Source organism: Sceloporus occidentalis, unplaced genomic scaffold (assembly GCF_023333645.1).
Source record: "Sceloporus occidentalis isolate IW3139 unplaced genomic scaffold, rSceOcc1.0.p SCAF_3, whole genome shotgun sequence".
Lineage (NCBI taxonomy): Eukaryota > Metazoa > Chordata > Lepidosauria > Squamata > Phrynosomatidae > Sceloporus > Sceloporus occidentalis.
The window spans coordinates 20,523,961-20,596,049 of NW_028316983.1; the positions used below are offsets into that span (position 1 = coordinate 20,523,961).

The following is a 72,089-nucleotide window of genomic DNA, read 5'->3' on the forward strand; positions in this document are numbered from 1 at the left end:
AACAAAGAAATACTGGGGGTGAGCCTATGGTCAGGAATACTAAAAGAAAAGGGAGTTCAAGATGGATGGGAGTTTCTCAAGCAGGAGATACTGAAGGCACAATTTCAAACAGTTCCAGTGAGGAAGAAAAATGGGAGGTGTCTCAAGAAACCAGAATGGATGACTAAAGAACTTTCAACTGAGCTAAGTTTGAAATGGAACATGTATAAGAAATGGAAAAATGGGGAAATGACCAAAGAGGAATTCAAACAAATAGCAAACATGTGTAGGGGTAAAGTCAGAAAAGCTAAAGCGCAGAATGAACTCAGGCTTTCTGGTGAGATTAAGAACAATAAAAAGGGCTTTTTTGGATATGTCTGCAGCAAAAGGAAGAAGAAGGAAACAGTAGGGCTGCTACGTGGAGAAGATGGCAAAATGCTAACAGGGGTCTGAGAAAAGGCAGAATTACTCAACACCTTCTTTGTCTCAGTCTTCTCAGAAAAGGCAAAGGATGCTCAACCTGAGGATAATGGAGCCGAGGACAGAAAAGGGGAATTTCAGCACAAAATAAGTTAAGAGATAGTACAGGAATACCTTGTTAACCTAAATGAATATATGTCTCCAGGACCAGATGAACTGCATCCAAGAGTATTAAAAGAACTGCCAAATGTAATATTGGAGCCATTGGCAATAATCTTTGAGAACTCCTGGAGAACACAAGTCCCAGCAGACTGGAGGAGGGCAAACGTTGTCCCCATCTTCAAAAAGGGGAAAAAACAGGATCCAAACAATTATCGTCCAGTTAGTCTGAAATCAATACCAGGAAAGATTCTAGAGCAGATAATTAAACAGAGAGTCTGTGAACATCTAGAAGGCAATCACAATAAATCAACATGGGTTTCAGAGAAAGATGTAATGCCAGACAAATCTAATCTCTTTCTTTGATAAAATTGCTAGCTTGGTAGATGAAGGGAATGCTGTGGATATAGTATATTTTGAGAGGGCAGTCGCTTTTCAACTCAAAGCTGTCTTGGATGAAGCCGATTATCTGGACCCATTTCAAACTGGCTTCAGAGCGGGACACGGAGTTGAGACTGCTATGGTCACCTTAGTCGATGATCTCCGTCTGAGTATCAACAGGGGTAGCGTGTCCCTGCTGGTGCTCTTGCACATCTCAGCGGCTTTCGATACCATCGACCAAGGTATCCTTCTGGAATGCTTGAGAGAGTTGGGTATCGGGGGCACTGCGCTCCAGTGGCTCCGTTCCTACCTCTTCAGAAGATTCCAGATGGTGAGGCTGGGGAACAGCAGCTCTCGTAAAAGAGAGCTAACATCGGGCGTCCCTTAAGGTGCCATTCTGTCCCCCATGCTGTTTAACATTTACATGAAACCGCTGGGAGAGATCATCTGGAAGCATGAAGCTCGGTGTTATCAGTATGCTGATGACACCCAGATCTATCTCTCCATGTCTCTGACTGACACAGTGACTAAGGACGGCACCTCTTCTCTGGATGCCTGCCTGGGGTCAGTAATGGGCTGGATGAGGGAAAACAAACTCAAGCTGAATCCAGATAAAACAGAGGTACTTGTGATAGGTTCCCCAAGTTCAGACAGGGAAATTTGTCATCCAGTCCTGGATGGGGTCACACTTTCCCTAAAGGACAAAGTTCGCAGTTTGGGAGTACTCTTAATAATAATAATAATACATTTTATTTTTACCCCGCCTTTCCAAAATATGATCAAGGCGGCTTACAAAATTTAAAAACATTACAAACAGGATAAAAGTTCAATATAAAAAGTCAAGAACACTACTGCAAAAAACAAAAACAGGAACAGGAAATCAATAAAATACACATGTCAAGGGCAAAGAGAAGGAGAGAATAATTGACATCGATCCGAGGTCGAAAGGGAAAAAAGAGGGCAGGGAAATAAACAAACAATCTAACTAAGGTGGGAAGGCCAGCCGAAATAGATACGTTTTCAAGTTTTTCTTGAAAGTAGTTAGTGAGGCGGCGGAGCGAAGCTCTACAGGGAGCTTGTTCCAGAATGAAGGGGCAGCGATGGCGAAAGCCCTCTGTGAAGTCCGTACAAGGTTAGACCTAGGGACCTCCAACAATTTAGTCCCAGAAGTTCTGAGTGTGCGGGGCAGATTATATGCGGAGAGGCGGTCCTCCAAGTACCCTGGGCCCAAGCCATTTAGGGCTTTATAGGTCAAAACCAACACCTTGTATTGAGCTCGGAAGCGGATAGGCAGCCAGTGAAGGTCTTTTAAAATAGGTGTTATATGGTCCGACCTGGAGCTACCAGCGACCAATCTAGCTGCCATGTTCTGCACCAATTGCAGCTTCCGGGTTTGGTACAAGGGTTGCCCCATGTAGAGCGCATTGCAGAAATCCAATCGAGAGGTTACCAAAGCATGTACGACAGATTCAAGGTCCTTATGGTCCAGGTAGGGATGCAGCTGGCGTATCAGCCGAAGCTGATAACAAGCACTCCTGACCGTCGCATCCACCTGAGAAGTCAGCTGGAGCGACGAATCAAGGAGCACTCCCAAGCTGCGCACCGAGTCCTTCAGGGGGAGCGTGACCCCATTCAGGACCGGGTGACAGATCTCACCACCCGAAGCCGGGGAACCTATCACCAGTACTTCCGTTTTCCCTGGATTCACACTGAGTTTGTTCTCCCTCATCCAGCCCATTACCGACGCCAAGCAGGCATCTAGAGGAGAGATGCCATCCTTAGTTACTGCATCAGTCGGAGACATAGAGAAAATTATCTGGGTGTCATCAGCGTACTGATAACACCGCGCCCCATGTCTCTGGATAATCTCTCCCAGCGGCTTCATGTAACTGTTAAATAGCATAGGGGACAAAATCGCTCCCTGAGGGACACCAGATGTCAGGGCCCTGCTATCGAAGTGACAGTCCCCCAGCTCCACCATCTGGGATCTGCCCAAGAGGTAGGAACGGAACCACTGTAGAGCAGTGCCCCCAATTCCCAACTCCCTCAGGCGTTCCAGAAGGATACCATGATCGATGGTATCGAAGGCCGCTGAGATGTCCAAGAGCACTAACAGGGACACGCTCCCCCTGTCCATGCCCAGACGGAGGTCATCGACTAAGGCGACCATGGCAGTCTCAACTCCATAGCCCGCCCGGAAGCCGGTTTGAAATGGGTCCAGAAAATCGGTGTCATCCAAGATCGATTGAAGCTGGAAAGCGACTGCTCTCTCGATCACCTTCCCCAAAAAAGGCAGCAGCGAGATGGGCCGATAGTTATTATGAATCAGGGGGTCTATCTCATTTTAGCGACCTCGGAAGGATGAAAGCCTGAGTCGAGCTTGGGCCCTTTTTTGCTGGTCTTGAACTCGCAACCTTGTGGTATTGAGTGAATGGCTGCAGTACAGGCATTTAACCACTGCGTCACCAGGGCACTGGTAGCCTCTCGATTAGACTTCTGTAATGTGCTCTACATGGGGCTACCTTTGTACCAGGTTCGGAAGCTTCAGTTAGTTCAAAATGCCGCAGCCAGATTGATTGCCAGTACTTCTAGATCAGATCATATGACACCGGTATTAAGATCTCTCCACTGGCTGCCTATTAGCTTCCGGGCTCAATACAAAGTGTTGATTATCACCTATAAAGCCCTACATGGCTTGGGCCCGTGTTACTTGAGGGAACGCCTCTCCCCATACAATCTGCCCCACATTCTCAGAACTACAGGGAAATGCTTACTTGAAGATCCTAAGATGAGGTTGGCATCAACTCACCAAAAAGCATTTTCATCAGTGGCTCCCATATACTGGAACAAGCTCCCGGAGGAGATAAGGCTTAGTTCCTCTCTAGATGCCTTTAAGAAAGCCTTAAAGACCCATCTTTTCCAGTCAGCATATCCTGCTGACTCTCTGTAGAAATTATTCCTTGTTGAAAGATGCTCTTGTAAGACGAATGAGTGAGTTTTGACTTAAACCCAGAGCTGAAGAACCACAGAAGAACCAAACAAGATGGTTCCGCGCAAAGCATTGATGTGATGAAGGTATTTGGCAACTGAGACGAGGAAAGTCTGAGGAACTTGGAAGCTGAAGCGGGGTGCCATCCAGGTGTGATGAACCATGACCGGGAAGGACCTTATCTCCTGAGTCGCCATGAAGAGGAACTGACAGGACAATGGAGGGCTTTGAACAGAACGAGTTGCTTTGAACACGGACTGATCTGAACAACCTGTCTCTCCTCCCAAAAGAAGAAGTTGAGTAATGGGCTGCAATATTGCAAGACTTCAGCAGCCAAAGTCAGAGAGAAGAAAAAGTATAAAGACACTGGACTTTCATCTCCATTTTGTTGGCATCTACCGCGGCAACAGTGTCATTCCCAACCTTTGAGAACAACTGATCAATGTTCGGCGGAAGGAAAGTGTGTGTGAGTATTGTATGAATGTGTGAGTGAAAGAGCTCTTGATAATCAATGTTTGTGTTACTTTTGTGATTCAATAAACGTTTCATGCATAGTAAACCAAATTTGGTGTCTCTATGTCTGTGTCAGCCCTGCTGTAAATAAGTCCATGGAGAGGGAGATTTTCATTACATGCTCTCAGGATAAACAGGTTGCCCTTTACAAACTTGGGCATAACACTCTGACAGATGTTATTTAATGTTTTGATTAGTGATTTCTAGGATGTTTGTTTCATTATATATGTACTCGCGGTTTTATTTATTTTGTATTTGATGTACGGTGTAATTGTATTGATGGTATTGTGAACTGCTTTGATCACTGTGGAAAGGCAGTATATAAATGAAGTTATTATTATTATTATTATTATTATTATTATTATTATATCTTGATTTTAGTAAGGCCTTTGACAAAGTTCTCCATGATATTCTTGCAAACAAGCTTGTAAAATGTGGGCTAGACAAGGCAACTGTTACATGGATTTGTAATTGGTTGACTGACCGAAGCCAAAGGGTGCTCAACAATGGCTCCTTTTCATCCTGGAGGGAAGTGACCAGTGGGGTCCCACAGGGCTCTGTCCTGGGCCCAGTGCTATTCAACATCTTTATCAATGACTTGGAGAACAAAATTGGGAGCATACTTATCAAATTTGCAGATGACACCAAATTAGGAGGAGTAGCTAATACTCCAGAGGACAGGATCAAGATTCAAAATGACCTGAACAAACTAGAAAACTGGGCCAAAGCTAACAAAATGAAATTCAACACAGAGAAATGTAAGGTACTGCACTTAGGGCAGAAAAATGAAATGCACAGATATAGGATGGGGGACATCTAGCTGAACAAGACTACATGTGAAAGGGATATAGGAGCCCAAGTAAACCATAAGTTGAACATGAGTCAACAGTGCGATGCGGCAGTTAACAAGACCAATGCAATTTTAGGCTGCATCAATAGAAGTATAGTGTCTAGATCAAGGGAAGTAATAGTGCCACTGTATTCTGCTCTGGTCAGGCCCCACCTGGAATATTGTGTCCAGTTCTGGGCACCACAATTCAAAAAGGATGTGGAGCGTGTCCAAAGGAGGGCAACTAAGATGGTGAAGGTCTGGAAACCATGACCTATGAGGAACGCCTTAGGGAGCTGGGGATGTTTAGCCTGGAGTAGAGAAGGTTAAGAGGCGATATGATAGCCCTGTTTAAATACTTGAAGGGATGTCATATTGAGGAGGGAGCAAGCTTGTTTTCTGCTGCTCCAGAGACTAGAACGCAGAACAATGGATGCAAACTACAGGAAAAGAGATTCCACCTCAACATTAGGAGGAACTTCCTGACAGTAAGGGCTGTTTGACAGTGGAACACACTCCCTCAGAGTGTAGTGGAGTCTCCTTCCTTACAGGTCTTTAAAGAGAGGCTGGATTGCCATCTGTCGGGGATGCTTTGTTTTGGATTTCCTGCATGGCAGGGGGTTGGACTGGATGGCTCCTGTGGTCTCTTTCAACTCTACAATTCTATGATTCTATCATTCTATGAAACTCCCCTCTCTCTGTCTTTCAAACTGACCATGTGATTTAGATCACTCCCCCTTTGGGACTAACAAACATTCTCTCTCCAAGATTTTCAACTGAACTCCATCTTCCTCCTCTCTCAGATTTCTTTGGAAAAATGGTGAGATAAAGATTTCTTTTTACCTGAACTATTCACTAGCTAGATTAGGATATAGCCTCTGTGTAAATATAGATTAAAGCCATTAGTAAACTTTTGTTTAAACTGCAAGCTACTTGTGTTTGTTGTTTTTTGTGTAAGTCCCAGTTCTTAGGGAGGCATAGATAGACAAATGCACATTTCTACTACTCTGCTGATTTTAAAGCTAGACCCTAACAGGCTTGGCTTTGATATTTTTGATATTTCATAAATATTTTTGTTTCTTTATCAAAGGCTGAAGCCTTAGGAAACACAAATTACCCTACAATTCCCCCAAAGGGCCTCCTGTTTTCCTACTCCTTCCTCTTTTTAAATTCAGAAATCTTATCAGAAGTACTTCAGAGCATCCTCTCCCATTTTCTCACCCACTTTCAACCTTAGGGCACTTAGCAGTAGTTCACCAGAGAACTCTGTAATCATTTTAACTTTTTAAAATAGAATTTCTATTTCCTGTTTAATTCCTTAAAAGAGAATGTATATTTGAAACTTGCCATTGCAACTTAAACAACCCAGAAAGTTCTGTCAAATCTAGAATGGATCCAAAGAGTCTTGGCATCCCACATCCCACCCCTTTTGCTATTAAGAAGCCACTCTTTGGAATTTCAGCTTGAAACTGTTTGGTGGGTTTTAAACAGCAATCAAAAAGAAAAAAGAAAATACTCTGACAAATTTGGAGGCATCTACCATGATTTTCTAATTACTGCAATGTTTTTGTTTCTCTTTCTAACAGCCTTTCCTTGTAATTTTGATGTTTTGACTTGAAACTGGGCAGTTCAATTTAGGTCCAAAACACCCTGTAGAAATAATCCAGTTTGAGACCTTTTTAACTGCTCAGTGATATGGAATTCTGGGCACCAGAGTTTTGTGAGACATTTAGCCTCCTCTGTCAGAGAACTCTAGTGCCACAATAAACCACAATTCCCAGGATTCCCTAGCATTGAACCAGGACAGTCTCAAAGTAGATTATTTCTGCATGTGCTTTGGACCCTCAACTACAATAAAAATTCTCTATCAAATGTTAAGGTGGCTATGGCAATTTCCTATGAGTTGTGGCTGTCCTCTTATAGGCTACAAAACCCAGAATCCTGGAGTTAGGGGATTCTTGGAATTGTGCAAATCTACAGTGCTATATAAATAAAGCATAATAATAATAATAATAATAATAATAATAATAATAGTTCAAAAGATGTATTTTCTAGTGCTGGTTGGGGAGCTGTGTCCTGTAATTCTCTGCAATACAAACATGCCAGGAAGACAAAATAAACCTTCACATACAGAAATAGGGTAATTATGTTACTTTGTTGTGATAAAGTAATGGATAAATTTATTGTGGTAGTAATGGGATAGAGGGTATACTACACAATGATGTAATGGATTTTAGTTGCCGAATTGTATATCACAGAACATAAATGTGTGTGTGCTTTTTTTGTAGAGAGATCATGTAGCACAGTGGTTCTCAACCTTCCTAATGCCGTGACCCTTTATTATAGTTCCTCATGTTGTGGTGAACCCTACCCATAAAATTATTTTCATTGCTATATGCAAATATGTGCTTTCTGATGGTCTTAGGTGACCCCTATTAAAGGGTCATTCAACCCCCAAAGGGGCCCTGACCCACAGGTTCGGAACCGCTGATGTAGCACCTTTGAGACTAAAAGAAAGAAGTTGGCAGCATGAGGTTTCATAGACTTCAGTCTACTTCCTCAGTTGCATTTGGAAGGAATGCTACTGAGGAAGTAGACTGAAGTCTACAAAATCTCATGCTGCCAACTTTTTCTTTCAGTTAGTCTCAAAGGTGCTACAAGATCTCTCTACATATGGATTCTACAGACTAACGCATCTATGTCTTTGAAATCTTTGTTTTGTACAGCCTGATCCTATCACTATCTACTTTTTACTATTTCCGTTGAACTAATGGGAGCGTGCTTTCATTCCATGTATATGTGCACAGGGTTTCAGCTTAACATTCAGGCTCCAAGAGCTATTTATGACTAGAGCAAAGCTGTTCACTAGACTGTGAATTCCACAGACTGGAGATAACAATGGTGATTCTTCTCCTTCTCATTAATAGTGAGGAACAGATTGAGACTGAGACAGAAAGTCTCTGATTGGGTTGGATTCTAATCCTTGGTGAAGGCCTATCTGGAAGTCTACAGAAAATGAGCTCATCAGAAAACTAGGAAAGGTCGATGACAGAAACAAGAGCAGGCAAGTTCTTGGCTGTTGATATTAGCAAACTAGAAGCCACTGTGAGAGGATGGCTGGGCAAAGAATTATGTTCCATGTGCTGTGGAATGGCTAAGGAATTTGTTACATAGAATACAAGTTGATCAAATGGGGGAACTACCTTAAAAAGAGTTTGAAGGAGATGGAAAGGGGGGGGGGGGAGCCCAAGTCAGGAGAAGGAAGAAGAGGAGGAGGAGGAGGATGGTGCACTTGCCTTTCCAAACTGCATCTTTCCTGGGCTTAGCTTCTTCATCTCCTGCCAGAAAGGAGAATAAGCCCAGGACAGAAGGAGGAAGCAGAAGAGGAAGAGGCAGAGACAGAGGGAGGAGAAGGAGGAAGAGGATGGCTCCCACCTTTCCAAACTGCTCCGTTCCTGGGCATGGCTCTCTCCCTCCCCCTGCTTCTGCTGGGAAGAAGAAAAAGCCCAGGACAGGAGGAGGAGGAGGAGGAGGAGGAGGCATGTACTTTCCAAACTGATCCATTCCTGGGCTTGGCTTGTTCTTCCTCCTGCTGGGTGAAAAAGCCCACATTCCATGGACTGTGGTGGTATCTCCTTTTTTGGCGGATTTTAAACGGAGGCTGGCTGGCAATTTGTTGGGCGGTGCTTTGATTGTGAATTCCTGCATGGCAGCAGATTGGACTGGATGGCCCTTGGGGTCTCTTCCAACTCTATGATTCTGTGATTCTAGTTAAAAAAAGAAAAAAGAAAATTCAGCTCTGATTCTATGACAGGAGGAGGAGGAGGAAGATGGCGTGCACCCTTCCAAACTGTCCAATTCATGGGCTTGGCTTTCCCCTTCTTCTGTTGGGAGGGAGAAAAAGCCCAGGACAGGAGGATGAGGCAGGCAGCCTCCCAGGCCCTGTGGGAGGGAAGAAGAGCACGGTCAAACTTGCAAATAATAATAATAATGTCAATGGCTGGGAGGATCTTGGACAGAAAGAATGTAAACCACAGACCTTTTCCTTGAATCAGAGAATGCTCGGGGGTGGTGTTCCATCAGGGAGCGCCTCAAGGCAGGCTCTCTCCTTGTAAAGAGGCTAGGTGTGTGTATGTGTGTGTGTGTGTCGCATCTTATGCCTTTTAGAGCCCTTCTCATAGACTCATAGAGTTGGAAGAGACCACAAGGGCCATCTAGTCCAATCCGCTGCCATGCAGGAATTCACAATCAAAGCATCCCCGACAGATGCTCATCTAGCCTCTGCTTAAAGACCTCCAAGTAAGGAGACTCCACCGTTCTCTGAGAGAGTATGTTCACTGTCAAACAGCCCTTACTTGTCAAGAAGTTCCTCCTAATTTTGAGGTGGAATCTCTTTTCCTGTAGCATTGTTTCGGGTCCTGTTCCCTGGAACAGCAGAAAACAAGCTTGCTCCCTCCTCAATATGACATCCCTTCAGATATTGAAACAGGGCTATCATATCACCTCTGAACCTCCCGTTCTCCAGGCTAAACATCCCTAGCTGCTCGCAAGCCTTCTCCAGCGCTGGCTAGTCGGAAAGGGTTAATAGGGCCGGCTTTTGTGTCTTTCCCCAATGATCTCGTGGACCTATTGGGTTGAGACGCAGACACACACATGCAACAGAAGAACAGACCTGGAACGGCTTCCCTGGAAGCTAAACCTTCCCGCTCCCCGATCTTTCAAAACCATTTGAGAGAAAAGTTGCTGCTCGTGGAGGTTTGCGCAGGAGTTTCTCATAGCCAGGCGGACTTCTTCGCGATTCAGAGAGAGGGAAAGCAGAGAGAGAGAGAGAGAGAGAGAGAGAGAGAGAGATGGGCTGGGCGGGCTTCTGTGTGCCATGACGCTGGGGGATGGATTGTGGGGAAGAGCCAGGGCACTCCTCCTTTGCCCAGCATCCTGGCCAAGGAAGCAGAGCCTCCGTGTCCGCTCTGGTGCCAACCTGGAGGGCGCCCTCCTCCTGCTCTCAAGACAAGGCTCTTCCTTTGCAGGACCAGAAGAGCTATCCGGGATGGAGCCCCTCGCCGCCAGGTCCAAGGTCCTCCTTGCTTCCTGATCCTCTTCTCTCAACTGCTGTCACCCATCTCTGAAAGTCACTTGAGGGCATCTCCCCCAGCCCAAGCTCGCCTTGATATCCTTGGATGTGGAGGGGTGGGTGGGTGAGGGGGGTGGAGGGCGAAGAAGAGGTCACTGGGAAGCCCTGCCTTGGGCAAGAGGATCGCTCTCTCTTTCTTTTTGGTGGGGGGAGAAAAAAGAAACAAGAGAGGCACACACCAAAGCCAGGACTTTCCCCTTCTCTGTTTGTCTCTGGGAATGCTGGAAAGGCGCAGGAGAAGAGCAGCTCTGGCTGATGCGTTGGCAGCCGTTGGTGTGTTGGTGTGCCAGAGAGTGAGTTGGGTCCCTTTGGCTGCTGCTTCTGCTGCTGCTCTGTGTCTTTGATTGCCTCCCGGTCGCTGTCCGCCTCCTTTGGTGCTGAACCATGGGCGTTTCGACCAGAGCGCTGTCCCTGGTGCTGACCGTCCTCTTGGCCTTGGCGCTGCCCATCTTTTCGCAAAATGATACAGAGCCTATCGTCCTGGAAGGGAAATGCTTGGTGGTCTGCGATTCCAACCCGGCCACCGACACCAAGGGCTCCTCGTCCTCGCCCCTGGGGATCTCCGTGCGAGCAGCCAACTCCAAGGTTGCCTTCTCGGCGGTCAGGAGTACCAACCACGAGCCCTCCGAGATGAGCAACAAGACCAGGATCATCTACTTCGATCAGGTAAATGGAAGAAGTGCCTCTTCCCTTTGGGAAGGAAGGGCCTTTGAATTATTTTCTGGCAGAAAAGGAAACTGGTTTGTTTTATTCCTTTTCATTCATTCATGGTGATGATGATGAACAGTAACAATAGCAGCTTCTCCGAAGCTGCCAGCCAGGGACAAACTCTTCTAGAACATGGCCACCTAACTCAAAAAACCCACAAAAAACAACTATAGAGGCCGGCCATGAACGACTTCATAAAGAGCATCTTCATTTATATACCACTTTATACCACACTAAGCAGTCTCTAAGCGGTTTACAATATTATTATTGTTGTTGTTGTTATTAATGTTTATTTATATGGCACCATAAATTGGCATGGCACTTTACAGGCACCATAACCTGTTGCCAATGGTGTGCAATCTAAAAGCCATACAGTAGAAACTGTCCTAAATTGAGCAAGTTATGCAGTTACAACCCAAACTGCAAAAACAACGAACGCATAGAATCAAATATAAAATGATAAAGCAACATTTATACACTGCTTCCTACCACACTAAGCAGGCTCTAAGTGGTTTACAATTGTATTATTATTATTATTATTATTATTATTATTACAGAGGCATAAATTCACATGGCACTTTACAGACACCGTCAAAACAGCACGTCACCTGTTGCCAATGGTGTAAAATATAAAAGCCATAAAATATAAAGTGTGCAAAAAGCAAGTTATGCAGTTACAATACAAACTGCAAAAACAGCAACTACATACAATCAAATATAAAATTGTAAAACAATATTAAAATACGCTTCCAAATGCATTAGAGAACAAGAAAGTCTTTAATTCAGATTTAAGCCTAGTAAGAGAAGAGACAGTCTGTAGATGTTCAGGGAGGCAGTTCCAGGAGTATGTGCAGCAAGTGAAAAAGGATGAAGCTAAGCCAAGTAATTGCCCCCAACAAGCTGGGTACTCATTTTAGAAACCTTGGAAGGATGCCAGGCTGATTATTACTATTAATATTACTACTATTATTGCCATTCTAACTTATCGACAAGATTTGAAGTGACAGGTAGGGAGGAAGCTGGTTAAGACCAGTTCAGGGGAGAAGGGATGAATCAACAAGTGGGAGCTGATCTGTGAACTCTTTCCTGCTGCTTTGAAGGTGAGGGGGTGAAACTTACAAAACCGTGGTGGAAACACTTGGTCAATGTGCTCTTTTCTTTCTTTCTTTCTTTTTTAAAAAAAGCCCACCACTCTCTTGGGGCTGAATTAACCATAAGCCTGTACACAGAAGTGGGTCGAGGGCTTTGCTTTGAGATCTCAACTACTTGTTTTGTTACTTACAGATTTTGATTTCTGCTATTCCACTCTATACTAGAAGCTCACAGTGGGTTATTTAAGTTTCAGCCATAGAAATGATGTGTGTCTAACACCTACATTCCAACTAGTCTACTTTCTAATTATTTTAAATCAAGTTCGTGATATCTGGGATTAAGAAAGGATGCTGCTGCTCATTTAGGTGACTGGACGTTATTGGAATCTGTGGCAGTGGGAGAATATAGGAGTTATATTGTTTCTTTACCCTTTCAGCCTACTCTTGAGAATATTTACCCAGACTCAGGTCCCTTGAGTTCACGTGGGTGTTACAAAATGACTATGCAAGAGATTGCAGTCTTTCAGAGATGATTCACATCTCTGTAGGGAAAGAGTTTAACATTCCAAGCTGTGATGGGGATGAGAGCACAATGTGCAACAATAATTTCTAACTCCCTGGAAGATTTCTATTTGGTTTGCACTCATCTTTTCCTAGCACTTCAAACCTTTTATCACATTATAAGGTGCCCACTTTCCTAAGTGGAATTCAAATGCATCTCACATTACACCATCTACTTATTGTGGAGCAGTTACAATGGCAACAATAAAGGTGTGGATATAACATGAGTGCAGTTAGCAAACAAAGACATGCTAACACTAGTTGATAGGTAAAAAGACATTTTCTTGTGAAGAACACATCACACCTTCATTAGACCACTGCAGAATTTTTTTCAGTATAGGAAAGACTTCTCTTATCTCTGCCCATTCATCCTAACCTTCAGGGACAGACATCAAAAATTATTTTTATGAACAAATAAAGAAACAGTGATTCATTTTCTCACCCAACCAAGGCTATTCACAATCATTTTAAATAAGTCTTTTGTAATATGAATGATCACTTTTCCAGCAGAGGAAATAAAATATACTCCATCTAGTGTACAAAAGTCAATTTACTTCAATGGAAATTTTAAGAATGTGTGTTAGTTCTTGCCACTGAAGTACAGGAAATTTCTAAAGATACGGTTTTGGCTGGATTGGACCCATGTGTAGCAGTGTGGGGTGAGTGGAGAGAGCGGTGCTGCAATTATGTCGTGTCAGCTCCAATTTGAAATGGATGTGTCTTCTTGGGAACTGTGTAGAACTCTACCATCAGCTATTTTCTCCTATCACCCCCTCCTTCTCATTACACATGAGAGCAGTTAGAGGAGCCTGCCTTTGCAAATATTAGCCAGATGGTTTCATTAAGCCCCATAAGTTACTTTTTAGTCTTTCAAAGTATATTCTCAGAGAGATTGATGGATCTTTAATCTCCCTTGTGACTAGGAAGAGTTCTGGGAATCTTGTCACTCACTCAGTCACACTACCATTAACCTTTCCGAGAGGCCAGGAGACAGGTGGATGTGTAAGAGACTTGGAAATGGCTGAAGCATCATACAGCTGCCTGTATCTATGGGGATAGAGTGAAGGACATAATACAAGCCTTCCCCTTCAGGCACATATTACAAGTCTTGAATTTTTTTAAAAAAATTCCTCCACCAGCTGTGCATCAGAAAAATTGAAACATAACTAATTGCTTCTCTTCCTACTACTTCCTTAATGTCCTTTGTTCCTGTGAGAAACAACCCACTTATCTGCATTCATATGTCTTGTCTTCACAAGAAATTGCACTCTGAACAAGAGAAGTCAATATACACTGATTCCTGCAAGTAAAACATACTTCTTTCTCCCACTGACAGCAATCAATCCCCACATGAACAAATCTGAAAACACATGTCTTTGCACAGAAGTCCTATTAATTTCCTTTGTTAGCTTGCAGTAGTAACTGTGCCTTACAGTGCAACTCAATTAATGCCTACTTAGAAATAAGATCCACCCAGTAGTAAGATCCACTGACTTTCCAATGAAAAGATGCAAATAAGATTAAGACTGAAGTGCAATAAAGGAGAGATGAATCACTGATCATTTTCACCTGTATTGTGTCACCTCACAGTAAATTTTTCTGTCTAAAATGCGAGCTGCTTCCCAAGAATGATCAAGGTAGAATACCTGCAAGGATTTCCTCTGGACTTTTGCAGATTACATAATGTGATGAAGCTGCTTTGTACTATATCACATCAGTGGACCTTCTAGCATAGCATGTTAGCTTTCAGTGCACAACACATTTTCAGCCTTCCATATAAGATTCTGTACAGATAGGGCCTCAGACTCAAGTGCAAATGATGTGCCATATTGTTATTATTATTATTATTATTATTGCATAAGTATATGCTGAACAGTTCGTTAGCTAACCAGCACTGTCATGCAGAAGAATTGTAGTATTGCAAATTAAACATTACTTTTAATTTACTAATTAATTAAAGATTTTTACATTTACAAGTGGATTTTTTTTATCAAAATACAAGAAGGCAGTACACAGTAGGAGACTCTAGAAATGATCATATAATCATAAAATGCAATTACAACAAAATTGCATCAATTATAAATTCATGCAAAAAAGAAGTAAAATAGAAAAGAGTAGGCTAAGCTTTGGGAGGATGAAACCACTTTGCAGATATTATCCTGACAATGTCTCTGCAGGGCAAGTTGGTATTATCATCCTCACACTGCAAATGGGAAGGTGTAGTTTGCCTGGGTTTACCTGATGAGTTTGTAGCAGAGGTGAGACCAAAACCAAGCACTGGCTGATCCTTAGCTTAGTTTCTTAGTAATTATATGTTATGAAATATTAAACTGGTATGGCATATTGACAGCACAATTCTATACATGCCTATTTGGAAGTAAAACCCACTGAGTTCAATGGGACTGGCTCCCAAGTAAATGGGAATAGGATTGGATTTTTGACCAAGGGAGACAAAAGAAGGAGGCCACAGCAGAGGAATAGATGTACACAAATCCATCTATGGTGCAGTGGCGTCACTAGGGTTGCTGTCACCTGATGTGGTAACTCATGTTGTCACTGCCCCACCATTGACCTCCTCCCTTTCCACAGCATACAGAATCTTTAGCAATGATTTTTATACTAATGTTACTCATTAATCATAATTCCTGTATATCACTGAACATCATGGTAATAGGTCTGCCACAAAATAACTAGTAAATTATACCTTTAAATTACAATATCATACACACAGCCTCAGTGTATTTACATGTACACAGTTTGAGAAAAGGTGAAATTTTTAAAGTGAGGGGGTACATGGTTAAGCCACAAGAGTCATAGATAATACTAAAACAAAACAAAACAAAACAAAAAGAAAAACAAGACATGCTATTACCTAGGAATTCAAGGGGAGAATTTCAAACATTATGATAATTTTATTTGGGTCGTTTTTGGAGAATTTACCAAAATTCATAATCCACCCACTCACTCATGTCTGGTACAGATGATAGGAACCCTAAATGTATATACAGACTCTCAGAACAAACAGATTGAAAAATAAACTGATCAAAGTCTGCAGGTTGGCAAGTGGCATCTTAGTGTCATAGGGACTATTGTTTCTGTTTGATTACTGTTATAATAAAAAAAGCTGGGTCTTGGATCCAACTGAGAATAGGTGAGAATTTTCTTTAGTCCATCTTTACATCTTTTGATAAAAACTTTCTCAAATTTCAGCTTTGTTCATAAATTCACTGTAAAGAACTATATATATATATATATATATATATGTATAAAAAGAAACACTGGCAGATTTGTTAGATGAGGCAGGAAAAGTCCTTGATGGCTTATTTCTTGCAAGTCTTTTCCCCCTGACAAGCTCTTCATTTTGAGCATCTGCAGAACAGGCAGGTAGAACACAGCCCTCTTCATGATGGGAGAGGGAAAAAAGCTCTCATTGAGTTTGGTTAGTGTAGACTGGTTCAGTCCATTTCTGATTACCACAATTCACATATCCCTTCATTAACAGGGATGAAAAAAAAATCTGAAATGAAAGAAAACTGTTCAGAGAGAGCAAGACTGACACACACACACCCTGTTTGTACCACCCCCAAATAAAGCAATTTTCATTGCTTCTTTTGTTTGGAATTAAGATAAATCATAAGCAAAATGTAAAAGAGAGTTTTGTTCACAAAAGAAGATAAGAAGGTGAGGGGACAGACATGCAATTAATGTCTCAACTTTACTTATCTGACTGTTTTTTAAAGAAACTCCAGGGCTGTTCATGGCATGAGATTTTAAACAAAGACTTCGTTATCAGAAATTTTAAAAAGCAGAGAGAGGGAAATAAGTCCTAAGATCCTGAAGTTGTTGCTGAAATATGGGCATGACAGGTCCCCGGCTGGGAGATTCTGCAAGTTTCAGGCCAAAAACCTCTGGCACTGTGGCAGTGGGACTCAAGTGCATCTTCATTTAGGAATTAAACCCTTTCTAGTTTAAAACAATCCAGTTTGATGCAAATACCCTAAATTTTATTATTTATGCATAGGTACTCTCACATGGGACAAAACAGGATGGCTTTTGGCATGGAGTCATTTATCTCTTTTTAAAAGTAAGGCAATATAAGATTCTGGATTCCAAATCCTAATAGGGTAAACAGAAACATTTGGAGAAATCTCTGAAAACAGGGCCTTTTTTAAGAATAATTTTCTTCCAGCCAAAAATGGCAGGTGAGTAGACATTATGCAGTGCTAGAATTACAAGGGCCAGAGGAGAGAGCCTTTTGTACTTATCCTTTCAAGGCCCGTACTTTTCATTAAAGGCCCAGTAAGGGTCCCTACCTTTCATTAAGGGCCCATCTCTTTTTCTTCCTAGGTTGAATCACAAATCCTCTTATTGAAACCAGATCAAAGATCCCAAAGCTAGTCTGGTGTTAATGCATTTTAATTCTACCACCCTAAATATACTGATGACATCCAGTCATGATCCAGTAAAGTAGCTTGACTAAGGACGTTATCAGAAAAGGGAAATTGGAAATATAATCCAATGGCAATCCAAACGCAATCATGGGGTTTCGTGTTATTGCATGATAGACTACCACACGCAATATCGGGCAATGGGAAGTCAATCCGAATGCAATCATGGGGTTTCACGTTATTGTGTGAGAGGTGATCACATGCAATTTGGGGCAATGGCAAGCTATTTTTGGGCAATGGGAAGTCAATTCGAACACAATTTGAATTTGCGTAAATTCGTTCTGACCTCACTTCCTTTTCATTCGAAATTAAGAGAAATTCCTTCCATGTGATTAACTCTTAAGAAGAATGCCTTGATCATGGAGTATGGAAAAGCTAGCCAGAAAAGACTATAGTCAGCTGTGGGAGCCTTCTCTCTCTCTGTGTATTTGTGTGTGCGCTAGACAGATGTTGTGTCAGAAACCCTGCAGTTAAAATCATGTCTTCCCTTTCTCCCTGCTTTCCTATCCTAATTAACAGGCACCTGAAACAACAGTGTGCATTGCACAATGATGATAACAATAATACCCAACAAAATCTACAAGAAAAATGAAACACTCTAAACCAGGTCTTCAGGAGAACACCAGTCACAACATCTACCAAATCCAGAATCTATTGAAGTAAAAAAAAAAAAAATCATTTGCTGATGGAGAGTGAGAGAAGAAGATAGTAAATCCATCTGTAGAAGAGCACTCTTAGAAGAGTGGGTCTTAAAACCTCAAAGGGCCCTTCTGTGTGCCTTGTGAGAATTTTGGTGTGTTCACACCACACAGTTATAGCACTCTGGTACTATTTTATTGAGTGGCCCTATCCTGTGGAATCTTGGAATTTGTAGTCTTCTGAGATAGTAAGATTCTATGCCCAGAGAAATCTAAAGCTGTTATCTCAAGAGACCACTGTCAGGGATGATGGGAGTTGTTGCACTTCACCTCAGGCTGTAACTCACCACCAAGTTAATGAAGCTGAGCTGACCAGTTTTGGCCAGTGGTTATTGCTTTCTTCCAAAGCAGCAGAGTTTCTGAGAATAAGCTGAAGACCCTGACAAACCTCTTCAGGCTTTCTCACTCTTCTTCTTCTGATGTCTCCAACACCATCAGGATTTGCTGACTCTTGTTGTTTTCACTTAAGACACCAAACGACTTTGTAGTCTTAAACAAAAGTACTATTTTATTCTACTATACACTATATACAGTTACAATTCTTGCTCTCAGAATATGCCCAACTATCCTACCACAATTCTACCAATCAATCACAACCATCCACAACAACCAGCCAGCATCACATTAACAAAACTGGCAATTATTATGGCTATTGTTAGGTGCCACCCACTGGGTGTGTACATTCACATGATTGGTTGACTTTGTTCACCCCAGACTCAAGTCCAACCCATGAATATGATCTGATTATCTTGTCCATGAAACAAGTCTCAGGTGTTGCCAATATTCATTCCAAAATTTGTCCTTGGTTTCCAAGACTTCCAAATTAGATCACCTTTTACACCTGTGTGATTTCTCTGTCTATACATGCTTAGTCATTTTGCTTCTCACATACATATTTTATTTCTATAACTGCATATCCCATGTTGCATTTCTTGACAACCACAGTAGAGAATTCAAAGTGCTTCACAAAACTGCAGATCCCAGGATTCCATAGGAAGGAGTCATGGCTATTAAAGTTGTATCACATTGCTATTTCTGTAGTGTGGATACACTTCACATCTGAATAAAAAGCAGAGTTTCATTTGTGGCTATAAGGGTATGGGAAGGCACTGAAGGAAGCAAATGTTCCCTACGTTAAACAGGACCCAAGGAATTAAGGGGTATAAAGATCAAAAGCAATTCCTTGATTAGGGTAAGGTGTGCTTGAGACTCATAGAAATCAATAGACTTGATTGTTTAGTTAAAGAACGCAGCTGCAAGGCATTTATTGGAAAGCATACTTCCTCTTAAAATCAATGAGGCTAATTTTTAAGGGCTGTGTTTAGGACTGAGGAATAAATTCCATTAAAATCAATAGTGCTTAAACAAGCCTGACCTTCTGTGGATTGTACCTATTTGTTCTAACAAACCAGCCTAGTATATGGGATTCCCACAGTCAGCTACAGAATACAGAATACAGCCAGAATAGATGTCTGAAACAAATACCAAAGGACTATGCCCCTTTCTTTATGAATATACCCATAGACCCCCTACATGATAATTATTCACTTTGATTCAGAAGATCCCTTTGCTTGGTCTCATGCAGATGTCACACTGTGATACAAATAGGCATTCCACTTTAACAGAAAGGGCAGCTAAATGCAGAGCCATCCTCTTCATGACAGAGTGGAGAAACCATGTTTAACTGGAAGTTTTGAATAAATATTGTACCTTCATTCCTAAGATCACAAGAAAATAGAGCAATGTTAGAAAAATTAATACTCAAATGGCTCACATGTAGCAATACCATATACAAAGTAGGAAATGATCACATATGCTGGACTAAGACTTGGGAGATCTAGGTTCAAATTGTCACTTGATGACAAAGCTCCCTTGGTGATTTTGTACCAGTCACTATCTCTCAGCCTGACTTACTTCACACCATTTGAGTTCCTTGGAGATGTAAATATAACAAATCACAACAACACTATTATATGTACACCTGGAATCATGTCTTGGAGACTGCAATCCTAGAATTATAGAATCATAGGATTGGAAGAGACCACAAGGGTCATCCAGTCCAATCCCTTGCCATGCTGGAATATATGTCTTTACAGATGTATACATGCAAAGAACCTAAGGTTCTCAGGTAAAATATGGATCAAGTCTCCTTTAATGATTGTATAAAAGAAGGAATGTCAGCAGGTCTTTCTTGTCATACAAGCCTCACCTATTGAAATTCTCTTTTCTGTTGTTGTTGTTATGTGCCTTCAAGTCAGATTCTGACTTATGGCAAGCCTATCATAATTTTTTTTTAAGATTTATTCAGAGAACCCTTAAAGTGAACAAAGTTTGGCTACCAGTCCTGAAAAATAGCAAAATCAGGACTCGGCAAATGCAAATGAGAAACCACCCAGAGTCAGGGGCTTTCCCAGCAGACAATGATCACCAATTAGCAGACACTAATCCTCTTTTGCATATCCTCCCACCTTGAGCCCCTGCCATCAACAACAGAACAATACACAGATTAACATGGGAATCACTCCTTCCTACCCAGGGTCACACATTATATATATACATCCAACTCTTTTCCATGCCAGCATTCTCTGAAGATGCCAGCCACAGATGCTGGTGAAACATCAGGAATAAACTCTTCAAAAACATGGCCACATAGCCTGAAAAACATACAAAAAACTATGGATGCCAGCCATGAAAACCTTCAACTTCATATTTAGAGATGGTTTGTCATTGTGATTCTCTAAGGCTACAGAACTATTAAAGGTACAAGGACCCTGTTTCTTATTTCACATAGCAAGCCTAGAAGAAATGCACAGAATTTGAAAAAGGTGTGGAAGGATTGAGGGACATACAAATACACCTGCACTGGTCAGATACACATGTGATGATACCATATGTATGTTTAGTGGTGGGTGTACAGATATGATGATGCTCTCTTTCACTTTGGGATCCATCTGATTTACATCTATGCTCCATGGACAACAATGTATCTTCCTCTCTAGGACAAGTGCCTAGTTCACGATATCTCAGTTGTGTGCCTTAACCAAGTCTGCTTATTTGCAATGGTTCTGGCATTTGATCTTGCATTGCCAGCGGTCTTGCATTGCACCATTGTAGTGCTGGTGTAACATCACACCTTTGTGCTGCTGACATTTTGCTGATGTGATTCTTGGTGTTCCGCATGCTCTCTTTGTGTCTGCTTGGTTATTTTAGCAAAGCTTGTGTCACCAGAGTGCTTTGAGAACTGTGTGACAAAGGGATTTTGAAATACACAAGTAATCCCACTCACTGTGGAAAGGCGACTAGTGCTTCAAACTCAGCAAGAGCTTTGGGGAAAAATAAGGAACATAGAATACAAAGTCCATGCAGTGTGCTTATATTCAGACAATTTCAGAAGGAAGCCCTAGCAATTCCAAAGAGACTTCCCCTGAATTCAAATGCATACAGCCTCTGCATTAGAAAGACATTTCAAGGCCAGTTTAATCTTGCTAAAAATAAATATTTTCTGCATCAGCAAATAGTCACTTTATGTTCCATATATTAGTAACAACAATTTTGAGGGGGGAGGGATATTTTTTTAAAGCACACACTTCAACTTTAGATGTGAATAAACCTGGTGATATATCTTGTGTTTATTGAAAGTTAGTACTATTATTTTCCAGAATACTAAATGACTGCACTAACTCACATTTTCCCTTTTTATTTTGTAGATCCTAGTAAATGTGGGAAATTTCTTTACATTGGAGTCTGTCTTTGTAGCACCAAGAAAAGGAATTTACAGTTTTAATTTTCATGTAATCAAAGTCTATCAGAGTCAAACAATCCAGGTATGTTGATTCAAAGCACTTGAAAACATCTTTTAAAAAAATATTTCCTTCATTCCTGCTTTGGATAGGTGGCTAGTGGCTGAAAAATAAGTATGCTAAACAGAATGGAACAGTGTTGATGAGTTGGAATCACACCAAATTTTGTAAAAATACAGTATTAAAATGCAGAAGTAAAAAGCTCATTGTAATAAATTCAGATGGACTTCAGGGAGGTTCTTAAAAGTGTTCATACCTCAATACAGCCTGGAAAGTTCATAATAAAAAAAACCCTTACCTTCAAATTACAAGATACAACTTTTTAAAAAAATAATTCTCCTTGGAGATTGTCTATGTCTGAGCACAATCCACCAGAAATCAATGAGTTTAGAATGATAGAATAATAGAATCTTAGAGCTGGAAGGTACTGCAAGGGCCATCTAGTTCACCCCTCTGCTGTGCAGGAATGAAAAACCAAAGCACTCCTTAAAGATACCAGTTCAATCTCTGTTTAAAGAACTTCAAAGAAGGAAAATCTACAACCTCCTTCTGCGGTAGTCAGTTCTACTGCAGAAGAGCTCTTACTGCAAGGAAAGTGTTCATAATGTTTAGGCAGAGTTTCTTTTCTTGTAATTTGACTCCATTAGTCAGTATCTTAATCTCTGGAGGAGCACAAAATGGTTTGATTCAATTTCTACATGACATTTCTTTAGCTATTAATAAATGGCTATCATGCCACATCTCAGGTCTAATCTGCTCTGCAGAAATAATACATGTTGACACCGCTTTAACTGCATGGGTCAATGCTATACCATTCTGGGATGTGAAGTTTAGTGAGATATTTAACCTCCTCTGTCAGAAAGCTCTGGTGCTAAAATTCCCAGGATTTCATAAGATGGATCCATGGCAATTAAAGTAGTGTCAAATTGCATTATTTCTGCAGTGCAGCTTATACCTTAGTTTTCTCTTTTCCAAGTTAAGCATACCCTGAGTGGTAGAATTCAGAGAGATACCTATGTTAGTCTGGGAATATCAGTATGTAAAGGGATCTTATAACACTTTTCAGACTAACTGAGTGTAAAAACATTTTAACACAAACTTTCAAAGATCATGTCTATGAAATCTTATGCTACAGTGTGTTTCACTCAGTTAGGTCCAAAACACACTGCAGAAATCATCCAGTTTGAGATCACTTGAACTGCCCTGGCTCAAGTCTAGGAAATTCTGGGAACTGTAATCTTGTGAGACATTGAGCCTTCTCTGTCAGAGAGCTCTGGCACCACAATAAACTACAATTCCCAGGATTCCCTAGCACTGAACCAGGGCAGTTAAAGCAGCCTCAACCAGGATGATTTCTGCAGTATATTTTGAACCTTTGTCTCAAAGTGCTAGAATATTCCTTTGCATATCTTATGTGAAATGCTTGTTTTCTAGCCCTTTGATCATCTTAGCCATCCTTCCTCTGGACATGTTCCAGCTTGTCAATATAATCCCATATGTCCATTATTCATAATGAAAATAAAGAAAAGTCTTATTCTGGGTATAAATTAAAATTGGTAAATTCATAGCAATAGCAGCTTCTGGATTCATACATGCTGAGGAGCATAAGGAGGAGGGTGCTACTGTTAGCTTCCCAAAGGCATGAGGCTGGCTACTGTGGGCACAGAATGCTGGACTAGTCTAGGTGTTAGACCTTTAGTCTGATCCAACAGGGCCCTTAAACACAATGGCCCCTTTCCAAGACTCTGTTGGCAGGAAAACTTCAAATCAAATGCTATTGGGGATTGACACTGACTTACATCTAAGGTGAGGTGGACAAAGCATGGCCTTCCAACCAGTCCAGATTTGTTGGACCACCCTTTTCCTAGCAAAATTTAAAGAGTGAATTGCTTCTTCTTCATTTCTGTGCTATTTAACATAAGAAAATAATAATCTTTCAAAGCCAGAAGGGCACATCTGATTTTCTTTTCTTTTCTGGGGGTTGTGGCAATTCATTGGGCTCCAGAGGATCTTAAATAGAAAATTGATCCCTTGCATTCATTGCACTTCCCTGCTGTTGTAAGCAAAAATATTTGTTAATATTTATTCACCTGTCAATAATAATAATAATAATAATATTTCTATTTCCCGCCTCTCCCTGCAGATCGAGGTGGGATTACAGCAGCCAGCAAATTTCAACAATAAAAACACATATTTCAACAATATTAAATACATAGCATAAAATATATATACAGTACATTACTATCAATACAATACAGCTGGTCGGCTCTCCATAAAAACATACAATACTGACAGAGGTGAGAATTTTACAGCAGGTTTGGTGGGTAGGCTCGCCAGAAGAGATCTGTCTTCAGTGCCTTCTTGAAAGCACCCAAGGTGGTAATGAGACGGATCTCTTCCGGCAAATCATTCCACAACTTGGGGGCCACAGTGGAAAATGCTCTGTGGGAAGTGGTCACTAGCCTGGTATTTACGTAGTCTAGTGATTTCTTCCCAGATGTTCTGAGAGGGCGAGGCGCATTATATAGGGAGAAGTGCTCCCACAAGTAACTTGAGCCCGAGCCATTTAGGGCTTTAAAGGCAATAACCAACACTTTGTATTGCGCCCAGAAGCTAATTGGCAGTCAGTGCAGAGATTTTAATATTGGTGTCCTATGGTCAAACCTCAATGCTCCGGTAACCAATCTAGCTGCTGCATTTTGAACTAATTGAAGCTTCCAAACTTGGTACAAAGGTAGCCCCATGTAGAGCGCATTACAGAAGTCTAAACGAGAGATTACCAGTGGATAACAAACAAATTTGACAAAATCATAGTGGATGAGTCATGGCAGATGAATGGAAACTTCATACTCAGAATCAATTTACACATGAGTCCTATGCATTTGGAATAAATAACTAGAGTTGAAATGTAATGCATTAAAAGTAGCAATGTTACTTGAAACACATTACCCTGTGGGATGTAACAAGGACTTGACAAATTTCCTTTGGAAATTATGTAATGTTCAACAAAATTATTAGATTCTTGTGTAAGATGCAGCATTTTTTTATTGCCCGGGAGGGGCACCGCCACAATAAACACATAAGCATAGTTGGAAGAAAGGCCACAACTTTATTAAAGCAAGCAGCAAACAGAATAGGGTTGGCACATAGCATGAGGTCAGGATCTGGAAAATCAAACAACACCCCAGTTGTTCGATAACCGCAACGGCCTGGGCCAGGCCTGATGTTGGGATGACCTAGGGTCTATGTAACTCCATCTAGCAACCAGCAGATTGCATGTATTTCCATGAGCCCCTAGTCACCAGGCCACACAATAACGTTATGACCCCTGCAATGGCCACAACGTATCCACTCAGCGTACCCAGGTCCCCAAGGACTCCCACTCCAGTGCTCCACAGCCCTGGAGACCACTCCCCCCCCAGATCCTGGCCTATGCTGCCACCCCTGGTTGTGACTAGCAAAACACCAACCTGAGGGAGGGGAACGGGGAGCCGAACTAAAATGGCCCCGAACACTGGGCCACATGGCCTTATATAGGCCCGGGCTAAAGGAGGAGCTGTGCAAATGTTGCTCCTCCCCCTCCAAGGCAGCACCAATCAGCTGCCTTGGAGGACCAGAAAGAGCAACCAGCGAGAGGTCCTCCGAGAGGTAGGAGTGGCCTCTCCGCTGGTAGTCCCTCCCCGGACCCCTCAGTAGCCAATCGCGTGCCTCAGCTGCCCCAGCAAAGCATGCTGGGGCGTGGTGAGGACCAAAGTCCCCAGCATGATGCCAGCACGGCCTCCCCGGTGGCAACGCGGCTCACCAGGTAAGTCTGGCAGCTGTCCTTTATCTTTGGGGGTCAAAAATAATTCCTTGGAACATTTAGTGGGAATTCCCTCCTAACCCCATACTATAATCTCACTTTTTAAGATGGATTTTAAAAGCATCAAAAAGGAAAAAGTAACAAGAAGTGAATCATTGTTGTAATATTAATGGTTTCAAGGTTTTTGTGCTTTCCAGTGAGGTACATAACACATCACTTTTAAAAAAATTACTTTCTCCACTTTTTAAATAAAACAGGCAGAGCATGGCACCCTCTTGCCCTTTATTTTTGTGTTTTATAAGCTGTTTTTCAAAGTACAATTGTTTAACCAAAAAGGAACAGGTACAAAAATATAATAAAACATTTTTAAAGGCATATTTGGCCACAAATGGTTCATGCCTCAGTAACCTCCCAAATAGACTACTGCAATGCACTGTTCATGGGGATGCTTTTAAAAAGTGTCCAGAAGCTTCAGGTAGTGCAAAATGCACCAGACTCACACAAAACTAGTGTCAGGTGTACATTTCAGGAACCATATAATACTGGTCTTGCAAGAGCTATACTGGCTTCCAAGCTGAAACCTGGTTTTGATCTACAAAACCCTAAATTGTCTGGGACCAGTATATCTGAAAGACTGCCTCCTCTCATATGAACCTGCCAGAAACTGGAAGTCTACAGAGGAGGCCCTGTTGCATGTCTTTATACTTCATAAAGTTAGGATGGTGGTTACAGGTAACAGAGCTTTCTTTGTGGCACCAATATAAATGTGGAATGCCTTACCACAGTCAGAGTGTGGGTACTGCAAGAGATGCCAAGTTGAGAAGCTTCTTGGGCTGCTAAAATGTCGTTGTGTTCTATGATACAAAATTAAAAATGCCCCTTTGCTTCTACTTCAGTGTCATTTCTTTCCAAGATTGAAAGAAAATAGCAAGATTAATTTAGGACAAGGAAGTGGGAATGTCAGGAGAAATGAATGGCTATAAATTTTATATATTTTCTTGCTCTGTTACATGGAGGGTTTTTGTTGAATGAACATATTTGCAGAGTAGAGTGAGACCTACTTCCATATGATAAAGTTCTTAGCTGATCCTATAATTCCTGTTTCAAAGGTTGGGGAATGTTTGGTTCTCTCCATGTTTTGCACTATAACTCTTGCTACTGGCTGGAAATTCTGGGATTTGGAGTCCAAAAGAGATAGAGAACCAAAGATTCCCCACCCATGGTTTCAAAGGAGGAACTGCATCAGTTAGTGGCATGATATAGGACTGGATCATAGCATCTGTGAGCCAACTGCACTTTCTAAATACAGTTTGAAGATTACTGATGTTAGTGTCAAGCTAGAGGTCAGACAGAGGTCTGTCTTCTTCAAATGAGTGTTTTTCAGTGTCTGTAAAGCAACATATGCTCTGGAGGCTGTGAAAAAGAGCAAAATAATCCGTGAGGTGGAAGTTAGACAAGGTATTGATAAATCCTTTCAAGACCTAGGACCCTATCGCATGGGTCAAAACCCCGGCTTACCTTTCCTGAATTCAGTGCTAATTTAGGAGGCAGCCAGGTCCTACCACACATAAATTGCCACCAGATTGCCACCTGGGTCCGTCCCGGATGCAGCCCGGATCCTATAAGCCGCTTCAGCAGCCCCTTTTAGAAGCTTCCAACTGCTAAAAATCGCCACCAAAGTGGCTTACAGGATCTAGGCTGCATCTAGAATGTTAATGTTTTTAATGTTTTTATACTATTACTGTTTAATTCTGTTTTAGTACTGGGAATGGGGGGCAGGTCTAAGGTTTGATTTTTTTTTAAACTCTATTGTAATTTGATGTATTTTATTGTTGTAACCTGCCCAGATTCTTTGTGATTGGGCGAGCTAGAAATAAATCTTTATTATTATTATTATTATTATTATTATTATTATTAGAATGGCCTTGGTTGGCAATTTGGTAGTGATATATGTGTGATAGGACCCAGCCACTTCCTGAATTAGCACTGAGTTCGGGAAAGGTAAGATGGGGTTTTAAACCCATCTGACAGGGTCCTTACTGTTTGTTCTCCTAAGAACTTTATGGCTAAGCTATATTTTCCCACTCATGATGTTGTTATTGTGGTGGTGGTAGTGTGACTTCAAGTAGTTTCTGACTTATGGAATTTTCTTGGCAAGAGTTATGCAGAGGAGGTTTGCCATTGCCTTCCCCTGAGGCTGAGCAAAAGCAATAAGGGAGAATATGTATTTAAGGAAGGAGTTTTGAACTGGAAATGACAAGAGGTGAAACAGTTAAGCAATCTCTTCCACCCACTATTTTCTGGGTTTAGGCTTAAAAACAGGAGCGGGGAACCTCAGATGTTGGGGCCAAATCTGGCCCTCCTGGTGTCCCAATATAGATATTTGGGATGGCCACCCCCCCCCCCCCTCCATAATACTGTTTTTGATAGTTCCCTGGCCTTTCTGCAAGTCATTCTCCCTTCTAAAAGAGTGAAATGTCTCTCCTAAGTCAACTGATGGTGAGTTGACTTAGGAGGATATAGCTACTAATTTGAGGATATTGCTACTAATCATAGTTCAAATACACACACTGGTAGCTCTTTGATTGCTTGTATTTAGGTGCCCCTGGCAGTAAACATTTCTCTATAAAGTTTCTTTTACATAGTGGCAGATATCCTCTGTGTCTTGGGGTTCCATGTTTGTAGAGAGCTGAATATGGTGTCAGTGAGACCCCCCCCCCCATGAATGGCTTTGTTGAGGGAACATGATTTTGGTCAGAATTACAGGTGGGGAAGAAAAGGTTAAACCTCCTCTTCCTTCACACAGTGTAGTGAATACATTGTACTGTATTCTGGTGAAAATCCCTACACTTGTTATTATTTTTTTTTAAAGAAAGTAATTACATACATGGCAGCCAGCATTACGTAATGGTTTGAATGTTGGACTGGGATTCTGGGAGTCCAGGGTTCAAATCTCTGCTTGACCACTGGGTGATCTTGGGCAAGTCACACTCTCTCAGCCTCAGCCAGAAAAACAATAGCAAACCCTGTCTGAATAAATCTTGCCAAGAAACCCCAGTGATAGGTTTACCTTAGGGTCATCATAAATCAGATATGACTTGATGGCAGACAACTACAACATCAGTTACATACATACTTGCTAATAATACAGTTAGCATCACCTGTAATCTGGGCTTTGAGGCAATACGATTCATGTCTAGGTTACTGACTTAAGTTTTCCATGACAACATTCCTCTGCACTACACTCAGTGGTGGCACTTATCCCATTTGGGTGATGAATATTCTGGGTTTAATCTGAATTTGGGCCAGTTGCTGAATCTATTTTGGGCATAGATGTTGGGTCATTTTGGTAGTTCCTTTCAAATCTCCATAGTGGATTCACTACGGCATTGACATGGAAACCACTGTATTTGCAATGTATTCAGAAAAATACTAAAATAATAAATAAATAAAACTTTTATTTATATCCTGCTTTTCTGTGACAAGACAATCAAAGCGGCTTACAGCACGTTAAAATCCGCATTTACAAATTTGTGTCCCCAATTCCCCCCCTTAAAAAAGGATTAAACAAGTTACAATTAAAACATCGATTAAAAACACAATAAAAATACAGCGAGGACAGAGCGGCGGGCTGGTACATGATGTGAGGGGCAAATACAAACAGGAGTGAAATTCATTTCCTTCCCTGTTGGTTATGGAGATCTCTTTCTTTTTCTACTCCAAAAGCAATAGTGAATCAAGAAAACAAAAGCTGATAGTACAGAGAATTGAATGCAGTAGGGTTTGGCAAGTTATAATGGAAACAGGTCTCATAAGTCGGGATGTAAAGAATATTCTCCAAAATTCGAAAATTAGTAGAAATATGTCTAATTCAAAAATTTCGAAAGCATTTTATAGAGAAGAAATTCTGATCACTTCTCAATCAATAAGTAAGAATTTTGATTTTTAATCATTTCCAAATGAAGAGAAGAGAAGAAACTTTCAGCTGACAATTGGATGGCCAGGATTTGGGTATTTTGCGTAAGAAAAGCTACCATTCATCCTGGGTTTTACCAGAGGCTATTTCCTTTGTTAGGGTGATTTCCCCCCCCTAACTTTGCTCACTCACAGCTTTGCTTTGAAAAACAAAAGAGAACAAAAGGGGAGGCCTTCTGCCCTTTATGCCATGCTCTGCCATTCAAATTCTCACATAAGAGAAGAAGGGTGAAATCTTAGCATTGGATCATCTCATCCAACCCCATTTTTTGATACATCACATTCTCTTATTCATGGATATTTTGAACTCTCCTTGCCATATATATATATATATATATATATATATATATATATATCAAAATAAAAGTAGGTTTGCCTTAGCATCACCTTGAGAGAGAGGTTTGTCATGCCCTGCCTCTGAGGCTGAGAGAACGTGCACTCTCCATGCCAATTATTATTATTATTATTGCATGACCTTAGCATCACCATGGGAGAGGTGCAGAGAGAGAGGGCAGGGAAATATCTAACAATTTGTAAGCTGCTCTGATAGCCTTTTGGCTGAAGAGCTGGGAAATAATAATAATAATAATCATAATAATAATAATAATAATTATTATTATTAGAGTGCTAATCCCAGCTCAGCCATGTAAATCCCTGGGTAAGTCATATTGTCCCAGCCTCAGGGACATTCTTAACCATCCTTGCCCAAAAGCAAACCAATCATAGAATGAATGAATGAATGAATGAATGAATAAATAAATAAATAAATAAATTGTAACTGTACTATTTAAAGTTGCTTTCTTGAAATGAAACAAAACCAAAGTGCAGAACCATAAGCATTTACAAGGCTGAGCTGGGATCAGGACTTTAGCCTCCCAGTTCACCATAGAAATTCACTGGCTGACCTTGGACAAGTCACATGCTCTCAGCTTCAACTCCAACTCCTAGGTATTCCTTCATGGTAGAAGAGGGGTGGTGGTTGGATGACCTCTTGGAATCCTTTCGAATGCTAGGTTTTATCGATCATGGCAGAATTCCTGCCATTGCATCCCACCCTGCCCCTTCTTCTGTCCTGTGAGGGTCACACTCTCTCAGCCTCAGAAGCAGGGCATGACCAACTCTCTCTCTCTGCACCTCTCCCATGGTGATGCTAAGGTCATGCAATAATAATAATAATAATAATAGGCAAGGAAAGTGCAGAATATCCATGAATGAGAGAGTGTGACTTACCCAATGTCATCTTGTGGAGTTAGATGGCTGAGCTGGGATTACACTCTAGCCTCCCAGTTCACCATAGAAATTCACTGGCTGAACTTGGTCAAGTCACAGGCTCTCAGCTTCAACTCCAACTCCTAGGTATTCCTTCATGGTGAGTTGGATGACCCCTGGCAATCCCTTTGAATGCTAGGTTTTATCTATGGCAGAATTCCTGCCATTGCACCCCTTTTTGAGGATTCCTGCTTGGAAGAAGAGCATTGCCATTTGACACACCACCCTCTCCTTCTCATCTGTGAGGGTCACACTGTCTCAGCATCAGGGGCAGCCCATGGCAAAACTCCTCTTTATGCCAAGAAAACCCTTGGTTTGTCCCATCTTCCAGTGCCATCCTGATGTTGAACAGGGGTCAGACTACATGTCCTCTGGGATCCCATGTATTCCTATATATTACTTCATAGCAGAAGGGGGTTGGACTGGATGGTCCTTGAGGGTCCCCTCAACTCTAGCATTTCTTGTTGGGGCTTCAATTACAGTTTATTTGTTGAGACGGGGCTTTTTTCCCCCTTTTGTGTGTGTGCCTTCAGGTTTTTTTAAGCATAGGAATGTTCTTTAAACATCTGCCAAACTTCCTTTTGACATGGTAATTGAGTTTGAAATGCAAAGTAATTAGCGTAATTATTCGACTTGTCTTTTATTGTCATTTGAGAAATCTGTGATAAATATTTCGCTAGCTGCTGAAAGGGAGAGAAGAAATCACCTTTTGAAAGGGGGATTTGTGGAACGAATATTTTTTTTAAAAATTCTCATCACGTTCTCAATGAATGAGAAGAAAAACATGGGTTTCTCCAATCACTACTCATAAGGCCTTTGAGAAATAACCTGGTGATCCACCATCCCTGAATAGTGACAACGAAGCTATCATTAGCCTTGTGGAGTGTGGCACCAGCCTTACGAGGTCTTATTTGTGTGCACTAACTTTTTGTCACCTTTTCCACTTCAGGCAAGGCAGCAAGTGTAAGAGAGGACACTTTTACATCTTCAGAGGGCTTATAGCATTTATTCATAGGGAAGTGGGCTTCTCTGCATGGAAAGGAGGGTCCAAGCCCAGATGGAAAAGCACCACCAAGTACAGATGGCAGATCCTTGCTGTTTGATGTGCCTTTGTTATGATAGTGTTTCTTATCCTTTGGTCCTCCAGATCTTTCAGCCTTAAATTCCTAGATTTGTCCATTGGCATGATAACTGGACTTTCTGGGAGCTGAAAATCAAAACATCTGGGGTACAAATGTTTGAGAACCAAACTCCCATCACAGGGCTGTGAGACCTGATGGCCTCAGTGAAGGCCATTATAACTTCAAAGCTAGTTCAGGTGAGGTCATGCATCCTATCATCATCTGCAGTCAAGAGAGATGCAAAGAATTCATCAAATTATAGAGTTGGAAGGGACCTAGGAGGACTTCTAATCCAACCTCCTGCCAGGTTCTGCAGTGCACGAAGCAACAACAGCATCTGTGCAAAATGGCACACCATTTTGCCCCATTTATTGTCATCTTTGTCATCTAACAGACCTATAATTTATCTGCCTGGTTTTCTACTTCTGATGCATTTAGATTCTGAAAATAGTTGATATACCTTTGGTATCTGTTCCTCAAACTTTTTACATTTGGCTTCCCTGAGTTTGTGCTTTCTTTATTTTCTTCATCAGGAAAGTCTTACATTCTTGCCTTTTATAGCTGACTATTGTACACAACTACATCAACACATTTTGGCCTTTTTGTGTGCCTTTTCTAATTAGTGGTGTACATTTTATTTTAACATCTATTATATTGCTGCTTTTTTAAAAAAAAAAGCTGTACTCTGTAAAAGAATATTATCCTTTTGGCTAGACATTTTATTTTCCTTCCAGTTAAATTTCTCACCTTTAAAAAGTGGAAATAAATGCCATTTTTAAATTAAATATGACTCTGTTAGACCTTCTGGGCAATTTTCCAATCCCATAATATGTTGATGTTAGTGTTGCTGTTATCACTGTTTCCAGGAAGTTCAACAGTGTTTGCACCTTGTATGAGATCTGGAAATAATTCAATTGAATCATGAGCCAATTCCTTACAACTAGCTTCCCAATTGTTAGTGCAATTGTAGATATGTCTAATCAGATATAAATCTCATTGAACTCAATGGGTCTTGCTCCCTAGTAAATGAGGATAGGATGTAGCCTAAGTAGGCCATCTTGTGGTTCCAGGGAGTCATTTGTGGGTTCTTAGGATTAAATGGAAATCTCCTCTTACCAAACTCCAGCCTCAGAGAGTAAGATCCAATCCAGATTTCCCACCACCTCCCTCACAGCCATTGCATCTGGTTCTGAAATCATGGATGGGGAAGAGAACACTGGGTGGAGACAGTGAAGACAGAGGGTCTCCTGAATCCACATGGATCAGATGAATTTAGATTCATTTAGATTCTGAAAATAGTTGATATACCTTTGGTATCTGTTCCTCAGACTTTTTACATTTGGCTTCCCTGAGTTTGTGCTTTCTTTATTTTCTTCATCAGGAAAGTCTTACATTCTTGCTTTTTATAGCTGACTATTGTACACATCAACACATTTTGGCCTTTTTGTGTGCCTTTCCAGTCCCTACCCATGCCTTCAATAGGGAGAAACATTTAGAAATGTGATGAGAAATGTACAGGCCATGTGGTCTCTGAACCCCACTTATGTTGCCCTCCGAGTTACCAACCTCCAAGAACTTACTTTTTTTAAAATGGATTTCTGGGGTGATTTTATTTTGACCCCAAACTTAAGGAAACACCAACTAAGCAGCTTCAGTCCTCTGCCTGCAAGAATCCTCCACCCTTCTTCTCCAGCCTAAAATAGTGAACAGAAGTGATGTGATGTCACTTCCAGGGCACTAGAAATTGTTAGCATGAGCCATTGTGATCTCTGTGGGCATAGGTTGCTTCTTGCATAGTTGCCATCCCTGATTTACTGTAGATCAATGCCTGAGCTAGTTTAAATTAATTCTGTCTCATTTTGTTTCCATTTTTAAAAGGAACTCCCACTGAAAAGTCAGGGGAAAAACACACACATGAAGGATGAAAAATTAATTTGTCCATATTTCCATCTGCTGGCAAGAGCTCAGAAGATTTTGATTAGACTAGATGTTTTGACCTTCTGTTGGATTCTGTACCCACAGCAGTGCTGTTTTGAGTATGGCAAGACACAATGATTCCACTGTAGCTCAAAAAAGGTTGTATTGCTTTTGATTTTCCAAATGTGTTGGACTGCAGCTCTCAGAAGCCCCACCCAAAATTATCAATGGTAAGGGATCATGGGAGTTCAAGTCCAAAACATCTGCAAGGCCAAAGTTCTCCTTCCTGGATTTCAAACAGTGGTATATAAACCATCTGAGAGTGGGCTGTCTGATTGCCTGCATGTCATGATGTAAATTTTCATTCAAAGAGTAACTGAAGCCATTATTTATTAGTATTCATTCTACTTTTCCTTCTTTCCTGATGTCAAAACACAGGAAGCTGTCACAATAATATCAACAGGGAGCAGCATTTTAGGGTCCCAAACCAGGGTCTTTCCATTATCCATTATCTGATCCTTTCAGATGGAGATACAAGAGATAAAACTTGAGCTTTTCCTTGGGGCTGAAGATTTTAAAGAGAAGTTGAATGTCCATTGATCAGGGATGCTCTAGTGGTAGGTTTCCTGTATTGGCAGTCTGGCAGTCAATAACTCTTGGAATCACTTTCAACTCTATAGTTCTTTGGTTCTATGATTCTTCAAGCAAATTTGTACTCTGCCACTGAACTGTGGTAGTCTTGATCCTCTGTGTCATATTTTGTCCTTTGAGATCCTTATCAGAATTTTGATAAAAGGTGATAATGTGTACCTAGCACTTGCTACACTGTGCCCAGAAGTCCAGTTGGTGCCTTTGAAAATTTCTAAAGTTTTGGATTCTAGGCCTTCTAAATTCTGTCAGATCACAGCTCCCATCACCCACAGACAGTATAACCAGTGGTTAGCGGTGATGGGAGTTGCAGGTCAATAATATTTGAAGCACCACACCTTCCGCACCATTGCTATAGAATGCCATGTTCTTGCCTTGCAGTTACTTGCATCCCATTGTTTTTGTTGATATACTAGGCTTCTGGTTCAGGTTTCTGAATAATATCTATGTTGGCCAGAATCTTGGTGGTGACTTATGATAGCAAATTTTCTGATTATCAATGGTAAGGGATGTAGTGTAAGCACCTTTGGAGGCAACTCTCCTAATGCAGGACTTTTGTTAGACTTAAGGGCTGATACACACATACATACATGCAAGAGTTTGGGAAAATTATTCATTTGGACTAGAATTTCCCAGATCCTCCAGAGATTCAGAGAATTGTAAGCCAAACAAGTAACTTTCCAAATTTCTGATGCATGCTTATGAATTTATTATTATATTATTACAAGCCTCTTTGGGGTTATTTGTTATGTCTGAATAGAGCAAATCAAGCCTGAATGCTTACTAAAAGCAAATATTCTATAGATCCCAGGATTCCATAGGAAGAAGCCAAGATGGTTAACCGTGTATTATACTGCTATAATTATGCTGTGTGGATACACTCTATGACTATACAGTATCTAGAAACTAATGAGGACTATTTGAGTGAGCTGGATGTGTTTAGCTTGGGGAAAGGAAGAGAGAGAAAAAATATTTGATAGCTATCTTCAAACACTGTAAGGTCAGTCCTGTAGGAGACAAAGGAAGCTTGTTTTCTGCTGCTAAAGCAGGCAGGCCTCAAACCAATGGATTCAATCTACTAGAGAGGAATTTTAACTAAGAATTAGGAAGAACTTTCCAATGATAATAGCCATTTGACCATGTAAGGATCATGTAAACCCCAGAAGGTGGTAGTTGGGAGGTCCTTCCTGTGAGGTTTTCAAACAGAGTTTGGATAGTCATTTATCAGTGATGCTTTAGATGTGGATACTGGAAGAAAGTTGAACTACATGACACCAGGATGTCCCTTCCAATGGTACATCTGCCAAGAGTCAGACGAAAAAGAACTGAAGTAGGGTTAAATGAGGTCTGCACGTGTGACTAAATCATATCATATGAAACACAAGAGACAAAGCATGGTACTTTTCATTACCTCAGAGTATTTTATTCATACATAAAAGTATACCCCGCCATTTCATTATACAAATAAAACAACATAGTTCATATAAACTGAAGTCACAATATAAAAATATAACAACAATCTTAGCCATTCACAAAAATCAAAGTGTTAACACCAAAATCTGCAAACTAGACAAGGACAGGTTGTGCTGATAAGACAAACGACTCAGCCTGACAAACTGAAAGTCAGCCAAGAAAAATAAAAGTCTTTGTAAATGATTAAAAGACAATCTAAAACGATGTGTTACAATAATGTCAGCTCACCCAGTCATCTGTGAGTCATCACATTATGCTTTCATCTATATTCAAATGATGAGAAGCAACATAATATATGTACACCTTAGACTTTAAGTGTGTGCGCACACACTTGTGATACTGTGTGGGTCACCTATTCAGAGCATCAGTTATTCAAGCAAAAGTTATATGAATCTAGCAGAGACAACATTAGTCAGATTTGTATGGATTAGAAATCATTTTGGGTTCTATCATTACCTGGAAGAACCACATCTATTGCTATGAAATATTTTTGGAAAAGGCTGTTGTGAACTTCAGTTCTTAGCTAAGTATTGTGACCTGCCTGGGGCCTTATACACACCTGTTTGCCTGTTTCACCACAGTTCCAGGACAGAAGAGGGGGACAGGATATTTTTGAAGCTACAGGCAATACATGGTTTGCCTTTAAGGTTGGCTGTGCTAGCCTTGATGGATCACAATTCATGCAAGCTACAGGTCCTTTCAATATTTTTCCCCATCTAAATTTCTCCAAGATTTGGGTTTTCCATGACACTGATAATGATTTTGAGCTTTTCCTTCCCTTGCCCACACTCACTAGTTCACCAGTGCACTTAACTGAACATGCACATAGTCAGAAACACTAAGCACAATAGGATCTTGGCAATCAAATGTATCAGCATGCATTCTTATTATATGCTGTTGGGCAAGTAGATATATATAGGAGGCTTCTGCTTGTGCTCTCTTGAATAGAAGTGGAACCATTGATGGTTATGAACTGTAGTAAAACAGAACTTCCAGTTGTTTACTAGCTGAGTACAACTGAATAGAATGTAATGCACATGGCCTGCTTCCCTTCTCAACACTGGAAAGTTGGTATATGGGATGAAGGAATCTGAAAGTATAACCCCTTCTCTTTGAAATATATCCATCTATCCTATTCTGACATAACAAATGAAAAGGGCTTTATACATTACACATAAACAGTGCACCGGTAACTTGTAAAGTGTGTGTTTGTGTGTGGAGGAATGACAGATATGGAAGGGCTGTTTCTCCAATAAACTTTAGTAATTCTCTATATTAGACTGGAATAATCTGATGCAGGACAACCCATGCATGATACCAAAAGAGGTGAGAGATACCTTTTCATCCATAGTGGAAACCTGTTGTTGATGCAGAGCTTGGAAAATTGCCTTTCTTAAACTAGCACTCCAAGAATCCCCCAGTCAACATGGCTACTGATCATGCCATTGGGGGAATTCTAGGAACTCTCAACAAATCCAGTCAATTTTCTAAGTTGTGGGTAGACTTGTACACTAATATATTTTTGTGCTGTCTCTCCTTGTCCCCAACAGAAGGCACATTTTTTTTATTACTACTGTTTTAAAAACAGTTGTTGAAAGAGTGGCAAACTGTCTGTAGTCCCCAAATACCATGTGGCTTCTAGTGGACCTAAATTCATTCATGTCATATGGTTCTTTGTTAACTTGAGTTTTTTCAGTGCTTTTCTTCTTATAGGTTAACTTGATGCTAAATGGAAAGCCAGTCATTTCTGCTTTTGCCGGAGACAAAGATGTTACTCGTGAAGCGGCCACAAATGGAGTCCTACTCTATCTAGACAAGGAAGATAAGGTATACCTGAAACTGGAGAAAGGTAATCTGGTTGGTGGATGGCAGTACTCTACATTTTCTGGCTTCCTGGTCTTCCCACTGTAAGGTCAGTTACCCTGTGACATTCACCCAAGTGTGGACCAGTCATTGCTTATGTTCTTTGAAGATCATCTTCTCATCCTCTGGATTGATGTTTTCTTTCTTGGTTTCTCATGGGTGAATATGGATTCTATTGTCCAACATTTGACCCTATACGAACTCCTCTAGGATTGCACCGAAGTTTGTGTGTTCAAATACAGTACATTTGGATTAAGACTTAAAGCAGACAATAAATATCTATGCTTGATGTTACAGAATAAAGATGCCTGCAAGATTTATTCTGAATTCCTTTACAGGACTTGGATTTTTGGGAGATGTGGATAATTATTATCTCCCCCTATCCTGATTATATTTTTAAAAAGACTGGCAACCAGGTCTGTAAATTAAGAATCTTTGAGTTCTGTCTTCAATCAAGATTAATACATAGCTGCCAAAGAACTGTTCATTGATCTATTAGTTATATAACGTCTTTGTTTCCCTCACTCTAAAAATTAACATAAATTCATTTTGTTCAGTTGGAAAGGAATAGATAATGGTTATTGATAAAGGATTGAGTTCATTACTCCTCTTTGTACAGTGGGTGAATCACTTAGAAGTTTTCCTTCAACTAGTTAATCTCAAAAGAGGACCACCCTGCTGAACATCTGTGAGCCGTGGCTGGATATTATTTGCACACTGAACAAATTTATATTCTACAGAAAGTATTTTCTAGTAACAAGAAGAGATTATAATGGTAGGAAATAATGCTTACGAAGGTTAAATGGAATTGTTTTGGCAAACCTCACTGGAATACCCTTGCTCCATAAGAAAATTACACTTGTTCTTCACCTTTAATTAACGTGATTGATAATAACCACTTTGTTAAAAAACCGAAGGGATTCATTCCTTAGACACAGCTAATTCATTTGTCTGAGATGGAAATTCTGCCCCCTTGTTTTTAATTATGTCAGTTTCTCAAGCCTTCTGTTGTGTGTGCGGTGTCATCTGGTTTTGCCTTAACTCCACAAATGTATATAATGAAGGTAGATATTGTGGGCTTTGTCCAGACCAAGTTAAGCACTGTACAGTGCAATCCTATGCATGTCTACTCAGAGGCAAGTCCTTCTGAGTTCAGTGGGTCTTTCTTCCAGGAATTGTGTGTATAGGATTGCAATCCTAAAGTCTTACTGGTTTCAGTGGAAAAGACTTAAGCACAGATGTAATTCTTCCATTGAAACCAGGTGGACTTAGATGTGGTAACTTTTGACAGATCAGCGCCTCATCTGTTTATCAAATATTCAGTCCAAATAGCCAGTACCTAAACTTGGTGCAATATCTTTTCTGTCTTTTTGTAAAGGCCATATGAATTCATAAATTTATTTATTATGTTGCTGTTACAGAATAAAAGTTAATATATGTTAGTGTATTTCTTAACCTTTGGGCTCCTAGAAAAGCATCACCCTCCCCCTTTTTTATAAGATGCTATCAGGTAGCAACTTATTATTTTATGCAAGGTTAAAGAATGTCCGTAGGAAAAAGTTTGTGGTTTTTCTCTTCCTCTCTCCCAAAGTACAGAAAGCAATCAGTATACAAAAAGCACCACTAGTTTCTCTGTGTGTTTGATGGACTATTTTTTTAAAAAAACTTCTCACATATTTTAAGAATAAATAGGAGTGTTGCCCCCCCCCCCCCATTTCTGTTCCCTTAGTCTTACCCTGACCTACAACAGAAATATACATGAAGACAGATTTCACACAGATCTAGTTTCACCATGAAACATTTTTCTATGGCAAAGAACAAGAAGGAGCAAATAACAAGACTATATTCCTTCCCTATTTCTGGTACAGAAATAATCTGGACTAACATTTGAATGTAGTGGTTGCGGGTAATTTCCATGTTAATGGGGCAGTGAATCCACTCCAAGTTTTCATCTGAACTTTAAATGAGCTATCAGATGTGCTGAACCCATTTTGGAGGATAGTGTTCAGCACTTTGGATAGTTCCTTTCAAATGTGTACTGAAACCTGGAGTAAATTCACCACCTCACTGACATAAGAACTACCAACAACCACTAGTTGATTTTTACTTTGGGCAATGAGATAGCCTTCTTCACTGCACATGGGTCCACAAATTGCATTAGGGAGGTCAAGATAGGACTATGTGACATAGGAGTTTATCACATGGCTTAAAAACCTGACTTACCCTTGCCGTGTTGATAAAGTTGGGTATTATCACATGCAAAATGCTGTTGATTCCATTGCCTGTCTGAATCCCGGCTAACTTCCAGCTAGAAGCCACACTCAGCCAGCCTCTTTTCAAAACTGGGAAGCTCCCAGCTTTGCAAATCAGCCAGCTGAGTGTGGCTTCTAGATGGAAGTTAGCCAAGATTCAGCTGAGTGGTGACATCAGTGGCATTTTGTGTGTGATAATACTCAATTTTATCTCAAAAGGGGCATCAACATGGCAGGGGTAAGTTGGGTTTTTAAACCATGTAATAAACTCCATAATGTGTGACACAGTTCTCTCCAGCATCAGAGGATAATGGCTGAGGCAGGGAGATGCTCCCAGAATCTGCTGCCTGAGACTGTTACCCCAGTCTCTGTCCAACAACCCAGAGAAGACAGTAAGTACTCACAATGCCACAAGAGTTACTGTCCATTTGAAGGGCTGAGAAAAGGAGCAGTGAGCTGGATTAATCTAATGGATGATTCATGAATTATGTATGTGAGTAGCCTGTCTACTGGAGGCCCCTTGTATGTATATTGACTACATACTTCCCCTTAGGGTGATATTGACCCAAGTCATTATGCACTGGATCAAACATGATACTGATTTGAGCACCCTAAGGAATGGTGTAGCCCCTTATGCTGAACTGTGGGCCATGCAATCCACAAGGGTACCAACATAATACAAGTTAATCAGCATGTACTGATGCATTGCACCAAACAGGAAGTGTGTTCTAGGGGGCAAAATGGCTACCATACACCTGCCCACAATAATGTTTCATATCCTCTTCTCTGTGCACTGGAAAATACAGTGAGACTGGAGCAATAAGGGACAGATACACCAACCCACTGACAGGGAAGCCACAGAGCTCTCCTGCCCACATCTGCTCACTTTTTGAGTCCAGTGATCCTAAATTAAAGTGACTTTTTTCAAACTTTCATGCCATTCTTAACCTGCTGCAACAAAGAATATCATACCGCTATAAAGACTAAGGAATTTAACATGGTGAACGCTTCAGTGCTATGGAATCCACTATATTACATGTACAAGCACATACTTCTCTCTCTCTCTCTCTCTCTCTCTCACACACACACACACACACACATTTAGAAGGGTATTAAATGCAAGGGGTCCATTTGTGTGGACATTTCTATAAAGTGTCTATGGCATTTCTATAAAAAAGTCAAAGCATACAAGATAAATACAGTAGGAGTACGCAACAGCCACAAGACTCATCCTGGGCCCTATTTTTGAAAATTTGGAAAGGGTCTTGATTCATCTCAGGACATGTTTGGAGATTGACTCTGGGTCTGAATCAGTATCTTGCTTGGAAAAAGCTTTGTGCCTCTTCATTGGGAAAACAACAAACATGTTGAACTTGCCCCCCCCCCCCCCTTTCTCTTTCTTCCGGGTCTCTGACAGAATTAGTTGAAATTTGCAAATCTATTAGCTCTTCTGAGGATGAAAACTGCCAAATTTCAGACAGGGAGGAGCAGGTTCAGCATTAACAGTGATTTTTAAAATAATAATAATAATAATAATAATAATAATAATAATAATAATATAAAATAAAAGGTTTTACTCATTTCCCCATTTTGAGGTGTCTTGTGTCTCTTTCTCCATGGATAATTGGTATGAAAATGATGTACAGTACCTCATAGAGTGGTTCTGGGAAGTGACATGATAGCTCTGTTTAAATATTTGAAAAAGTTTCATAATGAGGATGGAGCAAGTTTGTTTTCTACTGCTCCAGAGATTAGGATATGGAACAATGGATTCGAACAACAGGAGAACATATTTCACATAAAAATTAGGAATAACTTCCTGATGGTAAGAGCTGCTCAACAGTGGAACACTCCACCTCGGAAACTGGTGGATGGCATCTGATAGGAGCACTTTGATTGTGTATTCTTGCATGGCAGGGGGTTGGAATGGATAATCCTTGTGGTCTCTTCCAACTCTATAATTCTAAGCCATATTCTCTCAGCCTCAGAGACAGTGGCATCACTATGGTTGGCATCACCCAGTGCAGTAACTCATAGTGTTACCCCTCCTCCACTGACTTTCTCTCATACCACACCATGCAGAATCCTTAGCAATGTTTTTGCACTAATGTTACATATAAATTGTAATTCTCATATATCACTGAATGTAATGGTAATAATTGTGACATAAACAACCAGAAAAATTATACTTTTAAATTACAATATCATACATACAGCCTAAATGTATTTACATCTGTGGTTAAAGTTAAAATTTGGTAAGATGTGATGTCTTTTTTAAAGAAAATTTTAAAAGAATAAAAATATTTTTGTTTTAATTTTATAAAAACAAATTTAAAATTCTCATTTTTTAAAAAAACCTGGGGCCTCCCCTTTCCCCTACCTTTGAAACAGTTCCAGAAATGGCACCCTCTGGAACCGAATTGGAACGCGATGGGAATGCGCGGTGGCGGCGTTCCCCCGTGCGGTAAAGTCGCGTTCTGGGCCCCATCCCGTGCTCATCGTGTTCCGTGCGCGCCCCCGCGCCCCCCGTTAGAATGCGCTGGGGAACGGTTTAAACCCCATGCGATAAAGTTCAGTGACTTGATGGCTGTAATTGTTGACTAGAGAATGGTTTCTCACAATCAAAATACGATAGAGATAGCATTTCACCAGGGCTTGCAGGACAGTAGTCAGTTCTTAGAGTGAAATTGAAATGAGGCAGGGTGATGACAATTACAGAGTGCTGGGTTGGTTTAGAAAAGGTATCAACATTATATTTATTGATTTGTCCTTTTCCATGGCAAGCACTGTTCTGCAATATTGCCAGCTTATAAACTCAATGAAGGAAAATTATGAATAGATAATATTCCTTAGTGCCCAGGACATTCTCCTTTGCCTCCTCCAGCCCTTGGATTTTTGCACCTACTTCAAAACTAATTATGGGTTGTTACATTAAAACAGGAATGCGCATATTGTGGTTTACTAGAGGTTGTTGGACTGCAACTCCCAACCGTTCTAAGGAGATAAGCCCAGAGTGAGAAATGCTGGGTACTGGGATCCAATGACTGCTGCAGGACAATACTTTGCCCATCCTTGACATAACAGAATGACACATGAGGATAAGTAGATAAGTAGACACATTACCCTTAAACACATAAAACTGGTAGGAACGTATTTGAAATATGATGGAGCTAAACTTTGAATTCATTCTCATGGTAAATTGTTAATATCTTAAATGAACCCAAAAAGTTGACACCATAGCAACACTTCCCAGGGTTGAGCAGTTCCTCAGCAAAGTACATTTTTACAGGTCCCTTCCTATGTAAATCAGTCATCATTTTTTAAAAATTTACTTTACAGAGGACAATATTTGAAATGTATCCTCTGTGGTTCTCCAGATGCTTTTGGACTAGAGCGCCAATCAGCCCTCACCACTAGCCACTGTAATAGAAGTCAAAAACATAGCTGTGTTAATCTGGATCACTATATAAAGGAATATTGTAGCACCTTTTGAGACCGAGAGAAAGAAGTTTGTAGTACAGTGTGCCCACGCCACATGCGGGCGCATTTTACATGGCTTCCAGCTTATGCAGAAGCCACCTAACAATTAAAGAAATGGCATGCGTGCCCATGGCACACACACTGCCCCGAGCCATGAGCACAAACCTCATTGTTTGCAATAAAGCAGAGTATACGCAGATTTCCCCAGAACGGATCCCTGTGCATAAGGGAAGGACCTGCTGTATAAGCTTTAATAGACTGACAGGTAGACTTAGGGGCTGTGCAAACATTCAGATCAGGGCTGCGGCAATCTGGCCTTTTCAGAAAAGGAGCCACAAAAAGTGGCTCCTTTATTCACCCTGGAAAGGGCGTGATAGCCAAGGCACTACGGCTATCTTGTGCTTCTTCGGCATTGTGTTGTGTAGACCCAACACCAGAGGAGTGGTGTGACACTGTGTGACATGCAGTGCAACATGCAGCGTCATGGTGCCCTGGCGGTGGAGTTGGAGCATGTGTCATATGGATGTGATGCCCTGACTCCACCCCCAGGCCGGCCTTAATGGCTGGGCTGCACAGGGCCTCAGGGGGTTGGGAAGCATTCAATTAGTATTTTATTGTATTTTAAATGCATTTTTACTGTTGTAACCCATCCGGATTCCTTGTGATTGGGCGGGCTATAAATATATTATTATTATTATTATTATTATTATTATTATTATTCAGTCTATGAAACTTATGCTAAAAACTTCTTTCTTCCAGTTAGTCTCAAAGGTGCTACAATATCCCTTTTTGTATTAGCCTCTAGGTTGGACATGGGAATTGTAAGCCAAAAGTACCGGAAAGAATGTATGATTCAAGGCTATAAGATTCAAATTAAGGCTAAATTTAAGAAATACTACCATGCACTCCAACTATCCCAGTTTGGTAGTGGCAATCCTGATTAATTTTTTTCACCCACTTTTTCAGCTGTTTTTAAAACATCCCAGTTTCTTCCTCCCAGTTTCTTTCTTCACTTGCAGCATTCTTCAGTTGCTGCAAACTGAACTAAAATTGCAAAAGTAGTTCACAGTGAAATCTGGAAGATGAAGGTTATTGGAATGCAACTCTCTGCTGCCCTAAGGAACAAAGTGCATCCTGTTTTTAGCAGAGAGAAGGGAGAAAGAGTCTTGCCTTTCCCAGTAGGCTGAGGCAAAAGCAAATTACTGAAACCTCTCCCAGCTTGTGTGTTCTTCCATACTAGTAACTTTTGCTATCTTTGCTTGGCCACACATGTCCCAGTTTTCATTTGTGAAATGTTGGAGGGTATGTACTACACAGAGGGCAACCATAGCCCTTCAGGTTGCCCCTCCATAGTTGGTCCCTAGCCAGTGGATGGATCATGCACACCTGATCACCTGGTCACAGTCTGTCTACACTATGTTCAAATATTTTGAATTTCTACTTGTGGGGTGGTAATTATGGAATCTTATAGAATCATAAAGTTGGAGGAGACCACAAGGGCCAACTTCCCCTGCCATGTTGGAAGGCACAATTATTATTGTAAATCAACATATGCACATTTCATGATTATGAGTCTCTTGTTTTGTTCATTTTTTAGTGGGAGAGATTCCATTTTTCTTTTTGGTGATGCCTAACTGGTCAGTCTATTACTATTTCAGCAGGCTTACTTGGTGGCAATAGTTGGTAGCAGCAGCACCTTGAATCAGCAGTTCATCATTGCTGTGGAATATTGTAAACAACAACAATAATGACAATGACAACAACAACACAAGTTGAGTATCCGTTATCTGAAAATCCTAAATCAGAAATGCTCCCAAATCCAAAACTTTCTTCATGGGTGCTTCTTAATGGTTCAGTGCACACAAATGTTGTTTCATGCACAAAATTATTAAAAATACTATGTATAAAAGGTATAAAATTATCTTCAGACTATGTGTTTAAGGTATCCAAATGAATTTTGTGTTTAGATTTCGGTCCCATCTCAAAGATACAGTTGGCCCTCTGTATCCATGGATAATGCATCCATAGATTTAATCAACCAAATATTTGAAAATATTCACACACACAAAAATTCCACCAAAAGATACCATTTTGCTATGTCATCATATATTATTATTATTATTATTATTATTATTATTATTATTATTATTTCTATTTCCCGCCTCTCCCAATTGATTGAGGCGGGATCACAACAGATAACATACATACAAGCATACAATTTACAACATTAAAACCTCATAATATAACCCTCAAATTACAAGACATGCATATTAATATAGTGCAATACAAGTCAAATACAATAACTGAGCCAGAGTTAGGGTTTGTATCTTGTGTAGTCAGAGATAGGGAGAAGATAGGTATGTTGCTCATGTCAGCTCTGGTGGAAAGGCCCGCCAGAAGAGATCTGTCTTAATGGCTTTCTTAAAAGTATCCAAGGTGGTAATATGATGGATCTGACTTCTGGGAGGTAGATGTTAATCCAGTTTTTTGTGCCTGTAATAAAAGCTTCCCAGACGTTCTGAGAGTGCGGGGCGGACTATATGGGGAGAGGCGTTCCTGCAGGTAACCTGGATCCAAGCCATGTAGGGATCAAGCCATGTAATGGGAACTGAGCATCCGGAAATTTTGGTTTCCATGGTGGGCCCTGGAAACAAACCCCAGCAGATACTGAGGGCCTACTATATTTCATTATGTATATGCAAATATTCCAAAATCTGAAAAAAATCTAAAATCTGAAACACTTCTGGTCCCAAGCCTTTTTAAAAAAAGGCACTCCACCTGCAACAACAATAGCAACAACAACAGATTATTTGTTGGCCAAGTAGATTTTAAAGGACTTCCAAGTACTGGAATCTTAGTAGCTCACTAAAGATGCTACAGGCTGATGCTCACACTGCTAGATGAAAATTATTCCACTGCAAATTTGGCTTTAATGCTGACTTCCTCAATTCAGATTCAATATAATTTTCCAAAATAAATATTTATCTTTTCCTTTTAGTCCCAGCTACAGTAGACCTATTCAATCAATTGTTGATCGGTGAGTCAACACAGATAAATCCCACTGTTTCAATGGCTCTACTCTAGTCAGGACTAACAGAAGGATTTAAGCCCTTGAAAACTTGATCATCACACTTACTTGTCCATATAAAATATTCCATTATGTTTTTGGTCAACTGTACAGGCTAGAGCCAGAGAGCCTCAATTTCTGATACATTTACTGTTTGGGGGAATAAAATACCTATCATTACTTTGCAACAAAGGTTTGGGGCTAGAAAGGTAACTCACAGGCATATTGGCGGGATACAGACGGGCAAAAAGGGGTGTATTCATGACATCATGAAGGTAGAGCCTTCAGACGGGCCTTACCTGAATGCCGCCATGAACACGCCCCCCGCACGCCCCAAGCGGGAAGAAGTGGCATTAAAAAGGTGCTGCTTTTCTCCGCTTCTTTTCCGTTTGATGCGCAGCTGCGCAGCTCCGTCTGTAAGCTGCTGCACCGGTACGCCAGAATTGCCACGCCGTAAATATAAGTTGCCCGTTGAAAAGCTCCGTGTCAGCTGCGTCGCATAATGGGTCGGGGTCCGGGACATGTGTGGTTTGCAGTCAGGCTTTAATTGCAGCGTCCGCTGCCATGCAGCTGTGGAAGCTGCGGCACAGCTGCGGCGCATTTTAAGTCTCGTAACCCTAACCCTAGAGCTCCATGTGCGCATGCGTTGCTGGAATCGCGGGAAGTTGTAAGTTTTGCCGGCGGATGTTTTGGTTGTAGAAAGTGATAAGGGAAAGTTTGGAATTTAAAGTGACCCCCTACACACATTCCTGCGCCATTTTCACCTGGGAACGGGCACAGTTTGGCTGCTCCTGGCACAGCTGTGCGGCGGCTCCCCTTTGGCACCAGGCAGGATGGCACAGCCATCCACCAGCACCCCGAAAAAAGGCAGGGGGACGTCTTGGTCTCATGCGGAGACGGCTGACCTGATCTCCCCTGATCCACAGGTCCTTCAGCCGCTCAAAGAATGGTGGCCACCTGTCAACCGGGGGGTGCTCCCCGAAGTCTTCGAGGGTTTCGAAGAAAGATGCCTTTAGAGTTTTAAACTTCACTCTGCACTGATGCATCTTTCTTCGAAACCCTCGCTCTTCGAGGGCACGGGACGCCTGCAGAAAATGCCCCCGGTTGGGCTTGTTCGTGCTGGCCATCACCCTTCGAGCGGCTGCCTGCGGCATCAGGGAGTCCAGGAGGATCCCGACCTCCTCATCGGACCAGTAGGCGATGCGGACCGGGACCCTCCTGCGTGGCGCTGCCATGTTGATCGCCGTCCTGGGGTCTTGCACAGTTGCGCACGGGTATATATGGGCACCTGTGGCTCAGGGCCATTAGGCCAAGGTGGTCCTAGGCCAATGAAAGCTTTCGGAGGAGCAGTTTGAATCTCTCCCCCAATAGATGCCCTCTGGGTGCCCTATTAATACATTCAAATGGGCCATTAGGAAACCTTGAATTTGAGGGGGATTGATACATTGTCAAAGGGGCAATTGGCAGTTGGAGCTGATGTATCTTTTTGAGCCAGGAGACTTTTTGTGTGTGTGTGTTTGTGTGTGTCCCCCTCAGGCACGCTGCAAAACATGCCCACAGCACAGATCAGGAATGATAGGCAGACACAGGCTGTGGATAATGGGATACATTTATTCATGTGCTTATGCTATTACAGGACATTGCACTCTGACATCACAGATGATGGCACAGGTGCCATGCTTCAGATTCTCCTTGTCAGAAAAAAATCTGCCAGGGCATTCCTCACATCATCCCCTGCTGCCTTCTTGGCATTCTCTTCATCCGCCGTGATTGCTGCCAGGGTGGGCAGCACAAAACGGCGCCTATATCGCATGCCCTCATCCAGGACCCTACCCTTGGTCTCACAGATGTTGTGCAGAATGACACATGATGCCAGGATGGGCACCACGTTCTCCTCTGCCACCAGGAGTGGGGCAGTGAGACAGCGCCATCTTGCCTTCAATCTGCCAAATGCTCTCTCCACGGCCCCCCTCACGCGATTCAACTTCTTGTTGAAGAGCTTCTGTTTGGGAGTGCGGGGGGTCTTAAACGGTGTCATGAGCCACTTCCGAATGGGGTAGGCACAGTCAGCCAGTATGAGGGGCCCGATCTGCTGGCCTCTGATGTTGATGCTGGGGTTCCCTTGCACATAGATGCCAGCCTCCATGGCCTCGTAGATGAGAGAATTCCGTGCCATCCTGGCATCGTGGGCTGACCCATGCCATCCGAGCTCCACGTCCACGAACCTTCCTGTGTGGTCAGATGTCCCTTGCAGGATGACAGAATAGGAGCCCCTTCTGTTGACATAGGCATTCCTCAGCCCCAAGGGTGGTATGATCAGGCAGTGGCACCCGTCCATGAGGCCAACCACTTGTGGGAAGCCGCGGTGACCAAAGGCATCCATAATCTGTGGGGGAAAGGAAGGGAGAGAAACAGAGGAATTGAGATGACAACTCTTTTACACATGCGCAACTGCACCATAGCAAGAACAGCAAATGTACAGTGAGGGGGTGACACTTGACACAGAATATCACAGAGCTGCCAAAGATGAAAGGGAAGGTGGTCTGGCTGTCCCTACCTCACGTGCGTTCCCCAGGTACACAGTCCGTGACAGCAGCAGCTTTTCCATGGCCAGGGCAAACTCCCCCACGATCTCCCCCACGGTGGCAACGCCAGTCCCAAACAGCGCCCCCGTCACAATGTAGCTGGACTTGTGTGCCAGTGAAAAGACACCAATGGCCACTCTCTTCTCCACCGGGATGGCTTTCCTCATCACTGTGTCTGACTTCTCCAGTTCTGGGCGCAGGATGCCCACTAGCCTGTGGAAGAGGGCACGGGGCATTCGGAAGAAATGCCTCCATTGCTCATCAGACCATATGGTTGACACAAAGTTGTCCCACAAGTCTTGGGATGCAGGGACCTTCCAGCATCGGCAGAGGCGTGCCACTCTGGCCAGGGCCATGGCACCGCCAACAGTAGCCTGATGAAGCGCTATGGTAGCCACTGCCGTTCGCTGTTCTGTGTCATCATCATCATCACTGCTGCTGTCATCCAAGTCTACAGCTGTTATGGTGGTGGATGATGGGACCTCCATTGCAGCGGCAATGGAGGCGGAGGGGCCGGAGGGGCCGGAGGGGCCGGAGGGGGCGGAGGAGGCGGAGGAGGCGGAGAAGATGGCGGTGGCACCGGCGACAGCTGTGGCTGTGGAGTGCAGCTTCAGGAAGACCACAGGGAACAAAGGAGAGGAGGCATCCATGATGCCAGTGGTGGCACTCGCAATGCGCAAGCGGGCAAGGATGCCAACACCAGCTGATCACCAGCTGGCAGGAGGCCACCTTTGTTCTTGGGCAGGGCGGGGAAAAAAGTTTAAAGGGGCCTGGGCGCTTTAAATGTGCACATGCGCACTTCGCAGCCGGCAAAAGGGAAATTGCCGGCTGGTGCTAGACTGCCGCAGCTGCGCACTTCTCATGCGGCAAAAGAAAAAAAAAAAGCCGCGGTTTGGGCCACCCATGCGGAAGCTGCCTCTTTCTTTGCGGCGTCCTCCGAGGCGGCGGTATAGAAGCTACGGGTCCGAAACGGACCCAGGTGAGGCATCTTCACTGCCCCCCGTGTGGAAGCCCTGACACCTGAAGCACGTCCCCGGGGCGGGCGGTCTGGAGGCTCCGTATTCAGCAGAATACACCTCCAAGATGTCTTCTCCTGCCCGTCTGTATCCTGCCAATGTTATCCAATTTACATATTGCTTCACAAAACTGACACATTTGTAATTACATCTGATCAAAGTTTAGCTCCAAGTTATAAAAGGATATATATTAATTAAAACAGGATTGCAACATGTAATTGAATGAGGTACAAAGCATAGCACTTTTTGACTCCTGCAAGACCCTCACATCCACAACAAGGAAGAAATAATAATAACAAATGGATTTTGTAACAGAGCTGAAAATAATTTGAGGGAAAAGTATCTTGAGGAAATATTCAGATCAGCACGAAACCATCTAAATTCATTCTCCCCTAATCTGAATTAATTAAACAAATGTGCCTCAAAATGTATAATGCCCCTTTTGTGAAACTGGCAAAACATGACATCTGTCACATTAATTCCAAGTATGGGTGCCATCAGAAAATTCAGCTGAAAAAATTCAGTCTGTTGGGGATATTTGATAAGCATGATTTTCCCTGCAAAACTCTCATTATATTTCTATTGGGATTGCACAAAATGTTCTCCAGTTTTGATTTTTCAAAACTGTAAATAAACAGATATATCGATAGGGTAGAGACTTTTGTCACCTTTTATGAATTATTGTGGTAGCATTATTTCCAATGGTGTACCTAGTGTATTTGACACCCAGAGTGGATACTTTTTAACAGCTCCTCCTCTATCCAAGAAAGTTATTTTTAGTAATAATCATGGACATAAAATAATCCTTAAACACACATAAAAACTCCAATTGATCACATAGAACTGAAATAACTCAAGTCCTCTTTCTTTGCCTTTACAATCACTGTGCTATCATTGTTTCAGATCTACTATTTAAACACTTCTGTTGTTATAGATGGAATCATAGAATCATAGAGTTGGAAGAGACCACCAGGGACATCGTTCAACCCCCTGCTATACAAGAAATTTAAATCAAAGCATCTCCAACAGATGCCATCCAGCCTCTACTTAAAGACCTCTAAGTGTTAGGAAGGATCGAATCAGGGGAATTTAATTAGCTCAAATATTACTAGAGGCGTGTCCTAACAATGCACGCAGTGGGGTCGAGTCCCTATGTGTATACCAGAGGTCATCTAGTCCACCCCCAGAGAGAAAGAGACTCAAAATGCCAATGAGTTGCAATAAAAATATAAAACATTTATTAAAGCCACACAACAAAGGGTATCACACACACACACACACACACACACACACACACACACACACACACATTCAATGCTAAAGCAAGGGAGGGGTGAGTTCGGGAGTAAAGGAGAAAGGATAGAGGCACCGTTGGGATAATTACCTTAGGAGTCTTCTCCAAAGCGACGGATGTGAGGGATGGTAAATGGCGAGACACGGCCGTGAGAACGGGGAAAGAAAGCGGCAGTCACGGTGGCTAGGAGCTGAGTTCTGGCGGGCAAAGCTAACAAGAGGCCCGGTGACAGTGAGCTTGGCTTCGCTCAAGTGATTTCAGCAGAGCAAGTTGCTCAGGGAACGCAAGCTTGGAGCAGGCTGCTCTACAAGCGAGGAACTCAGGCTTGGAACTGAATCTACAAGCCCAGTAGTCAGGCTTGGAACTTCTACTCTACAAGCCCAGCTTGGAATCAGGCTTGGAACTTCTGCTGTACAAGCCCACTGGAGGGTTGGAAGAGGGGTTCTTTTATACCCCTAAACATAACCTCAGGCTATGGCAGCCTGGCGAACAAAGGCTTGATGACTTTATCTTTGTTTAAGCTGAAACTTACACAATGGATACACAAAGAAGAGGTCTGGCACTTTTCAGGAGGGAACAAATATCTCGATGGCAGAGCTGTTAAGTTAATCACTCGCTCATTGAGAAGGAGGCTACCTCTATTGTCCTCTCTTCTTTGGGTAGCTTGCAAAACTAGTAGGGCAACTCCCAAAACTGCTTGCTGAAAGGTTTAAATTCTACCTTTTCCTTGACTGTGCCTAGCAAGGAGTAGCTGGCTATGTGGTCAGCTCGCTTTTAGGGTAATGGCGGCTAGCGATGGCGTCAGTCAGGGGTCATAAATTCAGATTGCAAATTTATATAAAACCATACTTGATAACATAAGGAAGGAGACTCATTACACTCCGAGGGAGTTTGTTCCACTGTTGAACAGCCCTTACTGTCAGGAAGTTCTTCCTAATGTTGAGGTGGAATCTTTTCCTGTAGCTTGCACCCATTATTCCGAAGCCTATTTTCTGGAGCAGCAGAAAACAACTTTGCTCCATCCTCAATATGACATGCCTTCAAATATTTAAACAGGACTATCATATTATCTCTTAACCTTCTTTTCTCCAGTCCAAACATCCCCAGCTCCCTAAGGTGTTCCTCATAGGGCATGGTTTCCAGACCCTTCACCATTTTAGTTGCCCTCCTTTGGACCCACTCCAGTTTTCCACATCCTTTTTGAATTGTGGTGCCCAGAACTGGACACAGTATTCCAGGTGAGGTCGGACCAAAGCAGAATAAAGTGGCACTATTACTTCCCTTGATCTAGACATTATACTTTTATTGATGCAGCCTAAAATCACATTGGCCTTATTACTGCCGCATCACACTGTTGACTCATGTTCAACTTGTGGTCTACTTGGACTCCCATATCCCTTTCACACGTAGTTTCATTCAGCCAGGTGTCCCCCATCCTATATCTGTTATTTTCATTTTTCGCCCTAAGTGCAGTACCTTACATTTCTCCGTGTTGAAATTCATTTTGTTAGCTCTGACCCAGCTTTCTTATCTAGCAAGGTCATTCTGAAGTTTGATCCTGTCCTCAGGGGTATTAGCTACTCCCCCTAATTTGGTGTCATCTGCAAATTTGATAAGTATGCCCCCAATTCTGTTATCCAAGTCGTTGATAAAGATGTTGAATAACACTGGCCCCAGGACAGAGCCCTGTGGGACCCTACTGGTCACTTCTCTCCAGGATGAAAAGGAGCCATTGTTGAGCACCCTTTGGGTACGGCCTGTCAAACAATTACAAACCCATGTAACAGTTACATTGTCTAAATCACTTTTCACTAGCTTGTTTGCAAGAATGTCATGGGAAACCTTGTCAAAGGCCTTACTGAAATCAAGATATACTATATCCACAGCATTCCCTTCATCTGGTAGTTTTATCAAAAAAAGAGATCTCAAAGTTTATGGCCAATGGCTCTGATATTACATTTGGCAGTTCTTTTAATACTCTTGGATGTAGTTCATCTGGTCCTGGAGACTTATATTCATTTAGGTTAACAAGGTATTCCTGTACTATCTCTTAACTTATTTTGTGCTGAAATTCCCCTTTTCTGTCCCATTATCCTCAGGTTGAGCACCCTTTGCCTTTTCTGAGAAGACTGAGGCAAAGAAGGTGTTGAGTAATTCTGCCTTTTCTCTATCCCCTGTTAGCATTTTCCCATCTTCTCCACGCAGTGGCCCTACCATTTCCTTCTTCTTCCTTTTGCTGCGGTCATACCCCAAAAAGCCCCTTTTATTGTTCTTAACCTCTCTAGCAAGCCTGAGTTCATTCTGGGCTTTAGCTTTTCTGACTTTACCTCTACACAGGCTACCTATTTGTTTGAATTCCTCTTTGGTCATTTCCCCATTTTCCCATTTCTTATACATGTTCCATTTAAAACTTAGCTCAGTTGAAAGTTCCTTAATCATCCATCCTGGTTTCTTGAGACACCTCCCATTTTTCTTCCTCACTGGAACTGTTTGAAATTGTGCCTTCAGTATCTCCCCCTTGAGAAACTCCCATCCATCTTGAACTCCTTTTTCTTTTAGTATTCCTGACCATAGGATCACCCCAGTATTTCTCTAAGTTTATTAAAATCAGCTTTCCTAAAGTCTAGAATGAGTGTCTGACTATGCCTGGCTTCCCCTTTCCACTGTATAACAAACTCCAGGAGTACATGGTCACTCCCACCTAAGGGTCCCACCTCTTGCACTCCATTAACTAGGTCATCCCTGTTGGTTAGGATCAGATCCAAAATAGCTGATCCCCTTGTTGCCTCTTCCACCTTTTGGACAACGAAATAGTCTCCAAGGCAAGTGAGGAATTTGCTAGACCTTGAGGATTTGGCTGTCTCCCTTATTCAGAATCTGAAATCTGAAATATTCCAAAACCCAAAATTGTCCACATGGAAGGCTGAGAAGGTGATACGTTTGCTTTCTGATGGCTCAGTGTACACATGCTTTGCTTAAATATTTGAAGGGATGTCATATTGCGGAGGGAACAAGCTTGTTTTCTGCTGCTCCAGAGACTAGAACATGGAACAATGGATGCAAGCTGCTGGAACAGAGATTCCACCTCAACATTAGGAGGAACTTCCTGGCAGTAAGGGCTGTTCGACAGTGGAACACACTCCCTGAGAGTGTAGTGGAGTCTCCTTCCTTAGAGGTCTTTAAACAGAGACTGGATGGCCATCTGTTGGGAATGCCTTGATTGAGAGTTCCTGCATGGCAGGGGTTTGGACTGGATGGCCCTTGTGGTCTCTTCCAACTCTATGATTCTGTGATTCATGCCAAACGTATTAAAAAATATTATGTATAAAATTACCTTGAGGCTATGTATACTGTATAAGGTGTATATGAAACATAAAATAATTTTTTGTTCAGAATTCAATCCCATCTCCAAGACATATGCAAATATTCCAAAATCTAAATATTCCAAATATTCCAAAATCCAAAACCAAGCATTTCAGATAAGAGAGACTCATTCTGTATTATTTTCAAGCACCAGGCCTTGCTATTCTGAAAATGTTGCCACAATTTCACCTGGTAGCTATGCTTTGATTATATAGGATTGCAAGGAATGAATGAGTCCGAGAGTGGAGAAGCTAATTATGCACCCACACATCCACACTGCAGGAGCTACAGCTCCCTGAATGAGGACAAATAAATTACTGCTAGCCTCGCCCAGTACCATAACCCAAAAGAAACACAGGAGAGTCATTTTTAATATGACATTCCCCCTCCTATTTTTTTATATTTGGTATAATATGCCAGCATGGTGTAGTGGTTTGAGTATTGGACTGCAGCTCTGGGAGACAGGGTTCATTTCCTGGCTCAGTCATGAAACCTCTGGGTGACCTTGGGTAAGTCGCATACTCTCATCCTCAGCAGAAGACAATGGCAAACTTCCTCGAAACAAATTTTGACACAAAATACCCATGAAAACCCTTAGAGTTGCCATAAGTTGAAAATGACTTGAAGGCACATAACACCACCAACAAACCTTATATGGTTTTTCCCAAGTTGATATCCCTCTGTACCATCTCAGCCTAGGAGAGCACCGACAACATAGTGACAAAATACAGGCCTGTGACTGACTTCATAATTTTCCCCCTTCTGTATAACTTTTAACACCTTTGCCAGGTGAAGAAGCCAGTGGAGCTATGAAAGATTGCAACGTGTTATGTTGTACATTCTGGTGAGTCTAATAAAGGTATCACTGTTTTGTGGATTTTGGATGTTACTGTACCTTCCTATATGGTCAACATGGCTATCCTTGGATATGTCAACCACTCTAGTCTCTCTCTTTTTCCCCCAACCCATAATCTTTTCTAGCTTCTTGTTTAATAAGTCCAGCCTTCTGTTTCCTCCTGGAACCTTCTTCCCCCACATGCACACCTCATCACTTCTCTACCCAGTTTCAAAACTGAGTTAAAGACTATATTGTTTAGAGAAGCATTCCCAGAGACGAGCTCCTCTCTGACCCAGGAAGCCTCCTTTTAACCAACCATTAAGAAGCCAAGCCCTTCCTCCAGTCCATCTGCCTTAGTCCAGGCCACGGAGGTGGAGAAGATCTGCTGGACCTGATCCTATTCCCCACAACCACTCCCTTCTCCTTTTGTGTCGTGTCTTTTTAGATTGTAAGCCTGAGGGCAGGGAACCGTCTGACTAAAAGATTGTATGTATAGCGCTGTGTAAATTTACAGCGCTTTATAAATAAAGGTTAATAATAATAATAATAATAATAATAGAAAGGGATGATGCCATTGCTGCTGTTTGGGTGCATTATAATGGTTCTATCAACATTACTTCTGTCTCTTCACTCAGTAGCAGTAGCAACAGTGGAGGCCCTCACTTCTGAGTGAGCACATGCTCCTAGCAGGTGCCATTCCTTTATGGAGAACTATTCAGCCTTGCTTGAGAACACTTGCACCAGCATACTTTCTAGCCCATGTGAAGGACCTCAAAATCTCAACTTTGGGGCAAAGGCTGTGGGCTGAGTGGAGCAAATGTGAGAACTGAAGGAGGATGGGAATTGCTTCCTGTTTTGAACAATAGAGGAAACAAGAAAGTGCCATAATAGAAATTGGAAGGAGTGCTATTGAAATTGCTGAACAGCAGTTATCACTAAGCCTACCAGGCTAGCTTATTTCCATATCATCCTTCTCCCTGTCCCTTCTGTGTTCCAAAACTATGGCGGGTTATAGACCGCCATTAAAGTACGCGCAGAGCGCGTACTAGGGTTAGGAAGGGGCGGTGCTTCCACACCCCCTAACTCTAGCACGCACTCCGCACGCACAAAATGGCGGCGGCCGTTCCACACAGCCGCCACCACGGTGGCGTCACGAATGCGCCGCCTCCAAACGAGGCGGCGCGGACATGACGCCATCGCTCTGTGCGAGGGCGCTTAATGCGCCCTTTCGGCGGAGCAGGAAGGAGCTCCAAAACAGAGCTCCTTCCTGGTTTGCGTCGCTGGTGCAGCTGTGTGAAGGCTGCACCAGCGATGCAAATCAGAAAGGGGCCGAGCAGCCCCTTTCTGGGAGTCCCCACTGCCGTTGGGGTGTCCTTGGGGCTTGAAGCCCAAGGACACCCCTTTCCAGGCCGCGGGGGAGCAGCCTTTTGCTGCTTCCCCGCAGCCTGCAAAGCGGCGGATCGGGGCCTTGGAGGCTGCCGGTCTGGCAGCTGAGGCCCCGATACAGCGGGGAAAGGGGCGGGTGCAGGCTGCCGCTTTTCGGCGGTCTGTAACCCGCCTATGTTCCACATGACCTCAGCAGGTTCATTATTTAAAACACATAAAGAAATAAACAAGTGAGAAAAAGGATAGATTGAAGAAGAAGGAGAATTGTATGAATTTGCTCCTGGTACTGCATGGTCTTCATTTAAGTGAAGGAGCGGGGAGCAGTTAAGGGGCTTTACTTAAACTCGAAAGGGTAGAGACTGGGCAGCATCTTTTCCATTAAAGTTGTGTGAATACATAGCCTTGTTCTGGGTTACCTCAGAACAATGCACCCCCTTCAATTTCTGTGCCAGAGATGGACCGTACCCACTGCATTCCTATTGGTATGTCACTGACTGTTTCCTTTTACATTGCCCTCCCTTGGAACAGCTTGTTTCTGTTTTCTGGATCAGTCACATGGATGACTCTAGTGATTCTGAGAGCATACAGTGAGCAGGATAGTGCAGTGGCTTATGTAACTACTAAGACTGAGCTATGAGAGAAAGTCTCTTGAGCATTGAAGCAATACATATTTTATCAGTTGCATGGGAAAAGCCATCAAATCCTGGAAGTCCCTCAAAACAGATTTATTTTTTTAGCTACATCAGCCTTTTTTCTATGGGTGAGACTGATGGGAGTTGTTGTCCAACATATTCAGAAAGCTCCAATTGGCTACATGATTATGTGAAACATAGGGAGACAATGTGTTTTCATTTACAGAGGCCTTCTGTTTGAAAAGCTTTCAGAAGACAATGCTTTCTCTGAAGATATCCACTCTTAGAAGCACTATCCAGTCTAAGTCTGCTTTAAAGTTTGCTTTGAAGGAAGAGCAGCAGCCTTGAAGTTGTTCATTAAAAAGTAGCATTTGGACAGTAGACTGACATGTTTATATCCTTCCCTTCTGTGCATTTCTGAACACTGCAGTTCTACTTAATTTACAATAATTTACCAGAATCTTGTATCAGCTTTTACTTAATGCAACTTTACATATACTTAGATACATAGCAGAGGTTCTAGCAGACCTTCCTAATGAATGATGAAGATGCGTACTGAGACATTAGCAAGAGTGTCCGATGTTCATTGGACATGATGTGCATCGGTGTACAATGCACATCAGCTACTTTTCTGGCTCTGCTACATAGTAATGTAACTATAGCCCACTACTGGATACAGATATTATGAATCTGACTAGTTCCCACAAATGTATGTCCACTTTTAAAGATATGAATTCTGAACAGGATTCCAGCCATCATTTTAAATTTCTTCACATATAGTACAGGCAAATGCTATGCAAACATATGACTTCACACCCCTCTTTTTGAGTAATCAATTTCTTTTAAGAGGGGCTATATGCAACTGACCACCCTGATCATGGAGGGCAAATGAAGTCAACTGAGGGTGAAGAAAAATTAGATCAAGGTAAATAAATAGAAGGATAGCCTAAATACCCCAAATGTGCTTCACCATGTCTGGTCTTGAAAGCTTACCAGGGTCAGTCCTGGTTTGTACGTGGATATGAGACCATCAATGAATAGGTGTGATATGCTATATTTCAGAGTAGGGAACTGACAAAATCACCTCTGAGCATTTCTTGCTGAAGAAAATCCTATGAAATTCATGTGGTTGCCATACCTTGACTTGAAGGCATGAGTGAGTGAACACACACATAAATCAATAGAGCATTTCAGTTCCAAATATAATGAAAATCACATACCATCTGTTTATTTTATTCTTTCTATCTCTTTGCCAGTCTTATTGCTGAAGGATGAGAGCCAGCATGGTTTGAACATTGAACTACAACTCTGGAGATCAGGGTTCAGTTCCCCTCTCTGCCATAGATGCTCATTGAGTGAGCTCGGGTGGGTTAGGGGCAAAACAGACCCGCACAATATGCTGGCTTGGGGGTGGTGTGGGGGCATAACATTTAGACAACACATGCCCCAACACCGCCTCAAAGCTGGCATCACGATGCCTGCCCGCCCAGATGGCGGGCAGTGTTGCAGCACTCCAGCAGTGCAACATTTATATGCTGCATGCTACACGAACGCCAAAAAGCCACTGCTGTGGTGGAAAAGCCACCTTTTTTTCCGGTGCAAAAGGAAGTGGCATTTTGCCCTTTCTTTTTGTGACAGAAAAAAGTCAATCAGGGCCGTGACATGCGGTTGCCACGACATGTGGTTGCTGTGGTCCCAATCTGCCGCTTTAGGCAGCCCCTCTATGACCATCTGTTTTGGCCCTTACACAATCTCAGCCACAGCAAACCCCATGATAGGGCTGCCATAAGTTGGAAAAAACATGAAGTCACACAACAAATTGCTAAAGGCAGGTATTTTTCAATCCAGCCAATAACTTTTGCACCTTTGAAAGTAGTTTTAATGAAGGCCTACCATAAATACTCATCAATAAATTGAAAAATTTAAGGCCAAAAATGGGCTTCAAAAACCTGGGTTGACTTATTTATCAGTTTATACAGTAATACTGCTCTGATGCCAAGACTGTGAGCCCTGGAAAAGCTGGTGGGGAAGAGAGGGAGGAGAGGGAGAAAGGGAGAGAAATCGAAGATTTGTGTCCCATTTTTGCAAGCCATGAGCCTTGGGAAAGTTTGTGGGGAAGGGAGGGAGGAGAGAGGGGAAAAGAGAGAAATTGGAGGTTTGTTTCCCCATTTTCCATCCAAGACTGTATCCCTTAGGAGAGGTCCAGAGAGGTAGAAAGAGGGAGGGAAGTGGTGTTTTGTTTTCCCTTTTAGATCCTTTGTTACATGCCCCTGAGTTTGACCCTTGACTTATCCACGGATCATATCAAAATCCATGATTTTGACCCCAAAACCTGCCCTCAACTTATACATGAGGTTGACTTATATATGTGCATATATGGTAGTTTCTAGACCATTTTGTTTGTGAAGATTTTACAGTTTAATTCACAAACAACCTGAACCATTGTGCAGCTTGCATTACAGTCTCTCAACACACACATAAATACCATTGTCCTTGTTCTATGTTATTAACAATCCATTAGACTCCCTCATCTTTTCACAACAGCTCTTATCACACTGAAATGTTTGGCTTGAAAGATAAGTTTTCAACAAAAAGGTATATTCTGTGTAAATACGATTCCTGGTAGAGATGAGACAGAATCCATGGCACAACTGAGTCTGCCATCGTCTATTTCCACACAACATCATCCTAGCGCAAAGAGTTCCTCAGAGGAAATATATTGTCTCAGACACAGAACTAAGATGTTATTTATCTATTATCCCTTAAGCACTAAGGGAAAAGGATACAAAGCAAGATGATAAAATCAGATGCTCTTATATAAGTGATGATGAGAATAAAGGGACAAGTAGCCTGACCAGCTGGTTTTAACAAAAGCTGTGATCTATGGCATTTGATGAAAGCAATCTCTATCTTCACAATTTGGGGGAGGAAAAAACAAGTTGCATTGTTTTCCTTTAGATTATTTTTATTTCCCTTTGTGGTTCAGCTGAACTATAAAAGAAAAGAAAAAAGGACTCATAGATCAAACTAACTCTTCAGAAAAAATGTTTTATTTCAAAAACACACAAAGTAAAAAGCTTGCTCCTTTTATTCAATGAGGAGAGGAATTACTCCCTCCCCCCCTTTTTTACAGCAAAGGGAGAAAAAAGAGCTTAGGTTAGCCTGTCAAATGTATTAATTATGAGTTCATTCAGATCTTACTGAATGAACTGATTTTAAGTTCATTCCTATCTTACACCTTTGGATACATCACTAGATTTCTTGACACTCAGTGACTGTTCATTTGACAGCTGTCTGTGGCTATGTGCACTGATTCTATTGCATTTGAGGTGAGCCACTGCGATGTCGTGGTTTGGGTGTAGGAGTAGGCCTCAGGACATCAGGTTTTGACTCTGCCTATCCAAGAAGCCCACTGACTTTGGCCTAGTCACACCTTCTGAACCTTAGATGAAGGCAATGGCAAATCCCTTCTGAACAAGTTTTGCCAAGAAAATCCTATGATAGGGTTGCAATAATTTGGAGTCAGCTTGAAGGCACATAACAAAAATATCCCTCTGGAAACCAATAAAAAGCTCTATATATGATCAGTGTTTGGGATGGGGTGTTCAATATACAAGTCATAAAATCATAGCTAGAAGGGACCCTAAAGGCCATCTGTTCCAATTGCTTACCATGCTGGAACCCATAACTAAATTACTCGTGAGAGATGGACATCCAACCTCTGTTTAAAACATCACCAATAAGGAAAAGTCCACTTGATACTGTAGACATCAAACAAAGAGTACACAAACTAGAACTTTTCTCAAATGTGATGATGTACCATAGTGCAATTGTAAATTTTGTTCTGCAGGAGCTCATAATCTCTGAGGATCCATAGATTTGCTCCCTTTTAAAATACAAGGATGGTGGGGTGGGGAGGAGATTGTCTCCCTGGCTGAAATACTGGCCTGAAACATTCCAGCTAGTGCTCTTGCTTGGAATGCAGTAATACTGCCTTCCAATACTGAAGTAATCTCAGTAATCTCAGTACTGTGACACTGGAATCTTGTACGGAGATTACAGAGGAGTATACTCTGCACCTGTCCATGTAAGGACTCTTGCTGCTAGGAGTAGGCAGACTCTTGCTGTTAGAAGTAAATCATCTAGATACCTGATTTGAATAGTGGCTCCCCGATCAATGTACTCAAGGAAAAAAAATAACAAGCAATTAACCCCTCATATTCCAAAACCCTGACCACCTTAGCAAGGATGGCAACCAAAATGGTACATGGTGCCCCATGGAAACTGTGCCCTAAGAGTAGCTGCTTATGGAGCTGGGTCTTTTTAACCTGAAGAAGAGAAGGTTAAGGGATAACATGATAGCCATGCTTAACACTTGAAGGGATGCCATATCGACAATGGAGCAAACTTGTTTTCTACTGTTCCAGAGACTAGGAAATGAAACAATGGATTCAAGCTACAAGAAAAGAGATTCCATATCAACATTGGGAAGACCTTCTTGACAGTTATTCCTGCTTCATAGTGGACCATGCTGATGTGGAGAGTGGTGCTGTCCCCTCCTTTAAGTATTTAAATAGAGACTGGATGGACATCTGCTGGGAATGCTTGGATTGTGGATTCCTGCATAACAGAGGGATGGACTGGATGGCCCTTGTTGTCTCTTCCAATTCTGTGATTCTATTGCCATTACATTCAGTGCTATATGGGAATTACGATGTAAGAGTAACATTAGTGCAAGAAACATTATTAAGGATTCTGTATGGTGTAGTATAGGAGGAAGTCAGTGGAGGGTTTGACACCATAAATTACTGCACTGGGTGACACCAACTCTTGTGTGATGCCACTGCTTACTTCAGTTGCTGCAAACTGAGTTCAAAATGAAAAATAATTTCTACAGCTGGCTTTCCTAAAATTAGTACATAAATTCCAGTGTTTCTCTGTTTAACATAGCAGTTTAGTATGTTTTATCCATTTTAAGAAACTTTGCTCTGTTGTTGCCTGGACACACCCTTTTGACCACACTCAGCCATATGTGTCTCGATTTTCATCTATGAAGTGTTGGACGGTATGCAAACAGCTTCTCGGGTGCATGCTGTCCAGCCTTATTTTACATAGTGACACCTTGCAGCATGTCTTATAGTAAAAGCTATATCTCTCCCTACTCTGCAAGTCAGGGCTGTCTCCCACCTTAGCGTATCTCCATTAGACCAAATAAACAAGCATTCAGAGTGAAATTATCATGATCACTTGGTAACTTGATTGGGATGGGTGGCCATAGCTGCTTCCTATTCACTGCTGCCATCCTATCCTCAGCCCTTCACTTTTTTAGCCTCAGCCTCAGTTATGTTTTCTTGGTCACGTCAGCATATGAGGCAATCAGAGGAACTGACTTGTTATAGGAATGTAAAGAGAATTGGAGTTTGCAGTTCTGATGCTGTTTAAAAAATATTGACTCTGCAAACACTGCATGGATGCTACCCATTTATATGATAATGTTCTAGCATTATCCTTAAAATAACGGTTATGGTTTTGTTTTAGACATGTTGTTTTTGGCAAATGGTCATCTACTTGTAATAAGTTTGTAAGACATTAAAGTCAAGGTATTGCATGCATTATACATACATATTGTGCATATATAATGTGAAATTTCTTAAAATAAATTTGAGAGAATGGCATTTTCTATAAATAGCAAAGCTAAATTTCTTTCCTCTCAGGAATGTACAATTAAACAGCAAGTGGGCTGCAGTGTGTGTGTGTGTGTGTGTGTGTGTGAACAATAACAAGAAGAGAAAACAGAAATGAAAATGCATCTGCACTTTTCTGTATCATTAAATACAAAGCAGCTAAATTAATTCTGGCCTGCTTCTCACATCACTCACAGTGTCAGTGTAAAATACTGAACCACTCATGATAGACTATTTTGTTCCCTTTCTCCCATGGTGCAAGCATAGGCTTCAGAGAGCCATTGTGGAATACTCCATTCAATCAAATTATGCTGATTTCAAAAAAGAGAAGGATTGACTGCTTGACTTACAACTTCATTCTGACCTCAAGGGCAGGTCTTTCATTTCTTTTTTTCTTAAGGTTCAAAGCACTAATTCAAAACAGAACATATACCCTTCTTTAAAGAGTAAAAATCTCCTGCTGTTACTGCTTAACATGTAAGGAATTGTGAAAGATAGTAAAGGATTTCTTAAAGTAGTCAAATAGCAAAGCAGAAGATGAACAACAACCAGTCCCATATGTGCTCACAAACACAGGTGACAACAACAAAAAAGGAAGAACAAGAGACATCTTCCACAAAATCCATGCAAGTTTAAACTAAGAATGAGGATGCTGCATGACCAACTGGGGAACATATTACCATTTGAGGATGAACCTCCAATGTTAGAAAGTGAAGTAGAAGCTGCATTCAGAGCACTGGGGAGGAATAAATCACAGGAAAATATGCCTTCTCATTAGAACTGTTTCAAGCTGCAGAGGCAGAATCTATTCTAGTTCTAACTAAAATCCATCAACAAATACAGAAAACAAAACAATAGCCTGCAGATTGGAAAAAGTAAATATACAATTCATTTCCCAAGAAAGGGGACACCTCGGATTGTAGTAATCACTGGATAATTTCATTTCTTTCCCATGCAAGCAACGTGATGCTCAAAATTCTACAACAAAGATTTTTATCATATCTGGAATGAGAAATGCCAGATGTCCAAGCTGGGTTCAGGAAAGGGAGATCTACCAGGGATAATATTGCAAACATACAGTGGACAATGGAATGCACCAAAGGATTTTGAAAGAAAATCAGACTGTACTTTATAGATTATAGCATGGCCTTTTATGGTGTAGATCATGAAAAACTACGGGTCACTCTTTAAAAAATGGTTGTGCTACAACATTTGAGTGACCTGATATACAATCTGTACTCAGAACAAGAGGCTACCATAAGGACAGAATACAGAAAATTAAATGCTTTCCAATTATTAAGAAAGTTAGGCAAGGTTGCATTTTGTCACCCTATCTGTTTAATGTAAGTAAGTAAGTAAGTAAAATTTTATTTATATACCGCCTTTCTCAGACCAAGGCGGTTTCCAACATTCCATATAACAATATAAAATCACAAAAAACATAGCATTAAAACCTCATATAATAAAAACAATAAAAAACACCACTCATGCCAGCCTAACATGCTGATGAAGGGGGCGAGGAGAGAATACTTCAGGGGTCAGAGAGTCAGGGGTAAGCCTGCTCAAATAAGAATGTTTTTAACCCCTTCCTAAACTGAGTGAGGGAGGTGGCCGAGCGGAGCTCAAAGGGCAGCGCGTTCCAGAGGCTGGGGGCCGAGATGGAAAAGGCCCTCCTAGTAGTAGCAACTAATCTAGCCTCTAGAACCCTTAGCAATTGCTGCCCGGTTGATCTGAGTGTGCGGGGCGGATTGTACGGAGAGAGGCGGTCCTCTAAGTACCCTGGGCTCAAGCCATTTAGGGCTTTATAGGTAACAACCAACACCTTGTATTGCGCCCGGAAGCGAATAGGCAGCCAGTGTAGGTCTTTAAGGACCGGTGTTATATGACTGGCCCTGGATGTACCAGTGACCAGTCGAGCTGCCATATTCTGCACTAATTGCAGCTTCCAGGTATGATACAAGGGCTGCCCCATGTAGAGCGCATTGCAGAAATCCAAACGAGAGGTTACCAGAGCATGTACTACAGTTTCAAGGTCCCTCCGGCCCAGATAGGGACACAGTTGGCGTATCAGCCGAAGCTGATAACAGGTGCTCCTGACTGTCGCACTCACCTGAGATGTAAGGTGAAGCGACGAGTCAAGGAGCACCCCCAAACTGCGTATCGAGTCCTTCACAGGAAGCGTGATCCCATTTAGGACAGGTGGAACCACCGCCATTCCTGGACCAGGGGAACCTATCACGAGTACTTCCGTTTTCTCTGGATTCAGGCTGAGTCTGTTTTCCCTCATCCAGCCCATTACCGACTCCAGACAGGCCACGAGAGGAGAGATGCCATCCCCGGTCACTTCATCAGTCGGAGACATAGAGAAAACTATTTGGGTGTCATCAGCGTACTGATAACCCCGCGCCCCATGTTTCCGGATGATCTCTCCCAGCGGTTTCATGTAAATGTTAAAAAGCATGGGAGACAGAATGGCTCCTTGAGGGACCCCAGATGTAAGGGCCCTCTTGTCGGAGCACACGTCCCCCAGCTGCACCATCTGGAACCTCCCAGAGAGGTAGGATCGGAACCACTGGAGTGCAGTGCCCCCGATTCCCAACTCTCCCAGGCGCTCCAGAAGGATACCATGGTCTATGGTATCGAAAGCCGCTGAGATGTCCAAGAGCACTAACAGGGACACGCTACCCCTGTCCATGCCCAGACGGAGATCATCGACCAAGGCGACCATAGCAGTCTCAACCCCGTAACCTGCCCGAAAGCCGGTTTGAAATGGGTCTAGATAATCCGTTTCGTCCAAGATCGATTGAAGCTGGATTGCAACCGCCCTATGTGCTGAACATATCATAAGTAAAGCAGGATTAGACGCAGGGGAAGGAGGTGTGAAAACTGGAGGAAGGAACATCAACAATTTAATATATGCAGATGAAAACACACTATTAGCAGGAAATAGCAAAGTAAAGGACAATAATACGAAGGCAGATTTACAGTCGAACAACAAGAAAACAAAAATAACCACTGATGATTTATATAACTTTAAAATAGACAAAGAACTTTGACACTGTCAAGACTGTGTGCAAGATGAATGTAAGATATTAATTTATGTAAATAATAAAATTTCATAAGAAATAGAAAATAGACAAATAAGACATTGGAATAGGACAAGATTTTCCATACCTTGGCTCAGTCAATTAGAATGGAGATTGCAGTCAAGAAATCAGAAGACTAGGATTTCAAGGGGCAGCTTTGAAGGAACGACACAAGATTCTTTCAAGGAACTGGTGGTGCAGTGGTTAAATGCCTGTATTGCAACCACTCACTCACAAACCACAAGGTTGTGAGTTCAATACCAGCAAAAGGGCTCAAGCTCGACTCAGGCTTGCATCCTTCCGAGGTCGCTAAAATGAGTACCCAGCTTATTGGGGGCAATTGGCTTACACCTGTAAACCACTTAGGGAGTGCTTAAGTGCACTGATAAGTGGTATAGAAATGTACTTGCTATTGCTAACTTGTGTGTTCTTCCTCATTAATAACCTTTGCCATGTTGACCACTCTCTGATGTTACTTGGCGACATGTGTCCTGGTTTTCATCTGTGAAATGTTGAAAAGTATGCTATGTGGCTGGTAGGTATGGTCTTCTCCATGTTGGGAAAGTTAGTACAGATTATAAATGAAAGCAGACTTTTGAATTTTATTGTAAATACTAAAGAAGAATTGGAAGAATCAGGTTACTGTCTATTGCTTAAGGTCCACAAGATATACCTGCAAAGTGAGCCACCAGGGCTCCTAGTTAGAGGAGTCTGCAGCAGTTTGCTTTTGCCTGAGCAAGTGTCTCCCTCCTTCCTCATTGATTACTTTTGCACTTTGAACTTAGTTTGTTGCAATTAAAGTAAAGTAAGCTGAGCGCTAAAGGGGGAATGTGGGAGGAGGAAAGAAAAACAAGGACAGACTGTTGAAAAAGTGAAATGACAGGGGATTAATTGGGCCTGGGCCTGTCAAATTGGGACAGTTGTATCAAAGATGCAAAGCTCAGCAATAAAAACAAGCCGAAACCCTAATCCAGCTGTTTCATTATTGAATGCACAGGGTTACATCCCCAGATTTTTAACAGTTGATCCGTCAAAGCACTAGGCCATGATAGATACATATTTTGTATGAGTTGCTTCAATTATAATTTTAAAAGTTGTTTCTACCTAGAATATGAAGAAATTTTAGAATTTTCGGTGCATTCCTATCACAAGAAAAAGAAATGAAACTCTCACCCATCTCTTTTTTCTACATAGCAGCTGTTATTCCTGTCCTTGCTGTTGTAATGTCCTTGACTGTCACTACAGAACCCTGTGCTTAGAACCCTGTGTTTAGTCTTCTCTATCATTCAGTAGCATGGAGGAACATGAAGTGAGCATCTAAGCCATCATAACAGCCCTGCAGTTTGAAAAGTCTAATCAATTTGTGGGACAGATATTTATAGCTAGTGAGGGAAAGCGTGTCACTCTCTAAATCCTGTTAAACAGACCCAAAGGACTTGTAATGCACAAGGCATTTTGTAGGACCAAAAAAAATTCCAGTTAACTCTTAGACAGGGAAGGAAAAGCCCATGAACAGCAAAAACAAAACAAAGCGACACAGAAAGCATTTTGATTAATGGAGTCTCTAAAACATAGAAGGATGAGGGCAGTTTATGGCTGTAGAACAAAAATAAACTTCATGTTGTCATCATGCTCTTTTCCCCGTTTTTCTTGGATGCCCTGTTGAAATGGATTTCTTTAAAATCATGAGCATCGGCATCATAATAAAAGCTTCCAAAGACGATAACTCACAGTTCATCTATCTTACTTGTCTCGAATTCAATACAGCTTAAGGAAGATAGTGGGAGCTTACTTTCTTATAAACAATGATACATCAAGCTTGATTTGGCTGTCAATTTTGGGTGTGTATACAAATTATTTTACTGGATGATATGGAAAATGATTTTTTTCAGGTTGCTGAGAGATTGCACTGTAGCCATTTAATTATATTGGTCTGACAGGATAAGGAAGGGACAGAAATATCAGCCTTGGATGCTGTCAGGAATTTAAGATCTCAGATCACCAGGTTATGTGCTGAACAATACACATAACCTGCCTATGTGACCAGTAGGTGCATACAGACTGCCAAAATAAAGCTGCTTTGGGTCTCTTTGGAGATATGCTATTTAAATGATGCATGGGTCCTAAGAGTCCAGAGGTCGCGCCAAAGCCACACTCCATTCCTAAGCACTGGAGTGCAGCTTTGGTGCAGCTTCCGGATTCTTAGGATGCATGCATCATTTAAATAGCATACCTCCAAAGAGACCCAAAGCAGCTTTATTTTGGCAGTCTGTAACAGGCCGATGGCTCATCAAATTGCGGATTATGGGATGTTAGGGTTTTAAATAATACTGTGGCTCAACAACAGACACAGCCATTTGCTGCAGTAGATTTACAAAAACTTAATTATGTTGGCTGGAATCCTCTATGCTCTACATTGTTATGTAACCATGGTAGTTATGTAGCAACATTATGAATCCTGGCCCAACCCCACTCCCCCATCTTTACTTGCTGGTCTGCAGCCTCTACAGATGAAGTGGATCTGTTTCCCTGTCACTCAGGAAGCAGCTGACTAATGTTCCCACTCCTTTTCATGAGCAATCTCTGATGCAACAGGCAGAAACAGGACCCCTGGAGCAAACCTCACCCCAAGAAGAGATTGCTCATATGAGGGAGGATGGGACCATCAGCCAGTTTCTTCCCAATTGACAGGGGAACAGACTCCCATTAATTGCAGCAGCTGCTAACTGGTAAGTGGGAATGGGGGAGGGGGAGGCTTTGGTGGTCCCTATGCATCCCCAAAATGATTACAGGGATCATGAATGCAATGCAATCGTGAGTGTATAACTCTGAGTGTATAACTCTCATTTATGCATTCGTAACTATCCAATAAGATGCTGGCCATTAACACTGTAACATGGTTAGAGTTTTGGTAGGTACATCCACATGCGTAGATGTCTTTTTCAATTATGTGGGGGCTGATATTCCCTTCCTACCTGGGAAGTGTCCATGCCTCCTTGGCCTAATAATAAGCCTCTGATGCCATCACACATTCAGCTTATTGGTGAGCAGATAGGTTTGAAGAAGCACCTGGTTGCATCCCCCATAGCCTGGTGCAAAATGATGACCCACCAAGGTCTTCCAAAAGGTCTACTGCTGTAAATCATGTTGCATCTCATTTCTCTGAGCTTTTCTGCTCATCAAGATACAGGGAAGCATTAGGGATATATCAGTAACTTGGAGGGGGGGGGAGAATATATGGCTCAGTGTAGTATAGGTCTGCATGCAGATACAGTCACCCTTTTTCACAGGGAATCCATTCCAGACGCCTTCATGAAAATGGAGTTTTGCTTATATTCAAGTCCCATTGGCTTGAATATAGGTGTGGGCACACATGGGTGCGTATCGCAGGCACATGGTCCATTCATTCCCCCTTCATTAATCTGTTGTGCATAAGCGAGGGATGCAAGTCTGAAAACCGCAAGAATGGAGGGAGGACTGTATTTACAATACTTTGAAAAGGATGTAATTGTGCATTTTGGTTGGCCCAATAAAGGTATCATTCTTTGGATTTGCTATATGGTCAACACAGCTACCCCTAGATCTTTTTATGCTGTAACTGTAACTCTTCAGTTATTTTTATTATTACAGGGTGATCTCACTAGATGTTAGAGAATAAGTATCAACCCTTCTTTTGGGATGTGCTCCAAGCTGCTAATTTATATTCTGTGCTAGGTATTTTGCTGAGGATAGAGTGGACAAATAAAGTGTATGTTTCTGCTACAGCACATAATGGGGGGGGGGGGGGGGAGTAGCTTGAACCTGCAGAAATGCCCCCAATTAAGCTCAGAATAAAAACAGTAGATGATGGTTCAGTTTGTTTAGAAGGTAGAACAAACTGCTGTTGCTTCTGGATAGCCTGCAAGCAAACTTATGTTTAGCTTCATTTAATTGGAGGTATTAAGGGGAAGGATGAAGGGCTGGCTGCCTTCCAATTTAGAGGGTTTACTTAATGGTGGAAAGACTCCTCTAATGTATTGTTAGAAGTAAATGGCAATGAGATGTCTGGGGGGGAAAGAACAGTTGCTAACTGTTCAAACACAGGAGACCACGTTTATTTGTGGCTCACAAATTGCCATAAGCTTTCACCATGTAGTAAATTTCAGTTTTCCATTACCATTAAGATATTCTTGTGTTTAGACCTCATTGCAATGAGCAACAGCAGCACAAGAGACCTATTGTAAGAGGAGGGGGGGGGGGAATTCATGTGGGATGGAAATCTTCACTTATTTCATTCTTGTACATAAGAACAAAAGACTTCCTTATCATTATCCTTTTTTTATGTAGTGCCATCACTGTACATTGTACTTTAGAAATAAACGTCCAACCCAAAGCCCTCTAGCTTCCTGCCCTCAGGCTTACAGTTTAATTGAGACATGATACAAAAGGAAAAGGGGATAGCAGTGGGAGAGGGGATTACCGTATATACTCATGTATAAGTCGACCCCATGTATAAGTCGAGGGCAGTTTTTGGATCCAAAATCATGGATTTTGATATGACCCATGGATAAGTCGAGGGGCAAACGCTGGAGGATGTTACAAAAGATCTAAAGGGGGAAAACAAAGCACCACTTCCCTCCCTATATCTCACTCTCTGGACCTCTCCCAAGCATCAGTCTCAGCATGGAAAAGGGGAAACAAACTTGAGCGTGCACACACACACTCTTCCCCTTACCAAAAGCATCTCCAAGGCACATGGTTTGCGAAAAGGAGGATAGACCCTACTTTCTCTCTGCTTGTCACCCCCAGGGCTCCAAGATTCAGGGCTTGAAGAAATAGAGGTCAGGCCTTTCTCTCTCTGCTTTTCACCCCCAGGACTCCAAGGCTCATAGCTAGCAGAAAGAGAGGACAGGCTTTTCTCTCTCTGCTTTTTACTCCCAGGACTCCAAGGCTCACAGCTAGCAGAAATGGAGGACAAACCTTTCTCTCTCTCCTTCTCACCCCCAGGACTTTCAGGCAAAATGGGGTACAAGCCAGGGCATACTTTCTATGTGTTCCTTTCCTCAGCAAGTCAGCAGCAGCTTGTTAAGTCTGGCTGCGTATAGGGTTGCCATAATTCACTACCACCAAACCGGGACAAAATGTAGAAAAATGTAGGACAAAATCAAGGATAAAATGTAGGGCAAATTGTGGGGCAAAATTTAGCCTAAAATGTAAGACATTAAACAATGGAGGACACAACCAACTAAAAGCAAAAAAAGTAATATATATTAAAAAATTAATATAAATCTTTATATCATAGAGATCTTGTTGCACCTCTGAGACTAAATGCATCTGAGGAAGCAGACTCTTTCAGTTAATAATAATAATAATAATAATAATAATAGAATTAAGTGACATGTAGATTTTGGAGCACCTCTGAGACCAAATGTATCTGAGGATGCTGACTCTCTCAGATAATAATAATAATAATAATAATAATAATAGAATTAAGGGACATGTAGATTTTGGTGCACCTCTGAGACCAAATGCATCTGAGGATGCTGACTCTCTCAAATAACAATAATAATAATAATAGAATTAAGGGACATTAGGAGGCAGTGTTAGAGAAGGACCAGGGTTTGATCTGTTGCTTGGACATAAACATACCCC

The 72,089-nt window shown here is 41.9% G+C and overlaps 1 protein-coding gene across 1 annotated transcript; it reads left to right on the top strand.

Moving 5' to 3' along the window:
* The first annotated feature begins 10,482 nt into the window (after nt 1–10,482).
* On the top strand, nt 10,483–40,016 carry CBLN4 (cerebellin 4 precursor). The gene is made up of 3 exons (XM_089518493.1): nt 10,483–11,067; nt 21,615–21,731; nt 37,626–40,016. The coding sequence occupies exons 1-3, from the start codon at nt 10,786–10,788 to the stop codon at nt 37,821–37,823; spliced, it is 597 nt and encodes a 198-aa protein (XP_089374619.1). The 5' UTR covers nt 10,483–10,785; the 3' UTR covers nt 37,824–40,016.
* Nucleotides 40,017–72,089: the final 32,073 nt, after the last annotated feature.

Bases quoted from the DNA above. Each gene is read 5' to 3' on its own strand.
- CBLN4 (XM_089518493.1), top strand. From the start codon at position 10,786: ATGGGCGTTTCGACCAGAGCGCTGTCCCTGGTGCTGACCGTCCTCTTG. The intron at 11,068-21,614 runs GTAAATGGAAGA...TTTATTTTGTAG, and splicing joins GGATCATCTACTTCGATCAG to ATCCTAGTAAATGTGGGAAA. The intron at 21,732-37,625 runs GTATGTTGATTC...TTCTTCTTATAG, and splicing joins ATCAGAGTCAAACAATCCAG to GTTAACTTGATGCTAAATGG.